We start from the raw sequence: 57,954 nt of genomic DNA, 5'->3' as shown, positions 1-57,954 counted from the left end.
AAACACTCCTCAGAGATTCTGGTCCACAATGATGTGATAGCCTCACACAGCTGCTGCAGATTTGTTGGCTGCATATCCATGATGTGCATCTCCCGTTCCACCACATCCCAGCAGCATATTATGACTGTGGAGACCATTTGAGTACTGTGAACTCATTTTCATGTTCAAGACGCCACTTTGAGATGATCTGAGTTTTGTGACATAGTGTGTTATCTTACTAGAAGCAGCTATCAGAAGATGGGTACATTGTGGCAATGGACTGACAGTCAGCCACATTACTCACGCTGTGGTGTATAAATGATGCTTAATGTGATAATCAGCTGCCTGAACAGGTAGAATGATTTCATACTTTCATAGCAAATTCTGAACCTACTGTCTGAATGTTGCAACAGAAAATTGTCTAACTGTGAATTGCAGCGCAGATTGTAGCCTGTTTTATGTTTTCTGATCATTCTCTGTAAAATCAGGATGTAGTATTCCAGCATTTCATCAGCTTTTGAAATAATCAGAACAGCCCATCTAGCACCAACAGCCACCCCACATTGAAAAAAGTCACTTAAATCACATTTCTTCACCATTGTGATTCAATTTCAGCTTCACCAGGTCATCTTGACCATGTGTACATGTTTAAATGCACTCATTTGCTGCCACGTAACTGCCCAATTAGATATCTGTGTTAAGAATCAGTTGAACAGGTGTACCTTATGAAGTGGTCTGTTTTATATATGTATATATCAAATCAAATCACTTTTATTGTCACATATGTCACATATGTCACATATATTATTGTCACATATATCTCACCGATTTCACCACGTGTCCCTTTATTTACTCTTAAACAATACGTGGACATTTCACCAGTCTGATATCATAGCGTCTGGTATACCGTTAGAAAAGAAGCACTTGAGGTGAAAACAATTTAAGCGGTAATTGCCTCACAACATTCAACATTTCCCACTTTGACAGCCTTCACATGCCGCAGCAGGCGGTTATTCGCCGCTAACAGGGCTGTGTTGATTGCAGACGTGAAAAACAAATGGGCTAGCGGGCTCTCTTATGGAAAGCAGGCAGGGCACAGTGGGGCTACAGTGACATTTTCCCCACATGCAAAATCATGCAAAAGGTAAATACTGAGGCGGAGGGATACCAACACTATTGCAGAACATGGCCGTCACCTCCGTCATGTCCTCTCCCGCAGACCGACCCACTCGTCTGCGATTGGACGAGAAGTTTGCACGTCAGCTCCCAATTGGACGAGCGTCACGTCGATCACGTGCTAATGTCAATGACGTCGATCGTACACTGGGTACGCTGTGTCGCCTGGGTGGATAGTATAGTTACATCAACATTAAAGGGAATAAAATGCCGCGGATTCATGTAAATAGAGACTTCGCTTCAGCGCTCATAATTAATGTTTCTTAATTAACACGGGTCACCTCTGGAGCCGGTAGTGGCAGGCCTATTTTCGGTGTTTATCAGCAATATTTCAGGGTAAGTGGAGTGATACATTTCCTTCCTGCGTCTTTTTTCCTTCACACGGGTGCAGACCTGCTTGCTTTATTATTTAAATACAAAAAAGTAATAAGCGAGACTACTGTGTTATATCACACAGATACCCAGTCTTCACGTGAACATGAAATATCCGTGATATGATTAAAAGTAGTGCGTACTCCAGCTCGCCCTGCCGAGTTATATGGAGAGAGTGAGGAAGGTAATGGCTGTCGGTCGGACTCGTAACTAGAAAATTGTGAAATGGCCTGTGTAGAGCAACGTTAGCTCGTCCTTTGCTTTCCATGTTGGCTCCGGTAGTTATGGTGTCCTAAACGGCTGCGTTAGGCTTTTAAAAAGCACGAACCGAGGATCTGACACTAGGTTTTGCCTCCAACATGTCAGATTAGATCCTGTAGGGTACCTGTCTGCCGTCAGTGGGCCTCCTCAGTATCCAGACTCCCATCTGTCATCATGGTTAGACAGTTTGGACTCCTGCACCCACTTTGTTAACAAAAAAGGGGGAAAAAAAATCCACTTTAACCTAATGTGGTCTTCACATACCAGATCTCACACGGTTATTAGTTTAACGCCATTAAGGAGAAAACAGTCCAAGTGCACATAAAGGAGAGCTATTGTTCAAAGCTGTTCACCCTGCTGCTGCATTTTTTTAATTATTATTTTTTAAATTATTTTTTAGCTCTTCACAGGAGCCCGAGGGAAAATATATTTCACTTTCCTGCACTGGTTTACGTGTGTGCAGAACAATGCACATAATATTTAAAAGCGCTAACAATCAGTGGTCACACTACAATGTCCATATTTGTGTGGTCTTTTTTGTTGCGTTGTTTATTAATACTTAAAAGTAATTCCAGTGAAATTGGGGCTCTGATGTGGTTTAGCAGAGAGGCTGGCCCGTGCAGCCATCATTTTTCTGTGCCCTCCTATGGTAGATGCCAGTGCTGCTGGGCTATAAGTAGGCCACTTTGACAGGGTGATCCACCGCTGTGAGGCGTCCCTGCAGATGGATTCATATCAACATCCCTCGGTAGTGCAGACCCACTGACCATCAGCACAGATTTTACACATAATTTCTCGTTTATCGTGATGTGTACTGTATGCTGTGGATTGAGCACAAAATCCTCATGTTTAAATGTTTCAAAATGTCACATTATTATTTGGATTGCAAATGCTTCCCAGTCCTGGTCCTCTGCTGGCCTGGCAGCAGGATCAACATGCTGGCAGGCCAAAAACTTTGCTATCTTCAAGTGAAATATCTGATTAAAATGAGGAAAACAACATTGATATAGAAGCGTGTTGCCACCTCGGGGTTAGGATTTAAGCTGACAATGCTGGTAATGGTTGCCAAGTTGAACGGAATGAAATAGTTTCTTCACAACAACAAATCATTAAGATAGCATCGTGCTCTTAGGTTATGAGCACCCTTTGGGCTGTCAGAATGTAAGCTTTTGTCTCCTAGATGTGGTAAAGATGTGACCAAACAAACAGGCAATGGTGGCACATAAAATTAGGCAATATCCATCCAAATCTAGGAATTTTCCAGTTTTAATAATAATACACAGTGATTGCATGCAAGTTTTGTCCTTCTGACCTGGCTGAAATAGTCCATCCATGTAAGGATAGTTTTAATTTGTTTCCCTTTGTGTTTAGTGTGCCTTGAACTGAAAGCTCATTAAAATTGCAATAATTTTCCACTCAAATAACACCTCATCACATTGAATTTATTAAGGCTTGAGGCAGGTCTAAGAAATTTGGATGTTTTTGCTTTAGAAGCATAATTTGCTAGAGTAATGACATTTCTTTATATCTTCTTACGACTTTATTACTTACATGTCTAATGCTTTTTGCTCTTAAACAGTAATATTAGTTGGAAGGTTTTGGAAGGTCAGACATTGACTTGTTTGGTAAAGTTCATTTAATAGGAAGACACAGTGTAACACTGTCCTAATGCACAAGGGTTTAAACTGGCAACATATGCGAGTCCTTAGTAATATTTTTTCGCTTTTAAAATGACAGTGTCTAGTTAAATCTCGTTAAAAAAAACAGCTTTATTTAAATTGGAAAGCTTGGAGCCCTAAAGCAATTAGGTGGTTAATTGAGGAGTTGAGTTACGAAAAAATGGAGACAGATATGCGAAACACTCCCTGAATTCAGCTCCCTAAATGGTGCTTTTTTTCTTGGTCCTATATGAAACCTAAAGATGCTACTTTAGAAATTACAAAGAGATTTTTCTCCATTGCCTGAGATTTTCTATGCAGCACCTTAATAATCAATGTGTTGTTGCCTTATGTTGTCAGGTGGATGCAAAGTCACAAACTGTGAGTGTAAATCAATTCTATCCACCTTTTGGCTGTGGGAGATTGAGCCATTAAGGCCATCAAGTACTGAATCCTTGTCTGGGAGCCGGGCAAACCCCATTGCTAGTCACGTTTGAGGCTCCGACCATTTATCTCAGGGGTTTGGCACATTTCATTGGGCAGTGCGTAATCCGCTAAAGGTCACTGTCACTAATTACACTACTCCAAAACAGGCAGATGCCTACCCTGAGCTTGATTGCGCCACCCTTCATTAGGAGACTATTCAAGGGTTGCATAAGCATCACTTGCATGATTCGAATAACATATGTGTGGCTCTTTTTCTTTTTCCTAACCAGAGTGATCAAATGCCTTTCCTCCTATGATGATGAGGCACACCTGGTCCAGCTGAAAGTCATTCATTTGCCACTGTCACAGACTTTTTAAATAGTGTCTTTTAGATCGACTTGCGCCTTTTCTGGCTGATTGGCTTCCTGCGTCTGAGCGAGATTGGTTCGACTGGCTGCAGGGCTCAGTTTTAGCCCAGCGGTGATCTCGTTATCTCAGTGTCCAATCAGTCCTCCGGCCACCTCCTAATTGAGCCATCGCGCCTTAAGGGGGAAGAGGAGGGATGAACGTGTCAATTACAATAATGAGGGGGCAGCCATGCAGAGGGCAGTCGGGGAGAGGAAGGCTAGACAGAAGCCTTGCAGCGTCGCCCCGTTATGGTCAATTCACGACTAATCAAAGATAATATTGTAGCCTGACAGTGCCAAAGTTAGCAGAGTCAGTAGGGAAGAGCATTTTTTAAAATCATTTTCCCCTCTAGCTGTGGGATATTTCTACATGTCGTGTTGTGGTAATTGTTAGAGCTGCTGAGTGATCCATTAACACTGCTGTGGATATAGATTTAATATACGGAAAGCTCGGTCTAAGCACAACTCAAAGCACCTAATGCTCATGCATCTGTATGTGTCAAGTAGCTTTTTGGGCTCGAGGGTTATTGGATTAGTTGTTAGCCTGTATTTAAAAAGGTCCTTCATAAAAGGTTGTTTAATAAAGGACACCAATATTAGCAGTAATAGTAATATTATTATTACTGCAGGCTTTGTGAGCAGAGGACTCGTGCAAAAACATGACATTTTGAGCACTTTTTATGACTTGACAACGATGATGATGCTGACGCTATTAAAGACTAGTAGGTACACTCATGAACGGATTCACAGCTAATAAGATGAACCTGTGTGTCGATATGGCAGCCACTACTGCTGTTTATACACATAAGGTACTTGGAAAGATTTAGCTCATTAGCAGCTTAATCAATCAGCCCATTAATTGATTGGTAATTACTCTGTGTTTTCCCAGCTTCACAAAGCTGCAGATTTTTGGTGTTGCTGTAAAAGACTTTAAAAGCTCAGATGGTCACGCAAAGCATGATGATATGAAGATGTCACATTGGAGGCTGATGTGTCACATTGGTTTGATTGTTATAGAAGTGTTAATTTCCTGTTTTTATATGTGGATTTTCCATATATTGCTGTAAGTTGCTGTTATCATTTCCATTGCATCAAATAATTACTTTTTTTTTGTCACTACGGGTCTTTTTTAGTATTGGTGCATAACGAACCATAGAATCTATTGAGCGATACACTTAAACAAACCATCATTATTCAGTTGGTAATGCTAGTGTTGTGAAGGGGGTTGTATTTTAACTCAGACCACAATCTGTAACACAACCGGACAACATAGTTTTTGCTGTCTAAACCTAACCAGTGAGTGAAAGCAAAAGTAAAAAGCGAGCGCAAACAAGATGATCATCAAGTGAAAACAAAGCACAAAAGTCAAACATCTAAAATTTTGTAGCTGAGAGTGTGTTAAAACCAAGGATGCTGTTTCTGATATCTTTATCTATGAGGAATCTGCATTATATCGAGTAACAAAAAAACACTTACACTTCCGTATAAGCCAGAATTTAAAAGTGATTGGAATCGTTTTTATGCGAGCTGACACGGGTACGGGGGCACGTCACAGCCCGCTGTGACTAAATGAATGTAAGTGATAGTGAAAATACACTGTATGGCCACACCTGACCCGCTCAGTGAGATTATTATTTTCATCTCCAGAGAAAATTGGTTGGCTGGCGAGCAGAAAAGTCATAATGGATAAATTGAGGAAAAGAAATGATAGCAGCTGCTGTGGGTTCAGGTGGCGGTAGAAGAAATTCAAAGTTGACCGAACAAAGTAAAAAAAAGACCAGTTTAATTATTTACACGATCAGGACGTCTTGTATGAATTCATAGGTGCAGCTCTGGTTTGAGTTTTCACCAGTTAATTCTCAGTCTGGACATTTGTTAAAATGTGGGTTATTTTTTTTGGGAAGCCCCATGTGCACTCCAGTGGCGTTTTCATTTTTTCCGTCTGGCCTAACAACAGTCCCACAGGAAAGCTCGGATGCGGAGGGTCAAGACTGGAGGGAAAACTTAACACAATTGCCACAGAGCCGAGCCCACATGTAGGAAAGAGAATGGGGTTTAGGTAATGTGTTTAGTAAAATGTGAGCTGAAGATAAAATTGGTTGAGGAAAGAAAAGTAGTTTTGCTGTGAATTTTCAGGCCAGTAAGGAGATTAGAACAGGTTAGTTTCGGGGTCCATTTCACAGGTGTGATGAAATCTGTTTAACATATTTTTTATTACATAAAAACATAGATTTTAAAATAACAGAGATTGCTGGAACTCGGTCCATTGACTGTCTGTTGTTGTCAGTAAGATCACAAAGAAAAGCAACACTTTCTGAAATACCAGGATTTTCTGTCCTTCCACTAATTAATAGACAAAACAAATTTTCCTTTCAGCTCAGGGTAGCGCTTGATTTAATGTACCACACCAGGCAGCTCCCATAAATGCAAAGCATCAGCATTGCACCTGACTGAGTTTAATGAAATGTTCTTGCTAAAACTGTGATTAATGAATGATTAATTGTGCATCCCGAATGTAATATAGATTAATTAAAAGCTCTCGCTGCAGATAGGATAAGTGCACCTGTGCAGTATGTGACTCTTAATGACTTTTAACTCATTATCATGCAAAGTAAAAGTGGCCAACTGCTTATGTATTTGTAAATACATAAGCAGTTAAATATTTGTAAGTACTGCAGCTGTTATAAGATCGACCCTTTAACAAAGCTCATTACCCCGGGTGTCCCAAGTACAATCACAAAGTGCCAAGTCACTTCATTCTCAAATCTATGTTTTTCCCAAGTAGCAGATTAGAGCTACAGTGGAGTTGTTAAGGATTTCTGCCAAAAATGTGTTTTTAAACGTGTGTGTGAAAGAAAAACTAAAATAAAGTTTTCAGAGGCTTGTAAACCATCCAGTAAATGTCTTCATTAGCCGATAATAAGCCCAAAGGCCTGCTCTTCAAACTAAAATTACTTTGATTATTTCCATGGTGTCACTGAGTAACCCTGAAGGGCTGAATCCTGGAGAAAATCATACTGACAATTATCTTGACTGATGTCACGTTTACGTTTTTAGTCCTTTGGAGGACTGCATTAAATTTGTTTTAAGAATGAATGAATTTATTCTATTAACCACAGTTTAATAGATTTTAAAATATTAACCACAGGTTCCTTAGTGTTCTGTTTTGTTATGCACTTATAAACCACGAGTCACTACGGGTGACCTTTTGATAAATGTAACAGTAATAACTTCATGGATTTTGGGGCTTTCAGTGGTTTCAGTGGAAATTAAAAGCCATTTGCAGGCTGCTGGTAGTCATAATGTTGAATTGGTTGCAAAGAGGTATACAGTGCTGCACCAAAAACCTCCTTGCAAATGCTTTGATCACCTGTAGTTTGCGTGGGAAATGCTTACTCGTCAGCTTTTATTTTGAAGGCTAATGCTTATCATTTTGGGCTTGCGCTGCTGTTTTTCAAGTTTCACTACTGCTCCGTGAGTAGTTAACAAATGTTTTTGGACAAGTTTGCAAACTAAGGGTGACCATGGCAACGTGCTATTGACCAAAGCAACCAAAAGGAAGTTTTTGGTGCAACACTATATACCTCTTTGCAACCAATTTCACAATGAGGCTGCCAGCAACACTCTCTAACTGGTTGAGGAATAATCATTTTTTGGCCCTAATAACTAGAGGTCACCAAGGGGTCACTAATCAGTCTATAGGCTGTGTGACTTGGGTTAACTCTTTGGAAGTAGAAAATCTGTGATTTGGTCTAATCAGTCAAAATTTTATTTATTTATTTTTTGGGGGAAATCATGAGCTCTGCCTCCAGGTCCAAGGGAAGAAGGACCATCCAGCTTATTATTGATCAGCGCACAGCTCAAAAGCCGGCATCCATTGTGGCTGGAGGTTTTAGTGCATATTGCATGGGTAACTTGAACACTTGAACTGCTGCAGAGAGCATCATTTTTCAGGGAGGACCTTGCCTATATTAGCAAAATAATGTGATTGCCAAACTGGCTCGCGTTAATTCAGACCATAGAAAACATTAGTTGAATTATAAAGAACCAAAAATAGAGCAAAGCCTATATGTAGCACAATTTTGCCTTCAACATAACAGCGTGAAATTTGTAACCTTTAAGATAGTACTAACACGTTTAATATGTCATTGATTAAATATGAAGTTTAAATGATTTACAAATGAGCTCTTTCTGCTTTGGAACTGGGGGATGGACATGTTTTTTGCTTTAGTGCTTGCTTATATTCACAAATTTTGATTGCAATGACTAAAATAAATCCCTTTCTCATTTTGACCTGCTGAAGTGAGTGTAAACAAAACACAAAACATCCGGCCTATCTTAGACCTGATCTGTTAGCTGTTACTTAACACTAAGGATGACAAAAAATCCAAATCTCATCATCAAATTCAATCTCTGGGAACATTTTCTGAGCTTGAACGCCTTTTCATATTTTTAATGCGTTGCCTGAAGAGATTGAGACAATGGCAGCCGATGAATTTAACCCATCGCGGTGGTGTCGTGTGTCGCTTGGTGCCCCCTGGCCTCATAATCAGACAGCATTGTTTCCTCAGTTGTTTTCAGGTTAATTACAGTTGAACAAGTGGGGTTAGTCATTATTTTTTTCACACAAGTGAATGATAACTTACTGATTTCTGATTGCATGATTCCCACCATTAGATATCCATTGTTTTCCTTTCCTCTGTTTGTGTCATACATAAAGAACCTTCCAGTAACGTCTTTGTCTCTTTACTTTTCACAGGAGAGGAGTGTCGTCATCCTCACCACAGCAGCTGGGGGGTAAGTTTGTCACTTTAGTCCCCGTTGAACAAATGACGAACTGAGAACCATCTCAACCTCAAGCGTCTCCGCAGCACCCGCTCGTTGAAGGAGTCGACCACGTTGCCTCGCCACACTGGACAGAGAAATGTGTCTGTGCGTGTCCTCGAGTGCATGACCGCATCTCAGTGTTTTGTGGCTGCACTTCCTCTCTCACCTTCCGAGAGGCACTTCTGCACTTGACTGACTGCAACATTTGTCTTCATCACAACAAAGCATCATGGGTAGGAAAAAGATTCAGATCCAAAGGATCACCGATGAAAGGAACAAGCAGGTGAGGCTTAATTATTTATTTGGTTGCTCGTTTAATCTGCTGAAATGAGTCATTGAAGAGACTGCAGATTGAACCTCGGTGCATTTGTCTGTATGTAACACTGTGATACATATCCGATTTTTAAAGCACGCAGCTCCAGCTTGAGCATTAACCTCCAGAGTTAAGGCGTTATTTCAAAATAAGGTTCTGTTTTTTGTTACTTTTGGCTCTGACTCTGCATGTGCTGAGATTTGCGCCTGATCTACAAATTCAAATGTCATATTAAAAGCTTACTTTTCTGCTAAATCCATTAAGAAGGAGGACACTTTTTTCCATATAAATGGAGCAGAGCTGTCAGCCAGTTAATTAAGAGCTTTAATCACCCGTGTGGTCAGGAGTTATGTGCAATTTTCTTAGTTCTCATGGTTCTAATTGTGACTGCTTTTCTTACTTGCGTCCTTTGTTTTTTCTCAGCAACACATCGTGTTTGCTTCGTACGCTTCAGTGCACTTTATCAGTGACATTTGGCGCTTGTTGCCTGTCCCTGCTTTGGTTAGTATGATGATATGTAAAACATGTAAAAAGGGAGATCTGTATGAAAAGAGGAAGGGAAAAAATGAGCAATTTCTGAAAAATTTGTTTATTAAAAGTCTCTTCAAAAGCTGTTCTGGAGCTTTTGATCACATGACGTGACTTTCATCAGCTGAGGCAGTTTTTCTTGTAATCATAAAGTGACATCTCAGCCAAATTTGCTTAAAAGTTCAGATAAAAAAAACCAAACCTAGTTTAATCAATGAGTTAATAAAACATAGTGTAACCAGTGATAAGCTCACTTACAAGTAAAGTGTGCACATGGTTGCAGATTACTACATTTTTTTATTATAGGTAAAGCAAACGCACCGGGTCACCCCATTTTTGTTTCCTTTGAAAAATCACTTGTGAAGTGTTCTAAAATACAGCCAATATTAATTTTAATGGTTGACTCAAAAGACGAGAGCCCAGTGAGGCTTTATTTAGAAATCCATCTGTTTTAGGTATTATACAATACTGTTTTATAATAGTGTTTTATTCTGTGAGCTGTTTAATCCAAAAATGGTGTTCTCCGGACAGTACTTTGTGAGGACTGATCTGATCTTAAACAAAAAAACTCCATGTTTTATTGCCAAAAGTGGTGAACGTTGTGTGGTCATAGAAAGGTTCAGCATGCGAAACAAAAAGAAACCAAAAACTTGCATATTATAACATGATTAGAGCTGTTTACTGCTAGTAGGCGCTGGGACAGTTTTACAGGGTCAACATAGCTGTCTAGATGTCACAGATTTCAAATGGCAGTAAGGTCATGATTTTGGGCTGGCCCCACACAGCTTTGTGATGTTGTTTGGCGTCCACATTCAAGTCCTGCAATGAAAGGTCTCAAGTACTAAATCAGGCTGTACCCCAAAATCTGCCTTTTCAGCTCCATTTGCTTCCTTTCTCTTCTCACTGCATGAGGCTGCCACTCCACTTCACAGTAATGATGGTGCTGGATGAGTGATGAGGTGATTCCTGCCAAACAGAATGCTTTGTATGACAACTGAAAACTTCAGTTTTGTTTTCATCACACCACAGAATATTTTGCCTCATGCTCTCAGGCCTCCACGTGCTTTTTTTTTTTTTTTCCTTTGGCAATCTTCAAGCTCATTTTTTCCACAACTGATGCCTCCAAGACATTTTGCTCGAAGACCAAATTTAAAAATCGCTGCATTGATTTGTCTTTTCAGAAGATCGTTTCTGCCAGGTCGGACGGTAGCTGTAATTTGAATTCTGTACTTTTAATTTCTTCTCTCTTTAATCTACAAAAATGTTTGACGTTCTCATGCCCTCCAGCCCAGACTTTGTGGACATAACAGACCCTGAAACCTTTTCAGATAATGTGTGACAATGGAGAGGCCAATTTCAGAGGCTGGAATTGGCCAAGGCCAGGGCTAGCCATAGAGTGTAAAAACGATGGACTGATCTGAAATGTGAAGGCAAAACCCAAGTGCCTTAAACCTGGATTCTTTTTAGCGGCCAGCGACTCCTGGTTGGAAAAAGATGGGAAAATAGGTTTAGTTTCCCGTTGCTCTGAGATGACTTTATGGCCTAAGACGCTGTTTTCAGGTCATGTTAAAAAGAACAGAGCTGTTTTTGTTAATTCTGGTTAATATCGGAGTTATCCAGAATGTCAGTCTGATCCACCCCTTGCTTGTCACTTCCTGCTGTCTGTTGGTGTTGCAGCTGCCGGCTACTGTTGCCTGCGTCGGCAAACCTGTCAGGCAAAATGGCCACGCCTTTAACTTTAGGTCATAACAAAATCTAAAAGGATGGGAGGGGGGGTCCAAAAAGAAAGAAAATCTGTTAATATAATGTAAAAAATTACAAACAAGCTTTACAGTTTTAAAACAGGCGTCTGTGGGGATTGTCCTGCTTTTGGAGCCTTTCTAAAGGGGCCACTAGAGGAACTGTAGTTATTAGTACTTAACTTCAGCTCTGTAGGTTACCTCCGGGTTAGGTAAAGCTACTTTCACCTGCTCCCTTGTCACATTTAAACACCACATCTCTTCACATCTCTTTTTTAGCAGAGTTTGATCCAGATGCCTTTCCTGATGCAAAAGGGGATTTATTTTTTTTTGTCTCGTGCTGGAGTTGAATTAGTGACCTTTCTAAATACAGATATTAAATATAAAACAGGTCACCATGAAGCACAGAAATGACTGAGCATTCAGTTGCACAATCTATGCATCTCAACACTGACCGACTGATTCACAGTCAGTTGGGAAACAAATAAAAAAATAACACAATATAGGAAAAAGTTTATGACCTGCAGTATTTATGCCAAAGTGTGCATCTCTAGTTCAACTTAGACCACATCTAATTATAGCAGAAGCAGTGAATAAATGTTAGGCTAAAAATATCAACAAATATCAAAACTGTTTGTAAATATATATATATATATATATATATATATATATATATATATATATATATACATACACACACACACACACACACACACACACACACACACACACACACACACACACACACACACACATCAGGGAAAAATGATTATTGACTGTTTATTGTTAGCAACCAGAGTGTCTGAAGGCTATTTATTGTGATGATAAAGGGCCACAAAAACAAGGATGCTTCAGTATCGATGCTGAAAACTGACTCACTATGCTTCATTGATGCCTCTTTATTTATGATGTTATTGCTATTGTTGTCACTTGTACACTGTTATTTGTGTGTGCTTTTACCTAATGTGTCTATCTGCTGTGTGAAATATGTGTTTGTGTTACAGGCAGTTGAAATAGTCATAGACTTACTTTGTCTTTGTAAAGATTTCATTTTATTTTGCAGGCCTAGACCTGTTTGCGTGTGGTGCACAGAAGACCTGTGTAAAGGTCTTTTATAGGAGTTACAGCGTTAATAGTGCTTTAACCCTGAGAAACCGCTGGGATTTTTTTACCCTGCCCTCTGCTGTTTTTACAAATCCTTTCTTCTGTTTTCTTTCAGGTGACATTCACAAAGCGAAAGTTTGGTTTGATGAAGAAAGCCTACGAGCTGAGTGTATTGTGTGACTGCGAGATTGCCCTGATCATCTTCAACCATGCGAACAAGCTGTTCCAGTATGCCAGTACTGACATGGACAAGGTCCTGCTCAAATACACAGAGTACAATGAGCCGCATGAGAGCCGGACCAATGCCGATATCATTGAGGTTAGTCGATGCATCCTCACCATTTGTGCAGAAGTGAGTAAGCTAAGGCCTTGATTAGATTTTAAATAATATGGAAACTGTCAGGGCTGAACTGTTGCACCAACTCTTAAAACATAAAGAGCTGTATAATGCTGGCAATATCCCATTTAATCTGTTAAATATGTAGCCATATGCTGCACAAGTGATTTGGTTTTTTTTGGTCTTTTAGCTGTATTGTCATCATTTCACCAGATTTTGATTTATTTGCTGTTTGCTTTTGTGTTTTTGATGTGACAAAACCAACAAGATTAAAAGCTTGGGCTTCTTGAAAAAGGCTTTGTGACTGTTGTTTTAATGCAGTCTCTGAAGAAAGAATTTGAAGTGTTATCTTTGTGTGATCAGAGGCAATGTAACCGGCGCACCTCAGTGTCATTGTCTCACGTCACTGCCTTCATTCAGGGGTGTTATAGAGAAAGTAGTTATAATTAATGGGAATTGTGTTTCTGACTTCACAACCGTGATCAAATAATTTTCAGTGGCAGCTGATTCTCTTCCACCTACATTTTCTGAAACACTTTAAATGATAAACTCATGATTCATACTATGATTGCAGTATCATGTCTTCTCACTTCTAAAGCCCAGTTTTTACATTTACAGACTTTGAGAAAGAAAGGCTTCAACGGCTGTGACAGCCCAGAGCCAGACGGCGAAGACTCGATCGACCAAAGTCCCCTTAATGATGACAAATACCGGAAAACCACAGAGGACCTGGATGTTCTCTTCAAACGCTACGGAGTAAGTTTTGTAAACTTCACACTTAAGTCTTCTCTTAATTCATGCAGCATTTTTTTTATATTGCAGTTTGTTCTGCTTATTGGTCAAACACTTGTCTGTTGTTGTTGTTCTGCTTTGTCTTAAGTACTGACAGGAAACTGCTACTGGTAGGAAGTTCCTCTAACGAGTTGTGTTACACTTTACTGTGACCTTTATAAAAAAAATGCAGATTGCTTGATTCGTGTTAGAGATGGTGGTATTATTAAGAGCTTTTGTTTGGGGGTTGGTTTTTTTTTTGGTCATTGTTTTGAAGGCAGTAAATGAGTTAGTCTAACTCATTTACTGCCTTCATATTATTCACAAGCGAGGACTAAAACTCAACACATCTGTAAAACCACTGCTTTTTGGTTTTTCTGGCCATGCATGCCTTCAGTTCTCTGTATTTTTCTGTTGTATGCTGATGATACCCACCTATATTTTGTGCTTAAAGACTCCAATTAAATAATTGTGCTTTTTACAATAATACCATGTTCATTTATAGTCAATAGATCGGAGTTAAGATCATAACATTTGTACACTGTATCAGCTGCACGCCAGGAAATTTGCACACAAAGGGCATTTTGAAGACAAAAGAAAGCAGATAGCACTTCATGTCTTTTATTTAAATGACAAAAGATTACTTGCATCAACATGGCTGCTATTGTTGTATGATTTTTAATTGACCACAGATGCATCAGTGGAAGCAAAACAGGTAATGAAAAGTTGCAGTAATAACTGTAAATCATTCAGGAACCTTGTGTCATTGCATATTTTCAGGTCCACCAGCTTCATATGAGGGAGTTGATGGTGTTCACTGAGTAGTCTGCTAAAAACTGAGAGAGTGGCATAACACTGCTATCTATAAACTGAGACGTCTGTTTATTACCATCAGTAGTAAACTTTGTGAGAGTTCTTAAAATAAACTTTAAGGCTTCACTGGGTGCCACTTGTTCCTTTCTTTCTCTACCTTGGCACCCACCATTCACCTTACTGCATTTACCCCCATTACTCTACTGGATTTGAACAAATTTGTGTCAGACATAAATACAACACCGTGTAAGGTGGAAGTTCACATGTTGCTTCATAAGCTGTTCAGGCAGGGTTTTGATGTTATAGCCTCATGGATCGTTAACGCTTTCTCCCCATAAAGATGACATTTGATGAGCTCCCCTGTACCCGTAATAATGTGTTTGACAGCTCAGTATTTATCAATGAACATGTGGTTTGATGACATTAGAATAGTTTCCAGTGGTAGCTGTATAGGCAGAGCTCACTCTCACTATAACGTCTGATGCAAACACAGTCATTTCGTTCTATAAGAAGCCCTCAGATATGAAACCACTCAGTTCAGAAAAGAGCTTCAAAGGTTACTCCTAGTCAGCTTTCAAGGGGTAAAGAGTTAAAGAAAACTGATTAATACCCACCATAACTGCATAAATACCTTCCTATTTCCAAATGACCTCTGCTTTCAAAAATTCTTGAAAAAGTGGTTAGTAGGCAGCTCTTAGGGGTAATAAAAGGCAATAATTTCAGTCTGGTCTTAGAAAAAAAGTACAGAAACCACTTTACGTAAAGTTTTTAAGGACATTTTAATGAGCACAGATTCAGGCAACATTACAGTTTGTATTTTACATTTGGTACAGCTAGAGTCACTGTGGACAGTTTTACCTTGTTTACTGCACCCTCATGCCATATTGGGTCCCACAGGGCTCAATCCTTGGACCTATTTTCTTTAGTTTGTGTCTGTCTTACCTCTGTAATGCTGATTATTGACATTCGCTTGTCTTATTTAGTAGAAAAACACAAACATGTAGCTTGCCTGCATTCCTGCCTTGGTGCCATTAAGGACTGGATGACTTCTAATTTTTTAAAACCAAACTGTTATTGGTACTGAACATCTTACTAATAGTGTCATTCCCCGTTTTGGACAACTAATAACTGACCCAAAGCAAACTACTCATTTTTTTTTTTTCAAGCTTCTCAGTTTCAACTGTTATTTCAAATCTCTCAGCCCAGTCTTTATATGGGTTAGTATATTACAAAGGTCAGATCAGGACTTCTGAATAATACAGCTGAACACCTTATCCACTCTCTGATTTTCTGCTGATTAGATTATTGCAAGTCATTGTATATATTCTTAAATGATGCAGCACTTTTGCATCTACACTTGGTACAAGACTACTCACAAACACTTTGCGCTGCAAATGCATGACTCCAGTCCTCACAAAATTTCTTTGGCCTCCCATTCAGTGCAAAATTCAAATTAAGATTTTACTGATTACTGTTAATAGAAAGGGGGACTGCATTCAGTTTTAGCCCAACAAACTTCCTCTTAAAGTTAGCTCAGCACGATCAGTTCCTCGTTTTAAAAAAACTTTTAAAAGCCCACACTTGTATATTGGCTTTTATATCGTGGTTTTAATGTCATTTTATCTATTTATAATTTTCTAATGCTACTTTTTTGTGAAAGTGAAAGAAATAAAGGTTGTTATTCTGATGTTCATCAAACAGAGAGCAATGACAGGTTTATATTTGCATTTTTTTTTTACTCTTTAATAATTATATTTTGACTTGTTTTTCTTTACTTTTTAACTTACAATAATAACTTAAACAATAACTTAAAATAATATTTTATAACATTGAAGGACCCACACAAGCCAGTGTGGGTCCTTCAATATTAAAACTTCTCCACTTCACAATATGTCATACGGCAACGGTTTTCAGTCGTGCTTCTTCCACAATGGTGAAATAATGAAATGCCTGTAGACCCATATTCATATATTATGTGCACCTATTTGGAGCATGACAATACGTCTTAATTTTACCGTATTATAATAAAAAATAGGTATTACAGTGCCTAATTTTTCTTTGAAATTAGATTTGATCTTTTACAAATGAGATGACTAAAACTCTGGAGACAGTTTTTTCCATTACATGCTTTTATATTTGTAAACGATCGTGTAGTTTGTTAGTTGAAGCTGTAAAGTACACAACCTGCCAGTTTTACCACATTTTTTTTAATTCCAAAAAAGTAGCGTGAGGCTAAATCTAGGTAATGTTCTGATTGTTACCGAAGTAGTGCGGTAATGTCGCGCAGTGGGACTAAAAGTGACGTTTTCTTAATTTCGCAGCAGTCAACAGCTCCGCCTCAGACGTTCTCCATGCCGGTCACCGTCCAGGCGTCCAATCAAAGCACACTGCAGTTCAGCAACCCTGGCAGCGCACTGGTAACTACCTCCTATGTAACATCATCATCGCTCACGGATACCCACCTCCTGTCGCCACAGCAACCGGCTCTTCAGAGAAATACGGTGTCTCCTGGGTTGCCACAGCGACCAGCCAGTGCAGGTGAGCGAGATGAGGAATGGCCTGTAGACCAGCAAAAGACAGTAAACAGTCTTCAGCGCAGGGATTTTTCTACTTTTACACGAACATGACTTTTTTAAGTTGCTCATGTTTTTTCAGTGTGTTTGATCTAAAACAAAAGAAGTTGTTTAAAAAAAGAAAGATGACAAAAAATTATCCATGTTTGTACCCCCATAGGATTCATTTTGAATTCTTTGTAAACACAAGTAAACGTTGGCCTTTATTAGTTAATAGCAGAGATAATTACAAAATCAAGCAAGGCGACACTGTCAGGTAATCAGAGACTATAGCAGACACTGGAAGCATGCAGCTCCATATCATTATGCATAATAAGCTGCTTCATTCCTCGGGGAGAAATGCATGCCGCTCTCCTCTGGACTAATTTGCTCTGTGTGACATTCGCTACACTTCACTTACACTTTTTTTTTTTTTCACGTTTATATTAAATTTTAGTTGATTAGTTGATGCATGCAGGGGAGACCTGGAGTTAATATTTATTTAGATTATACTCAATTTAAAGTCCTTTTTTTGGATATACTCATACAGTTTGTGTAATGAAATGCATGGTGACATAATGCATGTGCAGCACTGGCTGGAGCTGAAACCTGAGGAGGGAATGAACAACTGTGTATAAGTCAATATTTAAGATAAAACAAAGAAACAAATAGAGTGCATATAGTATACAGTGTATGCATGAGCTGGGGTCTTTTTCAAAGTACAAAAGATTAAAATGTCCACTGTGGTAAAATGTTATGTGAGAACAAAAGGCAGTTCTCTCATATTTTGAGGCTTTTGTTGCATTAGAAATCACTGAGAACTCCATGTATTACCTTTTCTTCCACTGCCGAACCTTAAAGTGATGTTCTTGTTCTTAAGTCCCAACATTTCTATTAATTTAAGCTTTTATCAATAGGCGCTCTTCTTGGAGGCGACCTGAATAATTCAAATGGAGGATGTCCAAGTCCAGTCCGTGAGTATTAAAATATCTGAGCGCTATCTTCCACTTATTTGTTGTTTTTCACCACAGATCGTCCTTCTGTTATCCGGTCTGTATTGGGAGTATTCGTTCCTGCTCTCCTCCTCTGCACCGTCTGTGATTGTATCTCACAGGGATCAGGGGAAGCCACCAGTAACAACAGAAATGCATGGGATTCCCAGCACTTCCTGCGGGGAATGCAGTCAGCCTGGCACATGCCTTAGTTCTTTATTTCAAGCCTGCACCAGGAAAACGTTTTCATTTACTTACTTTATATTGGATTTCTAGATTAAAAATGTCCAATCTTTTATTTATTAGTACTAGAGCACATTTGCCTCAACATATCCAATAATCTGTAACATTAGAGGGCTTTTACTCCTTGGTTCTGTTTGCACGTCTTTGAAAAACTGTTTAACAAAGAAACCTTTGGGAGGATTATGTAAGCCATCGTTGAGGGGGCACACCGTCTGTACCCCGCCGTCTGCTTTCACCTGTTTGATTTTCCTATTGATTTCTGTCCATTCACACCTCCGTCTCCCCGCAGCTAATGGATACACCAGTGCCAGGGCCTCCCCAGGCCTCCTCACCGTTTCCAACGGCAACAGTCTGGGGAAACTAGTTCCGGCCAAGTCTCCACCCCCACCTCCGAGCCCCCAGATGGTCAACAGCCGCAAGCCAGACCTCCGAGTCATCACCTCACAGGGCGGAAAGAGCCTCATGCAGATGGTGAGCTTAACTAAGCCGAACTTGTGTTGTCTGGGTCGGTTTCTTTAACGCTTCGATCCTTTAACGAGCAGCATAACACCTCCTGCCTTCACTAAAGTTACCCGCGATGTTGAAGCAAAGTCAAACGATGAATCTGAAGGATTATTTCAGGACCACGGGAGGATTATTTTCATTTCTTATCTCAGGAAAGTTTTGTGAGTGAGATGGAAAACCATACAAAACTCTGGGAATTCATATTGATGTGTTGAATGAAATTCAAGAATTACACAGAAGATAAACAGTCTGTTATAGAGGAATGCTTGCCATCAGTTTTGTGCTTTAGTAAAGACCTGGGGGAAGAGTTTTTGTGCTCAACTCTTCTCATTATTTAGTCTAGGAAAGTGAGTAAAGTCGTGTTGAATCAGCCTACTCCCACCGACACACCGATGAGATTTCTCTCCTCTCTTTTCCTGAACCAAGCGTGCACCCACGTTTCTTGGAGGCATGTTCAGCAGTGTCTGTGCTAACAAAAAACAGTCTTGGTTTCATCGAGGACTTAAAGTTCATTTCAACAGCGAGGTCCATTTATTAGCTGTCCTTGAGTAACATAAACGTGGTCTTAAGAACTTAAAAATAAGGGGACTGTACTTCTATAAGTTTTTAAAAACATTTCACTTTCTTCAGATCTAAAACCAAAAAAGTGGAGAGTCTCAGACATTTTAAACCCTTGCGTGCTTGTCCCTCAGGTGGTCATTGACCCACTATTGATCATGAGCGTCACCACATGACCCAGGGTATGAAAAAAGGCATGGGTCATTACCACCAGAGATTTCAGGTGAATCCACCATGAGACCGATAGGTTCTCCGTCCAAAGTGTTGAACTGAACTGAAGAAGCCTCTTGGATGAGAGGTACAACATCTACAAGTACAATTGCCTTATTTTCAAGCTTTAAGACTACCCTGCCCTGGATGACTGAAAACCTACACAGCCACAAGATAAACATGCACGAACTGCTGGTGTTTTAAGAGCAGAAAGCAGCCTCTGCTACCCAGCAGTATTAAAGATTTTTTGCTGCTGTACTACTTCACATTTCCTGCAGCTTTTCCTGTTTTCTCTTAGCTCGGTACAAAGTGATAAATATGTTGACACTGTAACGGCTGAGGGCGATTGTGTGAACGAAAGCTCCAGATTAGTGAGACCAGTCATTACATTTCTAATGACTGTAGGCAGGCAGAGTGATGGCACCGCCGCACATTTCATAATCAGACTGCAAGTATGTCATTGTTAAGCAAGCCACCAGTGAAGTAGCTGCCAGACTACAGTAAGTAGTTTCATTGTTGTTCCATATATCTTTTTTTAATTACCCCAGAGTTGTAACCCTCTCTGTTACCACCCTTTGCAGACAGAGGATGAGCTGGAATTGGTAAACGAGGTGATTTCCCCCACGTCAGTCACTCGCATGAGTCGATGGCACATTAATAGCATGGATGCAGTTCTCTTATAGGAGTTTCACATTGTTCTGGTCTTGCTCCACTCACATTTCTTGGGATAGTCTTTCAGTTTGTGGTTCCCACCTGACTGCATGTGGTTCAGGGCTCATGGATGTGTTGTTCCAGCATTTCTTTAGTCGTGGGCTCATAAACCTGTCAGTGATCTAGAAATACTCAAGTGATTCAGACCTTCACATGAATCAGTTTTGTTTCAGCAGAAGTGTCATACTGTAATGTGCTCCTGTAAGTTTTTGAACCATGCAGGTCCATTTACTTCATCATACGATGCCACTTTAAAAGCATGGATGTCTTCTCGAGGCACCACGGAGCATGCTCCCTGCTCACTGACACTCACACCGACTCATTCCACCATCCTCCAAAAACTGTGTGAAGTACAGATGTTTAAGAACTAACTGGCATTACATTAAAGGCATTTCCTCTGTCACGTATGCATATTTAGCTCTGAAACACTAGGATTTAAACATTTTAGGATTGTGCACCTCTGTATTTATGGTGTTACTATAACAAATTAATTAATGATTAAGATGAAATAAAGCTAATTAGCTATGTTTTTGTGAGGCGATGGCTTCGGCTTTTTAAATGGGACAATTTTGTGTTGAGATTTGTTGAAAACAAGCTATTATTCCACTGTTTTCTGACTATTCATGGGCAGGATTATTATTTGAGACAAAAAAAAATGTTATAGCAACATTTTACTTTCATTGAATATTTGTGAGACAGAAAAAATACTTATCCCACTTTTAATAATACTGGGGGGAAGAAAACATTGAATTTTCTTGTTATTCTAAAAAATCTGCCTTTGATTTAAGCTGAGTTTACACAGAGAGAGATGATGGTTGCTGCTGATGGTGGTGGTGGCTGCTGCCGTTCCCCCTCTTTCACAATTCCTCCCAAAGTTGACAGGCAAGATTCTCATTTTCCAGAGAAGAGTGATTAATTTTCATCGCTCTCACCTCGCTGCTCCTCCTCACTTCTTCACAAAGGCAGATAATTGAATCCGGCTCCTCTCTCCGGTCTGTCTCTTCTCTCTCTCTGTGTAAATTCAGCGTTGCAGTCATAACTCTGTCCGAATGTTTCCTCTCCGGATGATGAGCCTCAGCATCGAGAAGAGTAATTCCAGACCTGAATTACTGCGTCTTTGGCCTTTTATTCGCAAACCTTTTATTATTTCCTTCTGTTAAAAACCTCCATCTGCTTTTATCTGTGATATAATTCAGCTCAACCTGACTCTGGAGGGTTGTGTTTCTTCACAGATTTGTGTGTTTCAGCGAGTGTACATAATAATAAAACCTCAGGGCAGCAGTTCCGCAGATTTAGCAGTGTGACTGTGGCACCTGTGTTGGAGAAACACTGAATATCTTGTCATGTAAATGGGTGACTGGATGTGCAAACAGTCATCTCCGTGGCTCCTATAAAACTGAGTGATAGAAACATAAACAGGATGCTTTACCACTCTCGCAGCGCACTGCAAACCTTTACTGACATCCACTGGAGAATCATGAGATGAGCTCTGCATTGAGGCAAACAGGATCAGCTTCACGATAGCTGCAGATAACGTCACCCGTTTGTAGTTTATTATAGTGAGACTGGAGAGTTTATTCTGAAATTTACCATTTAAAATTAAAACACACTATATGCACAGTAGATGATATTAAAATTGAAATGGGAGATTTTATTTCCTATTAAATGTTTATGCCATTTTTTTAAATCGAAAGGCCAAAAACACAGTGAGCAACTGTATGTATGAATACGATGGTAAACTGAATGAAGAAATCAAAGAGCCATTTTGGCTGCAAAACCCTGTGATGTACTTTTATCGCTTTTGACCTTTTTAAATCAAAAAAAATCTTGATTTATCAAGAAAATATGGCCAATACGTGCAGATGATACAGACTGGGAGGAGTTTCTGCCATGTGAAAAACTAAGTACACCCTCAATGCTTCCTTAGTTAGCATGTTACATGTTAAAGTTCATGACATTAGAATAAGAAAAAGACAGAATGAGCATGGCTTGTTTGGGAGGGTTAACATAAGACATCTTCTTCTCTCCAGGAAGAACGTGGCAGCACAGCTTAGGTTTGCAAAGCTGCATCTGAACAAACTGCAAGACTGCAAAACAGAATATCAGCACAAACACCCCATACCAGCTGTCAAGCACGGCGGTGGAGGGGTGAGGATTTGGGCTCTTTATGCAGCCACAGGACCTGGGCACCTTGCAGTCATTGAGCCCAGTGAAATCCTCTGTATACCAAAATATTCTGGATGCCTGCAAACTTCAGTGAACTGAAGCAGTCTTGTAATGGAGAGTGGGCCAAAATTCCTCCACGATGATTTGAGAGACTGATAAAGTCATACAGAAAACTATTAGTTCAAGCTATTCCTGCTAGAAGCGACTGAACCATGGGGTGTACTTATTTTATCACAGAGCTGTATTGACTCCTATTCAAACTTTTTCACATCACTGTGGATGTTTATATCCAGATAAGCCATATTAAACTTAAACAGTGATTGTATAATTTTTATTGAACATATTTGTGTAGGTTTTTACATAAAAACAAAGAGCACCAAATAGAACAGTAAAGAAAAAAAATGAGACGAGATGGATCCAAATTTTGCTAAAATATTTTAAATCTGTTGATGTTTTTTAAAAATGCATTGATAAAATATTGAATTTCTACAGAGTCTGTGTCTCGTCAGAGTCGATCTGCTTGGGAGGTTTTACTTTCACATAATCTTTTATCTAGTTAATTGATCTGATTTACATTTTGGTAATTATCATTAATATTCGTGGAAGCTTAATTTGAATAAAATGTGGCAACTGAGGGTTGAACAATGTGCCTTTAATGTAATTCTATAAATCACCGAGAACAATGAAAGTGTTTTTGATGCATGTCATCAAGAACGTCCCGACAGTAAATCCACACTTAACTCTGAGATTTACTCCATGTGGAACGCCATTATGAATCCAGCCATGTGCACATCGTCATTCCCAGCATGTCAGAGTGTACATTAAACAAAAAATAAGTCTTGACTCCTTTGGGTCACATGTGGAAGTTTTGATCCTTTCTGTCCTGCTCTCACTAACATGCTGTGGTCCTCTTTGGCAGAACGCCCAGCGACTGGCAGCTGGAGCTCAAACTCTCACCACGCCAGTGGTCTCTGTAGCCACACCGAGCCTCCTGGCACAGGGGCTGCCCTTCTCCGCCATGCCTACAGCGTACAACACAGGTGAACTCAACACGAGAGCTTTGGCAGCAGCAATATCCTTTTTAGATGAAACAGAGTTTAATAATTAAATAACAAGTTTATGTAATTATTCACCCTGATAGCTTAAAGAAGAAATCTATTTTGAATTCCTGCTGTGACCTTTGCCCCCTCTCAGAGTACCAGCTGACCAGCGCGGACATCACTGCTCTACACGCTCTGGCGTCACCAGGAGGCTTGCTGCCCACCGGCGTGTCCACATGGCAGCAGCAGACGGTTTCCCAGCCAAGTCAGCAGCAGCAGCAACAGCAAACACAGCAGCAGCTTAACTTAGCATCACTCAGCAACTTGGTGTAAGTCTGCTCTTCATCTTCAGCAGTTGAACCTGCACTCAGGTCCAGAGACGGTGGCAGCTGAGACGTTCCTGTAATGCCTCTCTAACCCTTTTAATGCTGATGTACTGAATCTACAGACTCTCCCATTTAGCTTGCATGATATCCATACCATGACCTTTATATGCAAGCAATCCACATCCTTTTTTTTAGCGATCTGGTCTCTCACCAGCATCTCACCATCTCAGCCTTCTCATAACATCAGTCTGAACACTGTTCGGCTTTTTCTGGGTTGATTAAAAAAACAAACATTACGTGGAATGAAGAAGTGGTTTTATTGCCTCACAGTGGAAACAAAATGACACAACTATCAGATAATTATTATTATCGAAACCCTTTATCACCCACACGGTTCTCAGTCAACTAAAGCTCCCCTGAATAACCTTGTTAGGCAGCGTGTTTATGTACGCTCAACTGACTAGTAAACATCAGGTGGCTCGCTTGGCTGAAAAGGCACTACTTTTCCTGTTAAAGTGAATCTTTTACTGGAAGTCATGCTCCTGTCATTGGCTGTTATTGGCTGTAGACCACTGAATAAGTCTCTTTGTTTGCCCCTGTTGCGTACAACTTTCCCTGAGCCATGCTGAGACACAAATAAAGAAAAAATATCACAGCATCAAAAACAAATATGATGAAGCTGCTTCCAGCTACACTGAGAGCTACACAAACTCCTTATATTGGAAGAAGAATACAGGTCACTGCATCTTTAGACTGTGTGCACAGTGAAATGTAGTACAATGTCTTACGTAAATAATTATAAATGGGATTGTGTGTTTTACTTCCTACAGAGACAGAGTGCAACCTTTCATTCTGCAAAATATCGTTATAAAGGCCAAAAATATAGAATTTCATTATGTCAAAGGAATCTTTTAGGCTATTGTCTAGTTAGCTGTGGCGAATTATTGTTAGCAAACTTCTGTGACATTTTATGCTGTCCAAGATGAAAGCTGATCAGTGTGAAAGAATCAGGATAATATCCTCAACCGTGGCTACAAAACTGTGATTGTGCGTTGTACAGGGGTAAAAGTTCAACAGTTTTGTAAGCAAAGATAGCGTGGGACAAACTTAGGATGACCCTGCTGCCACAGCGTTTATCTACTCACATGCTTATCAACCAGACAGCACCAAACAAACTTAAATCAAATATATGGAAGTAAAACTTAATTGCCTCAGAAGCAAAATGACACAACGTCAGATGATTTGCACCAAACTTGGAACAGAAAAAAAAAAGGTTAAAAATGAAATCTATTTGAAGTTTGGCAGCAGAAAGTTGTTTGTATGATCTATCATCCAGCTGTTATCAGAGCCAACAGCCATTTGTCTTCATCCCAGTTCAGCATTAACCTCGTAGAGTCTACATTCATCAGACTTGTTCTACCCAAATGGATTAAATCCAGGATTCATAGCGAGGCTATATTCACCTTATAAAGATGCTAAAACTGTCGAGTGTGTGTAGGCATTTCATTGCAGACATAACGTTACAGCCTTCTGAGTTACCCACAGTTTACAAACTGACACAATCCTTTAGCTTCATTTAAAAATCATAGCGATGACAAAGTGATGTTTAGATATTTAACCAATCAGCGACAAAGTGGTGTCTGTGTACTGACAGTGGGTTAGAGCTGCGTTAAATCTGAGCTGTGGCAACATTGTAACTCCAAACCTTTCTGATACCCTCCGTAGTAGCTTCCCTAAAAAATATAACTACACGTCACTCTGATGTCACATACGTAGGCTAAATGAAGGTTGACTGTTGATGTTATGCGGTTTTTACAGTCTTAGTCTGGGTCACTGAACTCTTCTTGGTGGAGGCACCTTCACTAAATACAAATTCACAGGTTAGCTGTGTGATGGTAGGACCTAAATGCACTCTGTCTCTATAGGTTTAATTCAGCTTTGGTTTCCCTCAGCTCAGGAGGGAAACACAAAAAGGATTTCGATCCTTGGTAAACTATTTTGTCAGTCAACCTGAAAATTTATAGGAAGTGAGAAACTGTTTTAAAGAATCGCCACAGTTCCTCGGTCCTGATGTGAATGGTTCCTCATTTTAGGAAACAAACCTGCCCGCATTTGTTTGTCAGCACAACTTTGGCTCGTCCTTCATGAAAACATTCAGTCAGACTTTGCCTCATGTGAAGATGTTAGATCTTCTGCGTAGGAACGTAGGGGGAATAATTAAATGTAATTTCGATGTAATTCGGGACTTGCATGCACAGTATGATGCTATTTTCAATATGGAGGAAATGCAGTGATTTAGAGAAACTGTTATCAAGTTAAGCAGATGGTTTCACTGTTTTTCTCCCTTAATAAGCAGCATCTGGACTGGATTATATCAGTGCGGTGTGGGTGTGACTGAAGAGCTGTGTGAGCTGGGTTGGGGTTTGGTAGCGTGAACACCAGAGCCTTGAAGTGTGTTCTCTCCTCTCGTCCACAGCATGTGGGGCGTGGACAAACAGAGCAGCGAGCTGTCTAGCCAGGTGTCCAGTCTGGCTGCCAATCTGAGGTGAAAAGCCACTAATAGTGTGTGCGTGTGTGAAATGTCATGACCTTGTCTGTAGGGGGGGCTGTAGTCCACTTTGCACTTGAATGGGATTCTGTCTAAAACACAAACAACACTCAGTGCGTGCTGCCGTAGACAACGTTTCTTTTATTCTTTTTACTAACAACCGGCCTTAAAAATAAACTTTTTGAGCTTATTATTAATTTTGGGAAGACAGAGCAGGAAGAACTCTTCAATAAGAGCTTTCAAGAATATTTAGACTGTAAAAGAAAGGATTGCTCCGTCTATAATAAAGGCCTTGAAGCTACTCCTCATTTCTTTATGTTTTCTAGGAAATTTGGAAATACATGCAGCAGTTTATTGACACCCGAATGGGAAAAGAGTACATAAGGCAAAAAACTGCATGTTTTGTGTGTTCATCATCAATTTTGACATGATCCTCAACATCAAAGAAGGCCCAAACCATGACAGAGCATCCTCTGTGTTTCACTTAAGAAATCGGAACAAACTCTGTTTTTGTGACAGGCAGCTGGTAACGACGTCTCTAAAAAAATACACTTCTAATTGGTTCTTTGCTTAGTTGTCTGTTATGCATAGAAAACATTTAGGGGCTTTCTTATGCTTGAATGATTCACAGGTCAGTGTTAAGTGGTTTAACAAACAAAACAAAACAAAAAATGCTCAGGTACAAGGATTGGACCGGTAATGAGTGAAAAAACAACCAATTTCCAAAGAAACACTTGGAAGGAACTTCAGAAATCCTGGAAAACTACTGTTCAAGATCAAAATACATTAATGTCTTTCTACTTGGAAGCAAAATATAAAGAAATGAGGGGTGACATAGGTATTTTACCTAATTGTTTTCACAGTGTATTTCCAAATTAGGCCAATAGATATTTACTTAAATTGATCATTTATATATCTTTTTTTTTAAATTTAAACATACATGGATACGGTGGCCCTTAAGGATCAAACAAAAAGCTGCAAAAACTGAACCAGCAATTGGACAAAAGGCACAAACATTAAAAGTAATAATTTGTACCATGTGATTTACATGCCATCATGTTCGCCACTCTCAAGCTTTGAAGAAAAGAACTTTGTCCATGTTTTTGCATTCGATCTTGTACTCTGTTACTTCTTTAGGGCCACCGTCCACACTCAGGTTTTCCGATTAACACGTGAATTCCTGCATAAACGCTCCACACATTGTGTATTGTGTATTTGTAGATCAGAAAACAAGATTTTCTTATGGGTTTTGTTGTGCTCTTGCTTCCAAAACATTATGAACATTATTGCTGTTGTTGAAAAGAAAACGTTGCCCGCAATAATGTTTCACACCTCTCTCCACACATGCCTTCTCGTCCACCTGTTCCCTTTGGTTTGGGCTCCAACATTTTGTTTTCTTCCCACAGTGTTGGCTCTCCGTCCAACCTGCTCTTGGGTAGAGATGAGTGGTTGGGCCGGTACTGTATCACACTTCCTTTTTCCTGTGTGTCTGTGCGCTTTTGGCTGCGTCGCTCTCTTAGCATGTCTGGTGCCGTCTGCAGTCAAACAGGAAAAGAGACTTAGTTCCGGCTTCCGCCATGTTCTCTAACCCGAGATTACTTTGTGTTTTCTCATTCTGGAGTTTCTACACCGTCACAGCTGACTCATTGCAAACCACCCTGTCACTCGAATCATTTCACGCTTCTTCGGCTGTTCTGTTGATCTTTTGGGAGCAGTTGGGATCTTAACTCCTGCTTTTAAAAGGCTCAGATTTGATTGTTTTTATGGAATAATGGAGTGTTGCTTTTCCCTGTTGGTGCTGTGCTTCGTAATGTGGGTTATGTCTTCACATGAGTGGTCTTCCAATTTTTCCATATTCCCTTTTGTCAAGTGGCTAATTATTTGTAAATTGTCTCTTGCTTTTCCTCTTTGTTCTGCCCTTTGTCTTCCTTCCATTTTTCTTCCTCTGCCTCTGTGACCCCATTCTCAGGCCGGTGACCAACATCCCTCAAGGCGCCATGCTGACCGTCAACACAAGCTCCGGCGTGAGCATCAAATCGGAGCCCATCTCGCCCGGCCGGGATCGCAGCACCCCTTGCCCTCCTCCGTCTACCACGCCATCCTCGACCTCGGGAGGTACCATCCTGACTGCTCCGCCTCAATACCCCGGCTCCCTGCTATGCCTGGAGCCCCCGACCGGCCGCTCGCCCGCAGACAGCGTAAGCAGCAACGCCAGCTCCTTCGAAGGCAGCGACCGCGACGACGCTGGAGCAGCCGGAGGTGGCACTGCAGGTGCGGGAGGAGGAGGCGGTGGGACCGGAGGTGGAGGTGGCAGCTCGGCAGGTCCCACCAGCCGGTCCGTGCCGCCCGACTTCAGCCCGTCGGCCGAGCTCCTCAGGGCGTCGAACGAACAAGACCAGGAGGGAGGAAACATCAAGCGCATGAGATTGGATGCCTGGGTCACATAAAGGCACCAACACCTCCTCTCTGCACCCACAGTGAAGTTTTGGTGACTCCCACAACACGCACCCACACTCATTCTTAGTCCCACCACCACTGCCCCGACCCCACTGTCATGTGACACTATCATCACACACAGTTATATTACTCAGCTGCGTCACTCAGACTTCAGAGGCTTTGCCAAAAACCCCATTAAAAACAAGCATAAAAATCCTGATGGACGGCTCCGAGCTCAGCTGGATATTTTAGCCCCTCGGATGGAGGGACAGTAGATTTTTAAAGCCTTCTTGCTTGAATGGACTCCCACATATTGATATTTTTCTTTTTCTTCTTTGGTAGAAATACGTTGTTTAAAGTGAAACCACGAAACAAACATTTCTCTTTCACACGGTTTCCGTATCGCCTCCATGTATTTACATCGACCTCCTTTCATTTTAATACAATGTGACTCGTGGCCTGTCGACATTACGGGACTAATGCCGCACGACTCGCCACTTCCTGCTCTCCAGAATCCAGCGTTTATTTAGGCTGCGTGCTGTCGATTCTCCTGTAAGGCACTTCCAAACTGCACTAAAGGAAATAACTTTATCTGGACAAAGACTGAGCAATTTTTGGCACTGACCAAAACAGACTCAAGCAAAGGTCTTTCTAGGTAACAATATTTCTGTGTCAAAGGATTTTTTATTTATTTTATTTTTTTTTGCCTCTGCTGCCACGACCTCATGCAACCAGGCAGGCCCCGAGCCCCTCAGGTGGCACTCTGCAGCTGTGTGAGTCGAGCACCTCGCCAGAGTGCCAATATCAACTTCTCTTTGAGATTTAAATAAAAGAAGAGAAACAAACAAAATGCCAAATGCCCCTGTTCTCTATAGGGACATGCTATCGCTCGCACTGTCGTGAAACATTGAATTGTATTGGCGGTCACTTTGTTCACAGACTGGGGTGCTCCTCCCGTCCTCTCACCTCATCTCCTCTGGAACTCGGATGGAAATCCAGCCGGTTACTCAGCTTATTAGCAGGAGTAGATGCCATCCAAGTGAAATTCAATAGTAAGAGTTTTTTGAGCCTCTGTTGGCTCTTTTTTTTTTTTTTAATTTGATTTGATTTTTTGGAGTAGGGAAGTATTTGGTTCTCTAAGTCCAAGTGTTCTCTATCTGTTGGTATTTTAAAACTCTGTTAGTCGTCCAGAAGTAGGAATTCCGACTTTGTATAAAAATCACTCCTTATACAAAAAAAGCTTTGATGTCCTCTTTAGCTCTCTATAGCTCTCCTTAGCTCTTTGCCGTGTTTCGAAAAAGTGAAAGGAAAAAGACATTTTTCTATATTTCTACCGCTTCAGTTGGCGACAAAGTAAAAGTAGCTTTTCGGCTTCAACGACGTGTATGTACATATGAATATATTTGCATAGACTTTGCTAGGTATCCCTAAAAACAAGCAATGTGTTGATTCTCAGTGGATCTGTTTGCATATATGAGTGTGCATTTGATATGTTTTGAGATACAGGTGCAGGGGTTACGCCGCGCTGGGTGGTGCCGGCGGATCGGACGTGTTTCAACTAAACCTATTTTATTCTAGTGTCGATGGTGTGTGCACTTTCCGTCTCTCACTCACAGAGGCCTGCTTGGTTGTGGTGTCATCATATTCGCTTGCCACAGTTCTTCTTCTTTCTTTCTTTTGAAGAAAAGAACCCACGATCAAAGAAAGAATCCTACACCGTGACATAAACTTATTATCAGGACACTGCCATTCACTTCTAGCGTAGAGAGGTAAAATACACTTTGACGGACTCGTGTAAAATCTTTTCCACGTCACTGTAAGCTGACAATTTCTTTTTTTTCCCATCGGGAAAACCAAGTTTGACGTTTAAGTGTAGCTTTTCTTGAACAAATCTGTTTTTCGTTGAACCATTTCAAGTGTGTGTATTGGTGTGTGAACCCAGGCTGTTTATTGCTCTCGATTACTTTACCTTTTTTTTCCCCCTGGAGACGATGCTCAAAGTGCAGACCGGCTGTTATTTAAACAATCCTACACCTTTCCGTCAGTGTAGGTGAGCAGCGTTTGACGCCGACTCTGGGTTCATGCTGCGAGTCGGAAAAAGACATTGGGGCCGCGTGGGATTTTCTCCAAAAGACTGACGCGTCTAGCGGCGGCGTTGCTGAGGTATTTCATCGTCATCATCATCATCATCTTTCCTAGTATGTGTGGAGGGTAGTTTTTCACTCCACTGATTTCAGGTTAGCGCTGCTTTCCCCTCTCAGTCAGCCACGGTTAGCAATTTAACAGCCAACACTTTCAAAGAGCGCTTATTGGAGAAGTTTTTTTTTAAAGGAATACTTATACAGTGAGTGAGAACGAGGAGATCTGTGCTTTTACTTATGTGGTCAGTATGTACACAAAACACCAGCCAACACGCCTGATGCTTACCTCTAATGCTGCATTTATGAAAGCGAATTATTTACATTATTTACAGCTTCAGATTCAAACGTTAAAATACAAATTTCCCAAAAATCACTAAAGAAAGTGAATAATGTGTGATTCCCTCCAGAGTTTGTCAGAGTCGGGAAGTGATGCAAGCATGAAAGCTGTCAGTAATCTTTAGTGTCTCTTAACCTTATAATGCCCTTAATACAGGAGTTTCTGAGACCTCTATCTCATTAACATGATCAATACTTGCCATAATTTTAAAAACTTATGGATAAAACTCTTTTTTTTTGGTCTAAAATTGACATTGTTGTTAACAAAAAATTGCCAAAAACACCCAGTGTATCAAACGCGATACAAAGAAATATATAGCAAGTATATAATCAAAATATATCATACACAACATGATATAGCAAAAACATTTTTTGTTGATTTTGCTTTAAGGGTTAATGAACATCTCAGTTTGAAAAAAACCAGAATTTTCTGGCTGTTTTTTGATGGGTTGGGTCTTACAGGATTAAAAAAGGGTGCCCATTTTTCTCCTTATACACAATATGAGTCTAGATTCGATTGTTTGAGGACCTGTGTGCAAATTAGATATGTCACCAATCAAAGCATTTTACGTGTATTATTTAAGCATCGGCCTAAAGTGCAGTAAATCCAAGTGAGAATCTTGAACCGTTTGCAGGCCTGTGTCACCGTTTGGATAATTTTTACACACTTAAAATCAATTCAATTAAATTTGTTGTTTTTATCCCCCGCTTGTATAAAATGTACATAAATAAATTTGGATGTCTCCACCTGACATGTCTTGGTGTTAACGACCATAAAGTCAGCTCGAGCTCAGTTATGCGTCGTCTGCATCCATTTTCACAATACTATAAAAGTATCGAGCTCAGGCATTTACATTACACAACTACAAGCCGCGGCACATCTCAGAGTTGAGATGCAAGATCTCAAAATTAATGCAGCACTTTTTTTTTTTTTTTAAGTTAAAATGACAGAGTGAGCTTTAGAGGTGCTGGCAGGCAGTGACCGCTGGACCGTCGCATCGAGCCTCTTCTCCGGCCTACATCCCATCAAGAAATTTCAAGATGTCAAACTATTCCTTTTGAACACTCGGGATGCGTGTCCGCCTTCCTGCAGACAGAGCTAACGATCTCCTCTCGTACCACCCGCTCATTTCCACTTTTAGAAAAACTCACCTTCAGTGGCATCTCTTCGTTTCTGTGGGCGCTGATGTTTGACTGAAATGTGACACCACACCGATTGGCTTTGTTCATGTACAAAAGGAAAAAAAAAGGTTCTCTGTCCAATCTAGCAGTGTAGTCACAAGACAATCTATATGAGAAATGAAAACCTGCACCCCTGTTACTTGTTGTGTACAATGTTTTTTAGAATCTCACTATTTTTGGATTAATTTGTGCTGGTGACAGTTCCATTGTCTATTATTATTATTATTATTATTATTATTATAATGATATTATTATGGAGCTTTTATTTTATTGCTATTTTTTGTGTAGGATAGCCAACTGTTTTTAATTTCCTCTTTCTTATTTTTCTCTTCCGTATCATAAACATATAGTACTGGTTTCCTTTTTTGAGGCAACTTTGCTGACAATTGCACGATCAGTTATTGTGGTATTAGCAAATGCAATGAAGGAAATACCAGTTAAATGCTGCAGTTTTAATTAAGATACAGAATATATTTATAAAAACGGGAAACAACTGAAATTAGTAAAATCCTGAAATTTGAAACATGTAAATGCATGGGATACAGGTAACAATGACATATGTTACGTACAGTAATGATAAGGACATGCATCAGAGATGAGTTTTAAAACAACTCAGAATAATGTAGCATATGAAATACTAAAGATGAAATTTATAGCTAATATATTGTGTTGAGCTGGTCTGCTTTGGGTTTTGTTGTAAAGAAAATATTTCTTTTTTTGTTGTTTTTTTTGAGAATGATATACAGTTTGTGTATATTTTCATATACAAAGTATGCACTGATATGTTATTGAAATTCTATACCGCTTTTACAAAAAAGTGTTTGTTGTACCAAAGTATCCAAGTCCCTTGAAACCTTATCCTTTTTGCGTATGTTTTACCGTATTTTATATATTAAATAGACAAACTGAGTGAAATGAATTTGGATCTGTGATTCATTTTTTTTGTTGTTCCTGCGTCGAGGTGGGGGCAAAAGTGCTTTTATAATGACTCATCCGGAACATGTGGCGGCACAGCAAGAGGTGCGAAATACTCAGAAATCTTTGTGAATTCAGTCCATTAGTGCATTCACGTGTCTCTCTTTCCTTTTTTCCTTCACCTCTTCATCCTCTGCTTATTGTCACAGTTACAAACACGTGAGACGGAGGTTCGATTCGCACATTCGACAATAACCAGACGGCCAAATTTAGCTCATCTCTCACAACCTCTGAGGAGGTGAGCAGCAGCTGTGCATCAACAACATCTGAGATTTAAGAATGAATAATTGTAGTTTTTCTAAAAAGCCAATATTATCTTTTAAGGCGCTGTTATTGTATATGGACTTCACTCATTGTGATTTAAAAGGTTTGCATTGATGTTTCACAGGGGGGAAACTGGTAAAAGCAGAGAAATAAAAGCTGTTTTTAATGCAAACAAGTGTGGCATTAGATAAAAATTGAATTACTGTTGCAGGACTTTAGATCCAGACTATAATTTACACTCGACTTCTTGGTCATCAGTTTAAACAAAACGTAGCCACACCTGCGAACAAACAAACAAACAAACATGTTTTTCACTGCAGGCTGTTGCTGCTGGATCAATCCTCAAAGTAACCGCCTGACCAGACTACAGCCTTAGTAACATTTGTCAGTTCTAATAATTTACAAAAGAAAATAAATAAAATGCAGAGAGAGAAAACAAGTCGGCAAATGAAGGTGGCTCTAAACTCCCTTCAAGGGTAGTTCCCGATCGGATTGTGAGTTTACTGGGATTCCTGGACAGATCACAACAAGCCCAACATGGAAAAGTTTGATATGGAATAATGGGTGTGTACACGCACACGCATGACATGACAAAGGCTGGGGAAACTAAAGCAAACATACCAACCAAGACACATGTCTAAAGAGGCAAAGGTGTGTGTGTGTGTGTGTGGGAGAACATTCAAGCAGCTCATGTCCACCCTTCAATGCTGACAAGCCTTGTATTGTGATTAAGGAAAAGTACATTGTGCAATTTTATTGCAACTCACAAATTTTAGCTCGAAAATGAATCAATAAATGACTGCTTAAATAAAGTTACACAGATGTAAAGCAGCTTTGTGTTGGCACCACAGTTCTGGGATGTTTGAGGGACTCTGTTAGACAAGGACTGAATCTATTGATAATGTTAAGATGGGCAAGTGGAGGGTTCACGATCCCTCTGATAGCAGACGCAGTAATGGACTTCAACCCTGTGGCACTGACTCAGAGTTCATTCACGTCCGCCGTTTGCTGGTTTTGATACGGCGTTACTCACGGCGCTCCTCGAGCTTCGTCGGGTCACCGCGATCGTGGCTCTGCAGTCTGCTTTTCAGGACTGGGGGCATTTTTCAGCTTTACATTCTGATGTTGCCAAAACTCAGAACATTGACTCACCCTTTCCCGGACAGAATTGATGAAATGAGGCATTTTAATCTGAATCATCAGCTGCACTGTTATCATGTTTCATAATGAAGATTTATTGAACTCATTCAGGGGCCCAAATATTGACATTTTCTTTACATATTTACCACTCACAGCAGGAGGGGGGGTAAACACAAAACATCCTTTGGACACAAAAAAAAAAAAAAAAAAAAGGACAATCCAAAAATAGCATTTCACTTTGTGCTGCTATCAACAAAGAAAAGCCTTTGATCAAAACAACAAAGGTGCATTTAACAGGCACAGTTATAAATATTAAGTTTAAGAAGCCACACAGCTGGCAGCAGCAGTGTGAAAATAAACAAATAAGTGAAAGACAATGATTTGAAAATCTTTTAATTCTCTTATGTCGAGAGTTCAGATATTTTGTTTTAGTTTGTGTATTTTAAAGTTTAAATCACTAAATATGACCTAAAGTGAAAAAATAACAAGTAGATATACAAACATACAAAAAAGTACTACATCAGCACAAAACATGAGACCACAGAGTTGTAGCTCACTAAGAACGGATCGTCTCATGAGGGCGTCCAAAATGTTAAATCTATATAAACCGGATCGTCTACGTCAGTCTGCTCAAAGCGAAGTTCAAAAACAAGAAAAAAAAGACAACTGTACAGAGTCATATGTTTTATGATTGGACGGTTGATTAAATGTTTCTGATTTTGATGATTTTGACGCTCCGGTTTTTAAAGTCACTTTCTTCACCCACAACATAACGAGCTCGTACGTTTGAATTCTTTGTAAACAGAAAAAGGTCCGAGGAAACATTTCGCACTAAGTCGTGATCCTTTAGCTTTTCATGAAGTCACTGATTAACAGCCCCGTATGATGAACTGCATCAGGGCTAAATTATACAAAAATATATATATTTTTACACAACACTGCTGATCAATGATCATAAAGCATATTTAATTCATCAGCAGATGACTTCTTTATTAAAACTTGGACCCACCAGGACAGAACGAGCTGTCTGTGAGCAAAAACTGTATCGTTATACTCCAAGTATTATATTACAGGTTTCATTGTCTCTTTCTGCTCCACGCCCTTTTAACCCCACCAGCGCTGCCTGGGTGGAGGAGCAGAGGTGGGCAGCGCCACGTCAAAGACGCCGTCTTGTCCCATCGACGAGCACACGAAGTAGAGGTTGGTGCCCAGCATGACTAGTATGGGGAAGAAGGAGAAGCCGAAGCCGAAGCCTCTGGCGCTGCTGCCCAGGGAGAGGCAGAGCCAGTAGATCAGCCTGCAACGAGAGGGGGATGAGACTCATTTCTGTTTGAAGCACAGTCACCAGCATCTGGACACAATACTGAGAGAAGATCTGATCACTGCCCGCATCAGCCCACACACCCACTCTCTCCTTTCAGCAGGAACATTAGACAGCGCAGCTCCTTTATCCTTTTCATCTGTTTTTGTATCGAGTGCTTGATGACTCAAAGCTGCACTAATGGCCTAATAGAGGCTTCTTTTTTTTTTTCCTTTTTTTTTTAAAGTGTCCTAATTTTCTGTCATCGTGTTTTCGAGACTGTCAGATCTTTTTCAGGGCACAATGTGATGGAGTACTGGAGATTTGAGGCCTTATTTTTCAGTATGTAGCTCAAAGTGCTGTGGTATAGGAAGAATTAATTATCGTCTCAGAGCTCTCAGCCCGAGTTGGAAATTAAATGTATTCATTATTACAGCAGTTTTTAAAAATCGGCTGGCAGCAGACTGCTTATGAAAAGCAGAACGTAGCCTCGAAGCTTGTCCACGTGTGTAGGTGACATCATCAGCTCAACGAAGACTCGCTGCAGAAGTCTAAATCAGCTGTTACCTATTAAATCTGGTTTATAAAATGCTAAAATCTATTCCACACCGTCCATTTATGAATGCTCAGATGTAACAGGTTAACAGAACATTGGCTACAAATGGGAACCAGAGAGCTTCTGATGCCAAATGCAGTGGCTTGCAAAAGTATAACTTACCAAGACAAGGCCGTCCACCTAAACTCACAGGCCGAACAAGGAGAGCACTGATCAGAAATGCAGCCAAGAGGCTCATGGTGACTCTGGACGAGCTGCAGAGATCTACAGCTCAGGTGGGGGAATCTGTCCATAGGACAACTATTAGTTGTGCATTGCACAAAGTTGGCCTTTATGGAAGAGTGGCAAGAAGAAAGCCATTGTTAAAAGAAAACCATAAGAAGTCCCATTTGCAGTTTGCAACAAGCCATGTGGGGGACACAGCAAACATGTGGAAGAAGGTGCTCTGGTCAGATGAGACCAAAATGGAACTTTTAGGCCAAAATGCAAAACCCTACATGTGGCGGAAAACTATCACTGCACATCACTCTGAACACACCATCCCCACTGTCAAATATGGTGGTGGCAGCATCATGCTCTGGGGGTGCTTCTCTTCAGCAGGGACAGTGAAGCTGGTCAGAGTTGATGGGAAGATGGATGGAGCCAAATACAGGGCAATCCTGGAAGAAAACCTCTTGGAGTCTGCAAAAGACTTGAGACTGGGGCGGAGGTTCACCTTCCAGCAGGACAACGACCCTAAACATAAAGCCAGGGCAACAATGGAACGGTTTAAAACAAAACATATCCATGTGTTAGAACGGCCCAGTCAAAGTCCAGATCTAAATCCAACCAAGAATCTGTGGCAAGATCTGAAAACTGCTGTTCACAAACGCTGTCCATCTAATCTGACTGAGCTGGAGCTGTTTTGCAAAGAAGAATGGGCAAGGATTTCAGTCTCTAGATGTGCAGAGCTGGTAGAGACAGACCCTAAAAGACTGGCAGCTGTAATTGCAGCAAAAGGTGGTTCTACAAAGTATTGACTCAGGGAGCTGAATAATTACGCACTCGCCACTTTTCAGTTATTTGTAAAAGATGTTTGGAATCATGTGTGATTTTCGTTCCACTTCTTACATGTACACCACTTTGTATCGGTCTTTAAAGTGGAATTCAAATAAAATTGATTCATGTTTGTGGCTGTAATGTGAGAAAATGTGGAAAAGTTCAAGGGAGCCGAATACTTTTGCAAGCCACTGTATGTTGCTCCTAATTGGTTATACCAGGGGTGGGGAACTCCAGGCCTCAAGGGCCGGTGGTCATACAGGTTTTAGTTATCACCCTGGGTCAATACAACTGAATCGAATGATAAGTTCATTACCAGGCCTCTGGAGAACTTCAAGACATGTTGAGGAAGTAATTTAGCCATTTAAATCACAGTTGGAACTGTGTTGGCTCAAGGACACATCTAAAACCTACAGGTCACCGGTCCTTGAGGCCAGGAGTTGCCCACCCCTGGTTTATGCAGATTACCCAAAATATAATGACGTGCACAAAGGTAAAAAAAAACTAAAAAAAATAATCTTTGAGTGCAATTTCAGACTGCAATTTTTGAGAAATAAACCATGAGCTACCCTTGACTTATCACTAGTTTTCAGAGTCCCACAGCACACTCTTTGAACCAGGGATCGATACGACTGGCTCACTGTTTTTTGTAAGCAGGAGGCACTGTGATGTCCCCACTGCAGATGTTTTTCTTTTGCATGCAAGCTTTAAACTGTGGATAAAGTAACTGCAGCAGTATGGGTGATCAGACAGGTTTAGGGCAAATCCCCAGTTGAACCAGATGATGAAAGGCAGGAAAGCAGTTAGAGGCATGACGAGTCCAACAGAGAAACAGCAGGAAGTAACAGGTTATATAACAAGTTATTCACCCTCTCTGTGGTTTAGATAATATATCTTGTTTTAATCGTGCTCGAGCATTCAAATAGTTTCACTGTATTCAATTTAGTAAAACTGATCGAGGGGTCATGTTTGTTTGTTCAGCCACTGACTGAACAAAGAGTGAAACTTTATTTAAAAGGCTGTTAAAAAGGCTTTTTGGTCTGATGATTCTTTAAAGTTTGAAAAGAAACTTTGTTCTTCAGCTTCTCCTCATTTATTCATTTAACTGGGGCACAAAAACAGTTTGTTTTTTTACAAGTGAAGATGATTATCTGTTCTTGCACAGTACAATTTGAAAGTAATGGTTTCACAGTCTTTACCTCATACTTGTGGAGCTAATGTGCAACCAAATAAAAACCAATTAAAGCATCAAGCAGCATTTTAAAGGGATTAGAGTTCACTGTTGTAGACCTAAAGATCAGAGGAGTAATCACATTAAAAGCTTTTTAAAAAAACACTCACTACAGCCGCACTTTGTCTCACAGAAATTTGACCTAGTCAGTCTAGTGAAGTCGTAGTAATGACGGAGTCTGAGCACGCTGACTTTGCAGCTTTAGTTGGACTTTTGTCTGCTCAGCACCTTTCCCAGGTTTCACAGAGACGACTGTGACAGTCGAACAGGTTTAAAACTTTATCACAGACAAAACTTTCATGGATTCAGATCATTGTATAGGGACAATCATAGCTAATGGAGGATAAATCGTACTGACGTACAACAGCTCCTGGATTTTAGTAAAGTAACTGCAACAGTGTTGTCATCAACCCTCCCCCTTAGCATGAACTGTAATAGGTTTGGTCATTATGACGTGCGGACATCTGGACAAACTTTTAGTTGAGTTTTTTTTTTTTTTTTAAACAATCCTTCAAAAACTGCTGATGATTCCCTTACTTGGCACAAATTATCAAAAGTTAATGCAATGCATGGTTAAACTCCAATCATACGAGCCTATTATGATCGACACACTGGTTTTGTCAAGCACAATGATGTGACCACCTATACTGGTACTGAGGACATGCAAAACTTGCACTAATTTCCTTAATTTACTTTTGTGACTCAGACAAAACCTGCCCATCAACACATGTAAAAGACCAGAACTTTAAGGTTATGTATATAACCCCGGTTCTCTGAGTACCATGAGTGAGCCTTTCACCAGACAGCCTCCTTGCTATAGAAGCAGAGAAGAGGTGTGACACCATGTCAGCTTATTATACCAGAGGTCCTAGTCCCTCCTGATATTAGTGTTGCTGAGGACATTCGAGCTTCTGATGAGGTCACACAAGAGTGACCATGTTGCACGCAAACAGTGACATCACCACAAACGTATAATTTATCTCCACTGTACCTCTGCAGCAGCACTGGTACAGCGATGCAAGTATAGACCAGAAACAGAAATACATGACATTTTCTTTGGAAAGTCTAATCTTTTCAAGCTCTTAAAACATCTCCCTCTGTATTTGTTTGGGATTCTTTGAGCTTCTGCACGGTCTGTTAGGAAGTTGGAAAATCATTCCATCCATAAAATTCCATCTATATCAGCATTTTCTTTACCATTTATCTAATTCGGGCTAAGGGAAGATGACCCTATACCAGCTGACAGTGAGCAAGAAGCAGGGTACATCCTAGACAGATGCAAGTAAAAACTCTCACATTCACACCGCTGGCCAGCATCACAATCACACTTTAACACAAAATTAATATCTCTGGCGCTTGAGTACCCAGAGAGCACCAATGCAGGCTTGACACAGAACCCTCCTTTACTTAATCATTGCTGTGCTCCATGTTTAGATAGTCTGAAAAGTCTTATGAGAGATGAGTCTTATGAGAGTGTCATTCAGTAGGTATAAACTAATCATAATATTTTCATCACTGAACTACCAGTTGCTGACAACACGCACACAAACACGTACCTGCCAAAAACAAATACGATGGTAAGCAGCGGCACCAGTTTGATGAGGTCCTGGCTGATGTAGGTTGCCATGACAGCAAGCTGCAGGAAGTAGAAGAGGAAGAGGCCGAGCGATTCATTGACGTAGTGCCAGTGCACGGCCACTTGTATGTTCAACAGGTTACTCTGAACGAGGGGCTTGACCGCGCTGTAACGCAGCCGGGCGAGGCCCTGCACCACCACGCCTGCAGAGAAAGATCATAGTCACCTCATTTTCTTATTTGCATGACAGATTTGCTTTGGTGCATTACAATTTTAAACACAGGAAAACACTAAAGTCTCACCGAGCAGGATGGGCACGCTGGCAAAAAAGGCGCAGCGCAGTGTGTACACCACCCTGAGGGGGGCGCTTTCAAGCTTTGGCGAATCAAAAGGTATTAGGGCGTAACCACCCCACACCAGGAAAGGGAAAAGTATTGCTGCAGCTACCATCGCCAAAACCACCCTCAGTTTCTCCTTGCAGATATGCTCACACAGGTCTGAGGAGGAAGAACACAGTTACGGTTTATGATTAGCCAAAGTAACTCTGCAGGAAGGAGACTGTGCCAAAAAAGATGACACAACATATCCTGAAGCCACAGCATGATTCACCTAAAGACATAATTACGTGTCATTAATTCCAGTTAAGCACCAAAAAAAAAAAAAAAGGGAGATCTAGGCCGGGTCACCAATGACTTTCTCACTGGGGGAAAATGCGCTCCAGAAAACACGCTAACCTACTTGGAACAGAACCAACATGTGATTAGATCATCAAATTAAAGCGGACCTATTATCCTCAATTACTACTCCATATTTTTATTCTTTGACTTTAATAGAGTAACTTTGCATGAGTCACACTTCCTGATTTCTCTCATACTTAGTCTTGATGCAGCTCCTCAGTTCACCCACTGTGTGAAACAAGCTCCTCTTCTGATTGGCAGCCCCTCATGAAGGTGGAGCTTCTGTGCTATCAAGTAGAGCCTCGAGTCTCAGGTAACCATATAAAGACAGATCCAAGAGTACTAAAAAGAGTACTATATAGCACAATTCAAGATTTTATTGGTGTGAAATTAAAATACTGTTCTTTTTGTAAGGTGTGCTAGGTGCGTAAAAGCCACAAATAGGCTGTTTCAGCCAGTTAGTAGGTTGTTAAGGAATGCGATGACATCGTAATACCTGATATCAATGATATGTGCCTGTGTGCCAACTTTGGCTGCTCACCTCATGACTGTGATGGAGTTTTAAATACTTTGAAAACAAAAATGAAACAACTTTTCAGAATAAGAGCACTAAGCACTAAGATTTCAGCGGTGCAAGGAGTAGGTCCTTATTAATGCTAATAAAAAAAGTGGGCTGGGTGTAGCAGAGTCTGGGTTGGTCGGGATACTCACAGTACTTGTCGTCATTGGTTGTCCACTCCGGGTAAAACTCTACAACGGAGTCGTGCTCTATCTCCGGCTCCACCTCCTTCTCTCCGAGTGGCCTGCTCACCTCGGGAACCTCTTTCGTGGAGTGATTCAAAATCGTGACTTGTGGCGTGAAACCTGGAGATGATTTTTCCGAGACCCATGTTAATCCCCCTTCGTCTTCCTCTTCCTCATCCTCATCATCTGCGAGGGAGCCGTCCTCTTTATCACCCTGCTTCACCTTAATCTCATCGTCCCTCCACCTCTCCCCCTCGGGCATGCTCTCCCTCCATTTGGTCTTGCTCTTCACATCGCTCTCTTCCTGGCTCTGCTCCTCTGACAGGTCCTGGCTCCCTCTGCTGATTCCCGTGTCCCTCTCGTCAAGCTCTGATCCTCCTTTTTCTGACGAGATTCCCTCATCCTGCTCTGTAAGGGCTCTGCTGTTTCTGCCTGCCGACCACGGTAAAGTGCTTGGCTCCAGAAAAGCAGAGCTGGTCGCATCATCATCTTCTTCTTCTTCCTCCTCCTCCTCCTCATCATCTGTAAGCTTTCTTTTGTCCTCCAAGCCGTTGTGTTCTTGTGGCTTTTTACTTACTGGCGTTTGTGGCTCTGCAGTTGAAGCAGCAGGTGAAAATGCCAGCTCCTCACTTGTGTTGTTGATTAGGTCAGCCATTCTTGGTGTTTCTTTACTTCCAGTCAATACCAGCTGCACTGCTGAGAATCTGTTGTTACCAGCTCCTAAAAGTCCTCTTTGTTCGCATTTCTCTGTGAGAGAGGGAACAAAACATTATAACGATGCTTGAAGCAGCAGCCTGCTTCAACTTGAGCTTCATAAAAACATCAAAGTTCACCGTTTATCATGGGCGTGTTACCAGATATGGCTCACTCTGTCGTCACACATACCAGCACTGTGCATACAACATGTTACTGCAGCTCTGATTTATGTGACAGGATTAATACATGAATCACTACGTGTCTGAGTCGCAAATGCAATAAACGACTAATCCAGAGGGTGAACGGGAAAATTATTAGGAGATCACGATGTACACTCAAAGGCCACTTTGTTAGGTACGCTTGTTGAATTTATCTTTAATGCAAATATTTAATCAGCTAATCACATGGCAGCAACTTCACCAGCAACTACCGCACTGCTTTGAGCTGATAGGAAGGTAACAGTAACTCAAACAACCACTTGTTACAACCAAGACATGCAGAAGAGGATCTTTGAATACACAGCACAACACTTGAAGCAGATTGGCTACAGCAGCAGAAGGCCACACCAGGTTCCACTGCTGGGAATGTCTTGGTGTTCCCAAGGACAAGCAGGAGGAGGTGGCAGGGTAGAGGGAGGTGCTGCCCCCGCCACCCAGCCCCGGATCAATCATGCAGGAGATTGATCTGTTCTGCTGATGTCTACCTTCAGAAATGTTGACGATCACTTTTTGCTCAATTAACTGAGATACTGGGTGGGCGTATCGTGGCCTGGTTTGAAATGACTCTGATCACTTCTGCCTGAATGGTCCTTTCCCATGACTGCTTCCAAGTCTAGGTCCTATTCTCCTGCCTACGGTGTACCAGAAGGCTGTTTCCGTCCCTCTTCAGCACAGTTTGAGCACTATTAAGTACTTTTTTGGATCATTCTATGCAGATGACGTTCATTTGTATGCCTCCTTTAAGCCCCAAGATTTTTCTAAGTTGTATAGTTACTCTTGGATTTAGAAAATATTAAAAGTTTGATGTTTGACAATTTTCTTCTACTTAATGAAGCAAAAACAGAAGCCTTTTTTTGTGCTTTGAAAAGATTTGTGTCTAAGGTTATGGACATTTTTGATCCTCTGCCACGTTAGCTAAATCTTCTCTCAGGTGTAACTTCTGACTCGGCCTTTACTTTGAATGCTTACGTTAAATCTCTGGTTCACTCTTGGATTCTACTTGAGAAATATTACCAAGTTCAGTTTCATTGGGTCACACTCTGAAGGGAAAATCGTTATTCACACCTTTATTTCATCACATTTGGATTACTGCAATTCATTGTTCACTTGTCTTAAGAAAGCTTCCTTGAAACTTCTATAGGTTATCTTCTAAATCTCCTGAGTGCTCCCACTTCACAACATTGTTAATTCAATCGCCTTGACTCCCCATTATCTTTAGAGTCTACTTTAAGGATCTGGCTTTGACTTTTAGAGCTCTGCACAGACAAACTTCAGGTTACATCAGTGAACTTTTACATCCTTGCATTCCCAGCAAGGTCCTGGAGGTCAAGTGATCAGGGCCCGCATCACACAAGGCTGAGAGCTTTTATAACAGTGGCCCCCAGATCTGCAATTACATCCTTCTGAGCCTCTGATCAATGGATTTGATCCCTTTTAACAAGCAGCTAAAAATGCTTCTTTTTAAACTTGTATTTGATTCATTTTATTGTTGCTTGAGATTCTTCTGAAAATGTCCTATACAAATAACATTTTATTTTGAGTCTCAATTTCTACTGCAACATTCTGATTGTACGATCAGAATTTGGCAGAAATGTGAAAGCATGACTCCATCCTGCCTTGTATCAGCATTTCAGGCTGCTTGTGATGTAACAATTTGGGGGACATTCTTGTGGTATATTTTGGACCCCTTAGTACCAACCTGAGTACTGTTGCTAACCATCTCTCTTTGAGACCAGTGTACCCATCTGCTGATAGTTGCTTCTAGTAGGATAACGTGCCACGTCACAAAGCTGAAATCATCTCAAACTGGTTTCTTGAACATGATAATGAATTCACTGCACTGACAGTTACTAGATCTCAACCTAACAGAGCACCTCTGACATGTGGTGGAACAGCAGACCCATAATGGATGCGCAGCTCACAAATCTGCAGCAACTGTGTGATGCAATCATATCAACATGAAGCAACATCTCTGAAGAACGTTTCCACCACCTCTTTGAATCTATGACATTGAGAACTAAAGCAGTTCTGATGGCATTTCACCACTTTGAGGCCTCAACCAAGAATCAGCTGCATCGTACATTAATCTGATTTGAGCTGTTCAGGATTGAAAATATCGTGCAAAGTCGTTAGAAAAAAAGATCTAATGTGTTATCAAATGTTTTGTTTTCTTAAACATTTAAGAAAATGAGATAGGAGTGCTCAAAGCTGTACACGCATTAAAATATGTGAGGCAGCCGCTGCGATTTCTCAGGAAATACTTCTGCTTCTGGACGACCGGTCCACATTATCGGTATTTCACTTTAAAACAAACAAACAAAAAAAAAAAAAAACAGGTCACTGTTGATCAAGTTTATTGTCTAGAGTTTGCTGTGAAGGCTTAAGGTGTCACAGAGACGTTTCTGGGCCTTTAAATGCACTGTAGAGTAACTTTAGAAGCCCGTGAAAGAAAAAGTAGCTTCAGCCAGAACTTGTTTAGCAACTCTATATTTAGTACGACTCAGCCCGTTGATTCTTCGCCGCACCGGGTTTTAAAATATATCTTTTAAAAAAGTTAACGGTTGATTTACCTGTTTTTAAATCCGGTCACATCACTGAGACAATCCGTAACTTCGTTTAAAAGTCGCCAGTTTTGCCGTTTCCCGCAAGCGGAAACAAAGTTCCAGACAGGTGAGGCCAGGTGCTCTTCCACTGTTTAAACAGTGCAGAAGTATCACTCCGCCCGAGAAACGTCAACATCCCCGCCCTCTCTCAAAGCGTTATTGTATCGGGGTTCTGATCAAAGTTAGAGTATTTATCTTTATTATTAATCTTTACGGTCTCTACTAAAAAGTCACGTGTTCAGCTAATCAACCTTTATTCCAGAGCTGAAAAGCTGCAGTTCCTCTAGTGAACACTTGAGGAGCTGTCTTCAGAATAGTTCGATCTCTAAATGTTAACATGCCCAATTTTACAGCATAAAAAGCATGTTTACAGCCTCAAATTTACAACAAAAAATTTCCTTTTTCATAACAAACGCATTTCCCTTCACAGGCTAATTTATTCACCTGAATACAGAGGCGTGGCCTGTACAGAAACAGAAGGTCAGGCCTCTCCGTGCCATACATCATAGCAGGTCTCGCTACCATCCTAGAAACTTTCACCTTCATTGTTGTAACTATTCTTCTGTCACAAATCACCACTGACACTCGTCTCCACGCACTCCACCCTAGCACTCGGCCCTTCACCTCTCTTGCAAGCTGTCCATTGCATTGCATTAAACCCAGATATTTAAACTGATCCACCTTCACTACTTCTGCTCCTCGCAGCTTCAGCTTTCCATCTGTCGCTTTTTCATGCACACACACATATTCTATCTTGCTTCTACTAACTTCATACCTCCATCTCTCCGGGCTCTCTCCCACCTTCCTCATGCAGTACCACAGTTCCTGTCTTGGCATCCTAATATAAGCTTTCTCCACAGTCCTCAAATACCAACACACTCAACGCTCTTTCTCAGCATTAAGTCATAGTGCTCCTCATTGATCATCACCACTTTTCTTAACTCTTTCTCATCTCTTCATGGCATGGGTTTTCATGCATCCTCTCACTCTCCAAGACTATTAAACAGACTAGTTAAAAATTCCACTGCCCTCTCTCCTAGACATCTCTACAGGTATGTCATCTCAACCGAGCGCTGTTCCACTCTCCTTCCTCTTCATAGCTGCCCTCTCCTTCTCCATAGTAATCCGCTGCACTTCCTTATTCACTAGCTCTCCTCTGCTTTCTACTCTCTCTCATCAGCACCTCACTGTTCCAGCAGCTTCAATTATGCATAATATATGCATAATTGAACTGAATAATTATGCATTATTATGCATAATAATTATGACTGCATAATACTCACTGAGTCAATTTTTCATGTGCTGCAGTCTGATGTTGCTTCCAGCTGACAGTATGGAGATATTTGCTCAGAAACAAAAAAGTACCCGTCCTGCTACACACCCTTAACACAGCCATCCCCCCCCCCCCCCCCCTTTCTCATCCTCATCGTGTTCATGGTGCATATCTCAATAAAGTTGTAGTCCTGATAAATCAGCCTCTAGCTAATGTTTCAGAAATGTATCCAACTTCTTCAGTCTGAACGGTTTTTTGGTTGCTTTGGTCAAAGGTTTAGGACATCTGTGATGCTTTACACTATGGAAGATTGTCCCAAAAATCTTCTGTTTGGGTGTTTTTGTGAACTACAGCCTGGTTTCTATTCGTGAGTCTTGCAGTGAATTACCTCATCCCACAGCCATGAAGTCATCAGGTTGTTTTGCATTTTCTAGTTTAAAATCACAGCTGTTTTTTCATAATAGCCCCACCTGTTCATTATTACTGTATCCAAATGCACGCTCATCCCTTTGCTCCTCATATTAACAGACTCCACTGCTATCTTAACAGCATTTCTGTGTGTGTGTGTGTGTGTGTGTAAACTAATGTTGCAATGGCACACAGATGGAAACGAAAAACAATTATTTTTAAACGCTGTACTTTCTGTTAAAAAGGCTGTATGTCACAAATAAATCTGTTCTCTAAGCTAAGATTTTATTCTTAAAATGGCAGTAAAAAAGGCATAAATAATGCTCACATATTTTTCACCTGTAGTTCTTTTTTTTTTTACCTTCAGATGGTCCATTTTTTGAGATATCGACTGTGGAAATATGCCTTTTCTTGAATTTAATGGATCTACACAACTATATATATGGATAGCTACCTGCTTAATCCAAAAATCCTTGTTGTACGATCAAAGAATTCCAAGGCACTTTTGTTTTTTTAAGTTTACCTTAAAAAAAAAAAAAAAAAAAAACCTCAAGCACCTTTCAGCTTAAACAATGGCTCTTTTGGTTGTCCTTTCACCAACAGGAATCTCCCACCTCGGGTGAGAGTGGAAAATTCCACCAGTGATTCTCCTAAAGTAGGAATTTTTAAAACCTGGACCAGGTGTAGGAGTCTGTCTGGGTCTGTAATTTATAAACATAAAAGCTTCCCTTTGGTTAACACGCCTTTGTCGTGTCACCTGTTTGTCTGTGTGTACGGAGAGATGACAGACAAAGGATTACTCTTATGAAAGTCAAAGGTTTGGACTCATCCACTCATTCATACAATCATAAATAAATAACTAGTAGAAACTGGAGTATCATTGTGAGTGATGGTGTACTGAGGCAGACTCTTCTTGAACCACCATTAATCAGTTTTCTGAGGTTCTCCACTCCTGTGCAGTCATCTTCAACCAGACACCCCAAAACACAATGAGGTCATAATTCCAGTGCAATCACTTTATAAGCTAAAGTTTCTATGGGAAGATTTTCCGCTGGGAGAACAAAAAGGTGTTTGCAAAATAGCAGAACACACAATTAACTATTTACTATTATTTTTTAAAAGAAACAAACCTCTTTCTAGAGAGGCATTCCTGTTATTTGTGATCGATCCTGTCGTGTGTTGCTTTTGTAATTTTGATTTAAATGTGATAAATATTGTGGGCTTTCTGTTAACATTCACAATTGAACATAGAAAAGGTTTTTTGGGGGTTTTTTTTTAATTGATGCCAGCAGCACATCTCAAAAAAGTTTGGACAGGGCAACGAAAGGCTAAAAAAGTAAGACTAACATTAACTAAACTATACCCAGTTGTCAGTAACACCGGGTATACGCAGAGCATCTGAGAGAGGCAGTTTCTCAGAAGTATAGATGGGCAGAGTTTCACCAGTCTGCACTAAACTGCACCTACAAGTTAGAATAATGTCCCCCAGTGTAAAACTGTAAAGACATAATAGCACAAAAAGTCTCTGTGTGCACAAGGCTGAAAATCAGCTTAGGATGTCTATAATATTCAGGCCGTTGGGCGGTATTGCATTAAAAAGCAGGCATGTCTGTGAACTCAGTTCTCCTCACCATCTACAAATGCAGGTTATAGCTCCATCGTGCAAAGAAGAAGCCAAATATGAACATGATCCAGAAATGCTGTCGTCTTCTGTGAGCCAAAGATAATTTAAACTAGACTGAGGCAAACTGGTCTGTTCTGTGGTCGGGAGAGTCGAAATTTTGGATTCCTTTTCAGAAAACATGAATCAGTGTTTAGTTCAAAAGCTGCATTTCTGATTGTATAAACCTCATACTGCATCTATTTTAACAGCATAGCTTTATAGTAGAAGCCTGCAGTCCAGACCTTTCACCTTCACCAACTGGAAACATTTGACACACCATGAAATAAGAAATACAACAAAGAAGACCCAGGACAGTCGAGTTTCTAGACTCCTACACCAATCAGTCAGTTCCCAGGTTTTTACAGACTGTAGTTAAAAGAAGAGAGGATGCTACAAAGTGGTAAAAAAAAAAAAAAAAAAAAGCCGTGGGCCAATTTTTTGAGATTACCTCAAAACTACCTCATGTTTTCTTAAAAAGGTAAATTTTCTTAGTTTAAACATTTCTTGTTTTCTGGTGAACAAAATATGAGTTTATGAGATTACCAAACCATTCTGTTTGTATTTACATTTACACAGCTTCCCAACTTGTTTAAAAGTTGTGATTTTTAAGGTCAAACACAAAAATAATAAAAGCGCCATGGAGATCTTCCCTTTCAGAGATGAAGCAAAACAATTTGCATCCAGGAAGCGTTCCTTCCCCCAAAACATTCAAAGCCTTGTTGTTGTCAGTTTCACGCAGGAACTATTTTCTTTCTGTCTACATCTGCTGACAGCTGGCTAACAAAAGAGCTCAGCAAGGGGGAAGACCATTAATTTTTACATCCCGTGTATATAGTTTGCAGGTGTAGTTCGGTAGGGGGAAACTAATTGCTACAACAAACAGATCAAAATAAGCTCGCTGATATTTTTTCTTAGTAAACTGTCCCTTTAAATGTAGCGCCCATTGCTTTGTGCCAAGCTGAATATTCTAATGTCTGCTGGTATTGCTTCCATAGTTTGGAATGACTCATCTGTCACTACACATACTACCTTTGCTCCGGCATGACTCGGGTGCATAGTGCACCAGTGCAGTCATAAACAGGACTGGTGAGAGTGGAGCAGCAGCATTTTGTAATGAACAGATAACTGATGAATCTTCCTTTAGTCACGTAAACTGTCTGAAGGCGATGAACAGCCCCAAAATAAATAAATAAATAAAATAATGCTGATGGACAGAAAACAGACCAAAACATCACACCACGCTTTGGGAAATAAAACGGCAAGATCAACATTTTTATTTTAAACTCGACCATAATCTCACAAATTATTGGCTTCTTGTTTAAAACACACACACACACAAAATGCAAATTTCCACTTGAAATGATTCGACTTCACAAAGGCAGGTCAAATATTACTGGGATGTGTCTTTTTTCCTTTTTTTTTTTAACCTCCTTCGTTCACGAAAAGCACAATCCAGCATTTAGAAACTTAAATTCTTATTTGACCCAAACAGAATCAGTATGAACGGCGTACATGTCACACAGCTTTATACAAGGTCGTCCAAAATAAGTCAGGCAGTGTTCGTGAAACCAACCCAACAGCTGGATTTTGATCTCACAACAGTTACAAAGATTAAACAAACAAACGAAAGGCTTCACAGCTACACTAACATTTTGAAAAATTAGTGAAATGATATCTGCAACAAGAGGAAAGTAAAAAAGGCTTAAAATGGTACATGTAGAGGAGGAATGCACGGGATGGTACATTCAAAGCTTTAGCGATTAAGGCAAAAGAAAGATGAAGCTACCGTCGACCGTGGACCTGCGTAGAGGACAAATCATGACATCATTTCAAACGTTACTAACCTCCAGAGGCTGTAAACTCTCCTCTCGGATACACAGGGCCATGTTTGAGAACTTTTCAGTAAGGTTTTCTTGGTTTAATAAAACTTAAAATAAATAACAAGAAAATAAAGAAATCTTTAAAACAACATCAACATTTGCTTTGTTGCAATGAGACAAATGGCTAATAATTCAATCTTACCAAATAGTTTCTGCTTTATTAAGCATTTCTGTTTGAATAATTTCATATAGAGTACAAGACAGTGTGGCTGAAACCTGCTACAGCTCATAGGTTTGACCAAAAAAAGGACAAAAAAGTAAAAAAGATCATTTTAATTTAAACTCATTACCAAATAACTTTTAATCATCAAGCACATTCTGAGCTGGATTTAGAACCACCTTGCAAATATAAACCCATGACATGCTTTCTTTTACCTGTTAGCTGCTACAAGTGACTGGGTGACAAATTAAAGGAAAAAAACCTAAATAAAGTGCAGAAACAAGTGTTTTCACAGATGTGCGCTATTGCTATGTCCAGAGGTACTCGGATACTTTTTTAAACCAGGAACTTTCCGTTTTTTTGTTTTAAATCCCATCCACACGAGCATCGTTTAAAAACATCATGACACAGTAGCTCACAGATGAGCGTGAAATGACACGCTGACCTTGAGCAGAAATTAAGTGCAGACCCTTTAAAAGATTGTTGTATAATCTGCTAACAACATCCCCACAGGTGGAAATACAACCACAAACGTATGGAAATGTTGGCTAATAACCATCCTGAGCAAATAATAACATGGAGCACAAAAAAAAAAAAAAAAAAAAACAAAAAAAAAAAACAGGTGATAAGGGTGCAACACCTTTGAATTTGCAAGAAAAAAAAAGTTTTCCACATGAAGTCATGAAAATTTACCCGGAAGGTTTTTTAAAACCTGTTTTCAGGGAGCTGACACGCCTTTTGTATGTGGACAAAAGACTCAGCTTGGACTGTGGGAAGAAACACGAGTACTCTGGGAGAACATGTAAACCCAGCCAGATGATGGACTCAAACCCAGGACCTACTGGTTTTGAGTCTACTGGTCCCATCACCCTTTGTGTGGGTCTCGTCTTTAATTTGTCACCCATCTTTGCATTAAGTTAGTTGGTAACGTTGGTGCAGGCAGTGAGACTGGGCCAAAGTCAACAACATTGGTTAAACACAAGACTTTATAAGTCGAGTACGGCTGCAGATTCAGGTGATTTTTCACCTATAAACATTTCTGTTTTCACATCTTCAAACTGCTTTTTACAAAAATATCCGTCACAGCAACTTCAAGCACACAATAGGGGGGAAAATATGTATATAAATAAGTTTAAAATGTTTGGCAAATAGCTCACTGTTATCAGATTTATATTGATCTTACTGCATACATTTATCCAGTTAAATGAGATTTGGGGAAACAAACTAAAATTTGCCCGTCTTACAATCACACTTGGTCAGTCATTTGTGGGACTTGGACAGCAGAGCAGTATCAGTGTAAGAGGTGTGAGCGAGCACGCTTAGCTCTGCATTTTTGTGTCAGTTTATGGCATAAATATGGAAAACAAATCCCTTGAAAACATTTCTTTTCTTTAGGATGAAAGGCTTAATGAGAGACTGCATTGTCGTACAAAAGCTGTTTATAGTTCTTCTTCTCCTCCCTTTCATCGTCCTAACATTTATTTGGACTTTCATCCTGCCTCTAGGTTATTCCCCAGTAACAACAAAACAAACACTACATCTGAAAGCTGAATGTAAACTGGAACAATCGGTCTATAAAAATCACTTCCACATGTCGGCTTTAGTAAAAGATTATTAGTACTTTTGTTTACTTGGATGACGGAAATAAAGGTATTGAAGAAAAAAAAAAGTAGCACGATAAAAACAAGATGGACACGTTAGTCAGAAAAACAGAGGAGCTGCTGGATATCTAGCCTAGCTGATGGCAAAATGTTAAAAACATGTTTCTGTCTATATGAATGGATCCTATGTTTTAAACAGCAATTACTACAGCAACATTTCTTTTTAGTCACACCAGGATCGCTCATCAAGCCTGGCTGCTAACATCGAAGTTTACATCCTGATCAATCAGAGTTGCTTCTTCATCGCTTGCGTGCTCGATGGCCAGCGTCTCCGTGTTGTGCTCCATCTCCTCCTCTGCCAGCTCCGCTTCACTTTCCATCCTAACCGCAGGCGAACCGCTCAACGCTTTCGAGTGGTTGGGGAAGGTTTCGCTTCTCGATTTATTTTTGTTGACCGAACCTTTAGGGCGACCCCTTTTCCGCGGGACCTCGCCTTGGCTTTTTGCAGTACTTGGAGGACGGCCCCTTTTTCTCGCAGGTTCATCGATGGGGTCTTGCGGTGTGAATGGAGCGGCAGGCAGACTCTTGCGTAAATGAGCGCCTTTCTTAGATTCTGACTTGCGAGGCCGACCACGGGCTCTGCGAGGGGGGGGCAGAGATCCCTCTGGGGGATCCACACGAGGGTATTTCCTCGGTCTTCCCAGCGGCTTCCACACTTTTGGCTTTTTCTTCTCCTCAGGCGATGGCAGGGGGTACTTCCTCGGCCTCCCCCTTTTGTTTGGTGGCTTTTGTCGCGGTTGACCACGTTTTCTTCCACTCACAGGCAGGATGTGTACTTTCCGAGGCCGGCCCACTTTACCATGGACCCTATATGCTGGGGGTTTCTTGTTTAAAGACCCTTTAGGCCGGCCTCGCCCCCTCTTTACAGGCTGGGAGCCATCTGTGCCCAGTTTATTTTGTTCAATACTTTTTCTTGGCCTTCCCCTTCCTCTCTGAGGCGTATTTGAGATGCCATTCGACATATCTGCCGAGGTGTTATTCACCACCGCTTTCCTGAGTCGTCCTCTTCTGTCCGAGTTTAGGCTCTCATTTAGATCTAAGATCCCCACAATGCCAAGCTCGCTCTCCAGCCTTGATTTCTTATTAAGCGAGCCCTTCGGTCGACCTCTTTTCCTGGGCGTTACAGAGCTGCCTTCATCATCTTCCCCACTTGTTAAACTCTCTGACTTGCGCTTTACCGATCCTTTTGGACGTCCCCTTTTTTGCGTATCTGAGCCACCGTTCGGTAAGTCCTCAGCAGGAGCCTCCTCATCTGTTACAGACTTTCGTGGCCTGCCTCTTTTCTTAGGAGAATGCTCTGTCCTGTCTTCATCGCTGGCCTGACTCTTGGACCCTTTGGGCCGGCCTCGACCCCTGTGAATTTGGACCAAACTGTCAGCATGGTCATCTCCTGAGCCCCGCTGCTCTGTCTGTTTTGTGCCAGAGAGCTTCGGACGCCCTCTTCCCCTCTGTGGTTGTGTGGACTCGCTGTTGGAAACGTTCAGCTTCTTGGAGCCTTGCGGCCTCCCTCTTCCCCTCTTCACTGGATTGCCTACACTGGCCTGCCTTTCATTGCTCACAGGATCTCCTTGTTCTTTAATTTCTTCTTCCATACTGCCGGCTTCAGCGTGGACTACTTCTGTTGGTGTGCACCTGCATATTTAACAAAGAAATTACGGTTATTATTTAATATTGTTTTCATTTTACTCATTATGATTCATTACATAACTGGACGTAATAACATAATAACTACGTGTAGGTACGTGGAGTCCAGACAGACCACAGATTGTGTATGGAAGATGATAACCCCTACCACTATTTAATCTTTTAATTTTTCAAATCAATTTTTTGGAGGGATAAATCCATAGTAAATGTCTCAGAGGTGGAGTGACTTAAGTCAGCTGAGGCCTTTCTGTGTGGAGTTTGCCTGTTCTCCCTGTACCTACACGGGTTCTCTCCAAGTACTCCAGCTTACTCCCACAGTCCAAGGACATGTTTGTTTGTCAGTTAGTGATGCTAAATTGACAATAGGTGTTAATGGTTATGCCTATCGCTATGACAACCCTGTGTCCACTGTGAAGCCTGCATATAGGCTCCACCCCCATTATTCTGAACTGGATAAGCAGCAGATAAAATTGATGTATAGATGAAATTAATATTAAAAATTTGTGTCCCTGACAAGTGGGCCTACCTTAAGCTCTTAAAATGCAGTTATAGATATAAATGTAAATAAATGCCTTTCTTGTCAATGGCTGATAACCTCTCAAGCTGAAATTCAGCTATTATGAGTTACTGGCTACTTTTACGATTACTTCTTGTACTGACACATGTGACAAAAGCAATAAAAATGCTGACTCTGTTCATAAAACTGCACATTACTTACGTTTAATAAGTACTGGGCCTTTTATTATTTTTTTTAAATTTACATCGTAGCTTCAAAACATTTCCCATCATCACCGAAAAGCGTGATTATACTCATATAACTTATGATTACACAAAGAAATTTGGTCTGCATTGTAAGACAGCATATATGAACATTGATTATATTTTCATAATATCATTATGAAGCTAATAATGTAGTTTGCTTAATTTTTGTTATTTAACTCACACTGCTCTGACACTGGCTTCTTATGGGGATTTTCAAGTCCACCTTAAAAGGGGCATAACACCTATAGAGGGCAGTATTCAGTCATTTTCATGTTGAGTCAGGGGGACATGTTTTCATCAAAACTTTACATACTGTGATAGGTTAATACTGAAGACTGTTGAGGTCCTCTTTAATCATCATAATCATCAAATTACAGAGATCTTAGAGACCACCCAGATTTGCACATTTATACAGATTTACCACATTTACAGGGCAAAACTGGCCGATTCTATTTGCCTCAGCTAACCATCAAAGTCCTTATCCCTGTAAAACAGCAGTTCCGATGCCTTTCAGTCAGGACTTTTCCCATTTTAATGAGAGCAGTCTAAGTGATGTGAGGTTGTCAGAGTCACAGTTGTGTTTTTATTGGATCTTAATGCTCTACACCTGCAATGTATTAAGATTGGACGTATTTATCAACCATGGACAATAGGCTGAGCCTTTCAATGGTCGTTTTTACAGGAACGATTTATTGATGTATTTGCCCATGAGTAAGTTTGCTAATTGTGTTGGTTGAAACTAAAAGAAGCAGTCAACGGGAAAAAATAATAGGGCTGTCTTAACGGCATCCTCTTCCAGCTGATATTGAGAACCACCGACCTTCTGATTAGTGGCTGACCTGCTCTGCTACCTGAGCTACAGCCACCCTATGTATTACTACACATGCTGATCAGAAATGACATGTTTAAGTCTACAAAACTTTCTTGGAGTTCCCCAAGGCTCCATTTTGGGTCCTCTCGCATTTACCATGTACTAACTCAAAAACACGAATAATATATAACCATGTAATTACTTAATTATATGTAACATTATGTAATAACTATATGACTGCATAGTTGATGGACATGGATTTGAATAATATGAGCAGAGAATGACATTCCTTTTAGTCTGAGTCTTAAATAACAACCACCACGAGACCACAGGCTGAAAGTCCTCAGAACTCCAACAAATTAATAGAAATACAAATAAGCAGCCTATCAATAAATGTGAGTTAAACCAGCTTGTGATAACAAGAAAAATTCTGAACAAAGGTGGCCTCTAACGTCTCCTGCCATATCTTCTACTGGGCTTAGAATAAAAACAGCGTAGTGGTTTACACATTCGGCCCACAAGACAAAGATCCAAATAAAGAAGAAACAGAAAGTGAAAAAGAAAAAAAAAGTGCGCACCAAAGAGGTTTGGGGCTTCCAACCAAGGAAAATCTCCAGGACTGTGATAAATGTTTTATTATCAACGATCAAACAAAAACACAGGAAGTAGCATAAACTAGGATTAACTAAAATGTTAGATTTTAAAAAGGCTTGTCTATTTGCAACCCCTGAAAAATCCAGCTTAGACCATAAAAACTTAATAGCTTAAAAATACAGAAAAATTATTTAAAATGATTTATATTTTTAATAACGAAAAAAGCCAACTAAAGTAATCATTACAGTGAATTTGAATAGATTCACTTAACTCGTGCATCAATTTAAAATGACTAAACGAGTCCCTCTGCAGGCGATTTAGCACTTTTAAGGTGGACTGACGGGGAAAATAGGATGCCATGCTCAGCGTCTTATTTAGGAGATGGGGTCTGCACGGCTACGTCTATTTTCTGGGTTACAACCTTGCAACGGCGGGAAAGTGTAGCCGTGGTCTGCTGGTGTTGAGGTGTCCCACTAATGACGTGCACAATTAATATCCCTGCATGCAAAAATCTGTTATTTTGTGCTTTAATGGTGCAATTTTTACAGATTAAAACTTGTGCAACTTATCGAAAAAAATCACACAGACCCCGTGCATTCTCAGCAATAACTACAGGGCAATACATTTAATTGCATTTAAGGGCCTTTAGCAGAAGCTATGACTGTGGAGCAGACTGTTTTTCAGGTAATAGCCTGTTTCAAAATCGACGGTGCTGAAAAGAGTAGCTAACGCTGTGAAGCGCACAAAACAATGCCGTCAACGGGCTGCGTAACTCACCTTACATAAATATCCTGTATGATTTTAGTTTAATTTTTCATAAAATATTGATTCAGCAGACATACCGTAAAGTGAAAGTGCGCGTTTATTGTTGCTGTGATGGCTGTTCAAATTTGCGACCGCTTCCGGCCGTACGTGACATCCACGCGGCTCCGGAGGAAACTACAGCGGAGAATTTCAGTTCCGCCCCAGCAATTCCTAGGGCCCTAGGGGGACCAGGATCCCACTTTTTGATTTGATTTTGGTGTTACTGCAAGATATACATTATCTTAAAGTCTGTCTTTTATTTAACATTAATAATTGAGTAAAATCCATAGACAGTATAAAAGGTTTATATTGTATCTTATCATGCACTTAATTTCATATATGGATAAATTACACAGACAATAAAAAAGATATGTTTTATTTTAATTTTACCTTATATATGGATGAAGTACATAGACAGTAAAAATAAAGAATTTTTATTGTATGCTTGCCAAAATTTAAAATTGATGTAAAGATAGCAGCAGGGAATTTTTAACCACTGAAAACAATATTTTTATGTGTAAGTCAAAATTTTTTGATTATCTCAAAAAGTTGATTTTTTTTACGTTATTTATTAACAAGTTATTAACCCACACTTCAGAGAAAATAACTGGAAATTTCAA

General features: G+C 40.4%; 3 protein-coding genes across 9 annotated transcripts; 1 reads left to right on the top strand and 2 right to left on the bottom strand.

Moving 5' to 3' along the window:
* The first annotated feature begins 1,295 nt into the window (after positions 1-1,295).
* Positions 1,296-33,575, top strand: LOC146549164 (myocyte-specific enhancer factor 2D homolog). 6 transcript variants are annotated; one of them, XM_085263362.1, is made up of 14 exons: positions 1,296-1,491; positions 9,039-9,076; positions 9,151-9,389; positions 12,906-13,109; positions 13,746-13,883; positions 17,033-17,249; positions 18,181-18,237; positions 18,788-18,969; positions 20,352-20,381; positions 23,567-23,687; positions 23,842-24,016; positions 26,490-26,558; positions 27,968-28,018; positions 28,531-33,575. In XM_085263362.1, exons 3-14 carry the CDS (start codon positions 9,336-9,338, stop codon positions 29,006-29,008), a joined length of 1,776 nt encoding a protein of 591 aa, XP_085119488.1. In that variant the 5' UTR covers positions 1,296-1,491; positions 9,039-9,076; positions 9,151-9,335; the 3' UTR covers positions 29,009-33,575. The 6 variants fall into 6 exon arrangements, with proteins under 6 accessions (XP_085119488.1, XP_085119487.1, XP_085119489.1 ...); XM_085263361.1 differs by having other exon boundaries at positions 9,039-9,389; XM_085263363.1 differs by lacking the exon at positions 20,352-20,381 and having other exon boundaries at positions 9,039-9,389.
* Positions 33,576-35,412: 1,837 nt separating this feature from the next.
* tmem79a (transmembrane protein 79a) lies at positions 35,413-45,845 on the bottom strand. The gene is made up of 5 exons (XM_085263368.1): positions 45,642-45,845; positions 42,125-42,904; positions 41,039-41,233; positions 40,717-40,939; positions 35,413-36,332 (listed from the first exon to the last, which is right to left on the bottom strand). Exons 2-5 carry the CDS (start codon positions 42,810-42,812, stop codon positions 36,140-36,142), a joined length of 1,299 nt encoding a protein of 432 aa, XP_085119494.1. The 5' UTR covers positions 42,813-42,904; positions 45,642-45,845; the 3' UTR covers positions 35,413-36,139.
* Positions 45,846-50,262: 4,417 nt separating this feature from the next.
* Positions 50,263-57,505, bottom strand: LOC146549162 (uncharacterized). 2 transcript variants are annotated; one of them, XM_085262769.1, is made up of 2 exons: positions 57,373-57,505; positions 50,263-54,351 (listed from the first exon to the last, which is right to left on the bottom strand). In XM_085262769.1, exon 2 carries the CDS (start codon positions 54,309-54,311, stop codon positions 52,905-52,907), a length of 1,407 nt encoding a protein of 468 aa, XP_085118895.1. In that variant the 5' UTR covers positions 54,312-54,351; positions 57,373-57,505; the 3' UTR covers positions 50,263-52,904. The 2 variants fall into 2 exon arrangements, with proteins under 2 accessions (XP_085118895.1, XP_085118896.1); XM_085262770.1 differs by having other exon boundaries at positions 57,308-57,455.
* Positions 57,506-57,954: the final 449 nt, after the last annotated feature.

The sequence above is a fragment of the Mchenga conophoros genome, linkage group LG22 (genome assembly GCF_057382185.1).
Source record: "Mchenga conophoros isolate Kocher_MC1m ecotype Shallow Benthic linkage group LG22, M_conophoros_male_GT1.1, whole genome shotgun sequence".
Taxonomy (NCBI): Eukaryota; Metazoa; Chordata; class Actinopteri; order Cichliformes; family Cichlidae; genus Mchenga; species Mchenga conophoros.
The sequence above is the reverse complement of the archived record's forward strand: the minus strand, read 5'-3'. Positions and strand labels throughout refer to the sequence as shown.

Bases quoted from the DNA above. Each gene is read 5' to 3' on its own strand.
- LOC146549164 (XM_085263362.1), top strand. From the start codon at position 9,336: ATGGGTAGGAAAAAGATTCAGATCCAAAGGATCACCGATGAAAGGAAC. The intron at 13,884-17,032 runs GTAAGTTTTGTA...TTAATTTCGCAG, and splicing joins TTCTCTTCAAACGCTACGGA to CAGTCAACAGCTCCGCCTCA. The intron at 18,238-18,787 runs GTGAGTATTAAA...GTCTCCCCGCAG, and splicing joins AGGATGTCCAAGTCCAGTCC to CTAATGGATACACCAGTGCC.
- tmem79a (XM_085263368.1), bottom strand. From the start codon at position 42,812: ATGGCTGACCTAATCAACAACACAAGTGAGGAGCTGGCATTTTCACCT. The intron at 41,234-42,124 runs GTGAGTATCCCG...CTTCCTCCTCAG, and splicing joins AACCAATGACGACAAGTACT to ACCTGTGTGAGCATATCTGC. The intron at 36,333-40,716 runs GTACGTGTTTGT...CTCTCGTTGCAG, and splicing joins ATCGTATTTGTTTTTGGCAG to GCTGATCTACTGGCTCTGCC.
- LOC146549162 (XM_085262769.1), bottom strand. From the start codon at position 54,311: ATGGAAGAAGAAATTAAAGAACAAGGAGATCCTGTGAGCAATGAAAGG.